Source organism: Anomaloglossus baeobatrachus, chromosome 9 (genome assembly GCF_048569485.1).
Source record: "Anomaloglossus baeobatrachus isolate aAnoBae1 chromosome 9, aAnoBae1.hap1, whole genome shotgun sequence".
In the NCBI taxonomy this organism is placed as follows: domain Eukaryota; kingdom Metazoa; phylum Chordata; class Amphibia; order Anura; family Aromobatidae; genus Anomaloglossus; species Anomaloglossus baeobatrachus.
In genome coordinates, this window is record NC_134361.1 from 202,025,900 (window position 1) to 202,097,988 (window position 72,089).

A 72,089-nucleotide genomic window follows, 5' to 3' on the forward strand; every position below is an offset into this window, starting at 1 on the left:
CGTTACTGCAGCAGTAACAAAGTTGTTCCTCGTTCCTGCGGCAGCACACATCGCTCCGTGTGACACCGCAGGAACGAGGAACCTCTCCTTACCTGCCTCCCGGCCACAATGCGGAAGGAAAAAGGTGGGCGGGATGTTCGTCCTGCTCATCTCCGCCCCTCCGCTTCTATTGGGCGGCGGTTCAGTGACGCTGCTGTGACATTGCTGTGACGCTGAACAAACCGCCCCCTTAGAAAGGAGGCGGTTCGCCGGTCAAAGCGACGTCGCAGGGAAGGTAAGTAGTGTGATGGGTCCGGGTGATGTTGTGCGACACGGGCAGAGATTTGCCCATGTCGCACAACCGATGGGGGCGGGTACGCACGATGGCAATATCGGTACCGATATCGCAGTATGTAAAGCGGCCTTAAGTCTACAAAATCCTTCCATTCTTGAGAACGGAAATGGAAAGGAGCTTTGATAAGAGATCAATTACAAAATTTTTTGTTTTTACAAGCAATTTCAATATTTGACAATTAATGAAGATGGGCTTAGTTTGGTGATCCGATCCTGTGACTCTGTCGACTGAGCTACTGCCTTTTCTTCCCTGTCCAAATGCTGATGGTTCTGATGGCCTTTGTTCTATCTTCTTGGTTCGCTCCGCTCCAGGTGTTTCTCATCTTCCCATTTTGGTCTTCGTATCACATTCTGGGTTGGGGTTTTATTTGTTCACCTTTCACTACACTTACTTGCTGGCCTTAAGGCCCAGTTACACTAAACAACTTACCAGCAATGCCAACAACGATACAACCTGATAGGGATCGCTGGTAAGTTGCTAGGAGGTCGCTGGTGAGATGTCACACTAAGCGACGCTGCAGCGATCCCACCAGCAACCTGACCTGGCAGAGATCGCTGGAGCGTCACTACACGGGTTGCTGGTGAGCTGTCACACAGGCAGATCTCACCAGCAACCAGTGACCAGGCAGCAGCGCCGCGTGGAAGCGATGCTGCGCTTGGTAACTAAGGTAAATATCGGGTAACCAACCCGATATTTACCTTGGTTACCAGCGCACACCGCTTAGCGCTGGCTCCCTGCACACCTAGCCACAGTACACATCGGGTTAATTACCTGATGTGTACTCTGCTACGTGTGCAGGCAGCAGGAGCCGGCTTCTGCAGACGCTGGTAACCACGATAAACATCGGGTAACCAAGAAGCCCTTCCTTTGGTTACCCGATATTTACCTTCGTTACCAGCGTCCGCCACTCTCACACTGCCAGTGCCGGCTCTCTGTTCCCTGCACTCCTAGCCACAGTACACATCTGGTTAATTACCCGATGTGTACTGTGGCTACGTGTGCAGAGAGCAGGGAGCCGGCACTGACAGCTGAGAGCGGCGGACGCTGGTAACGAAGGTAAATATCAGGTAACCAAGGTAAGGGCTTCTTGGTTACCCGATGTTTACCGTGGTTACCAGCGTCCGCAGAAGCCGGCTCCTGCTGCCTGCACATTTAGTTGTTGCTCTGTCGCTGTCACACACAGCGATGTGCGCTTCACAGCGGGAGAGCAACAACTAAAAAATGGCGCAGGACATTCAGCAACAACCAGCGACCTCACAGCAGGGGCCGGGTTGTTGCTGGATGTCACACACAGCAACATCGCTAGCAACGTCACAAAAGTTGTTCGTTAGCAGCGATGTTGCTAGCGATGTTGCTTAGTGTGAAGTGGCCTTTACCTCTTGGTGGCCTTGTGTTTTGGAGTTTCAACCCTTCAGCTAAGGGGTTTACCTTTCCCTTTCACCTCTTTCAGGTTTCTGGGAGGTTTTACTTTATCTGTCTATTTGTGGCTCCCTTTAGCTTTCCTTCTCTACCTTATATGAACATGTTTTAGTTTCATCACTTGGGGTTTTTGGATCTTCATGCACACCTTCTTCTCCTTTTGTAGGCAGTATGTTGCGGCCTCCACTCTGATCCTTCAGGAGGTACAAGAAACCCCTCGACAGCCTTTTAGGGAGCCAGGTTTGAGGTGGTGTTTTGAGTTGTATGGCTAGGGTCTTTCTAGTCTGTACAGGGACCAGTTGCACTCATGTTGGTGCTGGCTGGCAGGCAGGACCATGGCTGAAAATGTCCTCAGCGGAGGAAGCGTCTGGTTGCCTTGTTGGGCCTCCAGAGTGGAGGCAACTAAGATCAGAAACTTTTAGTGTTTCCATAGAATATTTTTAGCGCTGATGTGCTGTATAATCTTGTTATATACACAGAGGGTTATTTGCTATTAAAACCGGATAAAGCCTTTTTGGAGTAGGGCAGTATGTAATTACGCCAGGAGCTTGATGGATTTGGTTAGTTAGATGACTTTAGTGGTCTTTACATCTGTGAGTAATCTGGAGATCGGCTACATGAAACTATTCAAGGAGAGGAGCTTCCAGGTTAAAGCTAAGACTGAAGTCAATGTATGGAAACACGGCTGTGACAAAACTGTGTACTATCACATCACTGCGCACATTATCTCTATAACATGACAACAGTGTGTATTACCCCTGTACTGTGACATCACTGTGTGTATTACCCCTGTACTGTGACATCACTGTGTGTATTACCCCTGTACTGTGACATCACTGTGTGTATTACCCCTGTACTGTGACATCACTGTGTGTATTACCCCTGTACTGTGACATCACTGTGTGTATTATCCCTGTACTGTGACATCACTGTGTGTATTACCCCTGTACTGTGACATCACTGTGTGTATTACCCCTGTACTGTGACATCACTGTGTGTATTACCCCTTTACTGTGACATCACTGTGTGTATTACCCCTTTACTGTGACATCACTGTGTGTATTATCCCTGTACTGTGACATCACTGTGTGTATTACCCCTGTACTGTGACATCACTGTGTGTATTACCCCTCTATTGTGACATCACTGTGTGTATTACCCCTGTACTGTGACATCGCTGTGTATATTATCCCTCTACTGTGACATCACTGTGTGTATTACCCCTGTACTGTGACATCGCTGTGTATATTATCCCTCTACTGTGACATCACTGTGTGTATTACCCCTGTCCTGTGACATCACCGTGTGTATTATCTCTGTACTGTGACATCACTGTGTGTATTATCTCTGTACTGTGACATCACTGTGTGTATTATCTCTGTACTGTGACATCACTGTGTGTATTACCCCTGTCCTGTGACATCACCGTGTGTATTATCTCTGTACTGTGACATCACCGTGTGTATTATCTCTGTACTGTGACATCACTGTGTGTACTATCTCTGTACTGTGACATCACTGTGTGTATTATCTCTGTACTGTGCCATCACTGTGTGTATTATCCCTCTACTGTGACATCACTGTGTGTATTACCCTTGTACTGTGGCATCACTGTGTATTATCCCTGTACTGTGACATCACTGTGTGTATTACCCCTTTAATGTGACATCACTGTGTGTATTACCTTTGTACTGTGACATCACGGTGTGTATTACCCCTGTACTGTGACATCACTGTGTGTATTATCTCTGTACTGTGACATCACTGTGTGTATTATCCCTGTACTGTGACATCACTGTGTGTATTATCCCTGTACTGTAACATCACTGTGTATTATCCCTGCACTGTGACATCACTGTGTGTATTACCCCTGTACTGTAACATCACTGTGTATTATCCCTGCACTGTGACATCACTGTGTGTATTATCCCTGTACTGTGACATCACTGTGTGCATTACCCCTGTACTGTGACATCACTGTGTGTATTATCCCTGTCCTGTGACATCACTGTGTGTATTATCCCTGTACTGTAACATCACTGTGTGTATTATCCCTGTACTGTGAGAACACTGTGTGTATGATCCCTGTACTGTGACATCACTGTGTGTATTACCCCTGTACTGTGACATCGCTGTGTGTATTATCCCTGTCCTGTGACATCACTCTGTGTATTATCCCTGTCCTGTGACATCACTGTGTGTATTATCCCTGTACTGTGACATCACTGTGTGTATGATCCCTGTACTGTGACATCACTGTGTGTATTATCCCTGTACTGTGACATCACTGTGTGTATTATCCCTGTACTGTGAGAACACTGTGTGTATTATCCCTGTACTGTGACATCACTGTGTGTATTACCCCTGTACTGTGACATCACTGTGTATTATCCCTGTACTGTGACATCACTGTGTGTATTATCCCTGTACTGTGACATCACTGTGTGTACTATCCCTGTACTGTGACATCACTGTGTGTATTATCCCTGTACTGTGACATCACTGTGTGTATTATCCCTGTACTGTGACATCACTGTGTGTATTATCCCTGTACTGTGACATCACTGTGTGTATTATCCCTGTACTGTGACATCACTGTGTGTATTACCCCTGTACTGTGACATCACTGTGTATTACCCCTGTACTGTGACATCACTGTGTGTATTATCCCTGTACTGTGACATCACTGTGTGTATTACCCCTGTACTGTGACATCACTGTGTGTATTACCCCCTTACTGTGACATCACTGTGTGTATTACCCCTGTACTGTGACATCACTGTGTGTATTATCCCTGTACTGTGACATCACTGTGTGTATTATCCCTGTACTGTGACATCACTGTGTGTATTATCCCTGTACTGTGACATCACTGTGTGTATTACCCCCTTACTGTGACATCACTGTGTATTATCCCTGTACTGTGACATCACTGTGTGTATTATCCCTGTACTGTGACATCACTGTGTGTATTATCCCTGTACTGTGACATCACTGTGTGTATTACCCCTGTACTGTGACATCGCTGTGTGTATTATCCCTGCACTGTGACATCACTGTGTGTATTACCCCTGTACTGTGACATCACTGTGTGTATTATCCCTGTACTGTGACATCACTGTGTGTATTACCCCTGTACTGTGACATCACTGTGTGTATTATCCCTGTACTGTGACATCACTGTGTGTATTACCCCTGTACTGTGACATAACTGTGTCTATTATCCCTGTACTGTGACATCACTGTGTGTATTACCCCTGTACTGTGACATAACTGTGTCTATTATCCCTGTACTGTGACATCACTGTGTGTATTATCCCTATACTGTGACATCACTGTATGTATTATCTCTATACTGTGACATCACTGTATGTATTATCCCTGTACTGTGACATCACTGTGTGTATTAGCCCCTTACTGTGACATCACTGTGTTTTATCCCTGTACTGTGACATCACTGTGTGTATTATCCCTGTACTGTGACATCACTGTGTGTATTATCCCTGTACTGTGACATCACTGTGTGTATTACCCCTGTACTGTGAAATCACTGTGTGTATTACCCCTCTATTGTGACATCACTGTGTCTATTACCCCTGTACTGTGACATCGCTGTGTATATTATCCCTGTACTGTGACATCACTGTGTGTATTACCCCTGTACTGTGACATCACTGTGTGTATTACCCCTGTACTGTGACATCGCTGTGTATATTATCCCTCTACTGTGACATCACTGTGTGTATTACCCCTGTACTGTGACATCACCATGTGTATTACCCCTGTCCTGTGACATCACCGTGTGTATTATCTCTGTACTGTGACATCACTGTGTGTATTATCTCTGTACTGTGACATCACTGTGTGTATTATCTCTGTACTGTGACATCACTGTGTGTATTGTCCCTGTACTGTGACATCACTTTGTGTATTATCCCTGTACTGTGACATCACTGTGTGTATTACCCCTGTACTGTGACATCACCGTGTGTATTACCCCTGTACTGTGACATCACTGTGTGTATTATCTCTGTACTGTGCCATCACTGTGTGTATTATCCCTCTACTGTGACATCACTGTGTGTATTATTATTATTATTATTATTTATTTATAGAGCACCATTAATTCCATGGTGCTGTACATGAGAAGGGGGTTACATACAAAATACGTATACAAGTTACAGTAGACAGACTAGTACAGAGGGAAGAGGGCCCTACCCTTGCGGGCTTACATTCTATAGGATTATGGGGAGGAGACAATTGTACTGTGGCATCACTGTGTATTATCCCTGTACTGTGACATCACTGTGTGTATTACCCCTTTAATGTGACATCACTGTGTGTATTATCCCTCTACTGTGACATCACTGTGTGTATTACCCCTGTACTGTGACATCACGGTGTGTATTACCCCTGTACTGTGACATCACTGTCTGTATTATCCCCTGTACTGTGACATCACTGTGTGTATTATCCCTGTACCGTGACATCACTGTGTGTATTATCCCTGTACCGTGACATCACTGTGTGTATTACCCCTGTACTGTAACATCACTTTGTATTATCCCTGCACTGTGACATCACTGTGTGTATTATCCCTGTACTGTGACATCACTGTGTGTATTACCCCTGTACTGTGACATCACTGTGTGTATTATTCCTGTACTGTGACATCACTGTGTGTATTATCCCTGTACTGTGACATGACTGTGTGTATTACCCCTGTACTGTGACATCACTGTGTGTATTATCCCTGTCCTGTGACATCACTGTGTGTATTATCCCTGCACTGTGACATCACTGTGTGTATTACCCCTGTACTGTGACATCACTGTGTGTATTATCCCTGTACTGTAACATCACTGTGTGTATTATCCCTGTACTGTGAGAACACTGTGTGTATGATCCCTGTACTGTGACATCACTGTGTGTATTATCTCTGTACTGTGACATCCCTGTGTGTATTATCCCTGTACTGTGACATCACTGTGTGTATTATCCCTGTACTGTGACATCACTGTGTATTATCCCTGTACTGTGACATCACTGTGTATATTATCCCTGTACTGTGACATCACTGTGTGTATTACCCCTGTACTGTGACATCACTGTGTGTATTATCCCTGTACTGTGACATCACTGTGTGTATTACCCCTGTACTGTGACATCACTGTGTGTATTATACCTGTACTGTGACATCACTGTGTGTATTATCCCTGTACTGTGACATCACGGTGTGTATTATCCCTGTACTGTGACATCACTGTGTGTATTACCCCTGTACTGTGACATCACTGTGTGTATTATTCCTGTACTGTGACATCACTGTGTGTATTATCCCTGTACTGTGACATCACTGTGTGTATTATCCCTGTACTGTGACATCACTGTGTGTATTATCCCTGTACTGTGAGAACACTGTGTGTATTATCCCTGTACTGTGACATCACTGTGTGTATTACCCCTGTACTGTGACATCACTGTGTATTATCCCTGTACTGTGACATCACTGTGTGTATTATCCCTGTACTGTGACATCACTGTGTGTATTATCCCTGTACTGTGAGAACACTGTGTGTATTATCCCTGTACTGTGACATCACTGTGTGTATTACCCCTGTACTGTGACATCACTGTGTATTATCCCTGTACTGTGACATCACTGTGTGTATTATCCCTGTACTGTGAGAACACTGTGTGTATTATCCCTGTACTGTGACATCACTGTGTGTATTATCCCTGTACTGTGACATCACTGTGTGTATTATCCCTGTACTGTGACATCACTGTGTGTATTATCCCTGTACTGTGACATACTGTGTGTTTTACCGCTGTACTGTGACATCACTGTGTGTATTATCCCTATACTGTGACATCACTGTATGTATTATCCCTATACTGTGACATCACTGTGTGTATTATCCCTGTACTGTGACATCGCTGTGTGTATTATCCCTGTACTGTGACATCACTGTGTGTATTATCCCTGTACTGTGACATCACTGTGTGTATTACCCCTGTACTGTGACATCACTGTGTATTATCCCTGTACTGTGACATCACTGTGTATTATCCCTGTACTGTGACATCACTGTGTGTATTATCCCTATACTGTGACATCACTGTATGTATTATCCCTATACTGTGACATCACTGTGTGTATTATCCCTGTACTGTGACATCGCTGTGTGTATTATCCCTGTACTGTGACATCACTGTGTGTATTATCCCTGTACTGTGACATCACTGTGTGTATTACCCCTGTACTGTGACATCACTGTGTATTATCCCTGTACTGTGACATCACTGTGTATTATCCCTGTACCGTGACATCACTGTGTGTATTATCCCTATACTGTGACATCACTGTATGTATTATCCCTATACTGTGACATCACTGTGTGTATTATCCCTGTACTGTGACATCACTGTGTGTATTACCCCTGTACTGTGACATCACTGTGTGTATTATCCCTGTACTGTGACATCGCTGTGTGTATTATCCCTGTACTGTGACATCGCTGTGTGTATTATCTCTGTACTGTGACATCACTGTGTGTATTATCCCTGTACTGTGACATCACTGTGTGTATTATCCCTGTACTGTGACATCACTGTGTGTATTACCCCTGTACTGTGACATCACTGTGTGTATTATCCCTGTACTGTGACATCACTTTGTGTATTACCCCTGTACTGTGACATCACTGTGTGTATTATCCCTGTACTGTGACATCACTGTGTGTATTACCCCTGTACTGTGACATCACTGTGTGTATTATCCCTGTACTGTGACATCACTGTGTGTATTATTATGGTACCAACCAATGTCGGCAGATTGTCTTCTCATCTCCATAGTCAATGTCCTCCAGCATCTGGCAGCATCCATACACATCAGGTTGTGGCCAGATGCCCCTGACAATGAGGAATAAGCAGCTTCATTCTCTATATTCATCTCAATGAATGCGCTAGTTTTATTCATTTTTTTTTTTACTGCAAAGCATTTGCCAAAAAATCTTGATTGGCACTTCTTCTCGGCCTACCCAAATGGCCCCAGCAGGAATGCAGGAGTTAATTCTCTCTCATTCCTGAAGATGATCATTACACAGGCTCAGTCGTGAAAATGACTCAGAAATCCCCAGGCCCCCACTTTCCTGTGTAACCTGACATCAACCCAGGCCTCTGGTACAATGAGACCCCTCCCCGAATCCCAGATCATCCAGTATGGAGCAGCAGGCTGGGCTTCAGGTTGTACACAGCCTGCACGTGTACTGGGAGGAGGATACTGGGGAGTGATGGAAGGAGAAGAGGAGGGAGGCATAGGGGCTTGCTTCTTTTTTTTTTTTTTTTTGCAAGAGGAAACACAGCAGCCAAGCTGTGCTGGAAATCATTAAAAGTCTTGCTTGCCTGCCAGCGTGCAAAGACAAGAGGCGAAAGACTGAAGCAGGTTCTCTCGCCCTTTTCTGGTCTTCCTAAATGTTCTTCGAATGTACCAGGACCACCAGGTCGAAGGGTGGACTTTATCCCATCTTGCCAGGTAAGACATTGCCATACTGGAACTCGCTGTCTGCATCTGGAGTGGGCGGTAGGGCTCGGGGGAGAACTGCAAGGAAGTCCTCTTTTTGGTGGAAGGGTGGAGGGTTCGCGAAAACAGCTAGGCGAGGAATAGAGAAGGATGTAATGAAAAGATGGATGGAAGTATAAAAATAAATTCCCTTACATCATCAATATATACTCAGTAGTAGATTACATTCTTTCGGGTGGAAGGTGAAAGATTGGAGAAGACTTGACCATTGACCCAAAAGTTCTTTGGTTGGGTACTAGTAAAGTGTCACCCATTGACCAAATGATAGACAAATTATGGCCATAGCACCAACAATTTTTAACTCTTCCCCCACGATTTCTTCTACAACATTTTTCCAGCTAATTAGAAGCAGACGGGGCACCAAGGAGAATGAGGAAAAAGTTCTATCAGGCAAAGGTTGCCACCACATTTTGTGATCTCGAATAAGTCCATAAACTTGATGGACATTTGTCTTTTTCTGAACGCACAATGTAGGAGTTCTTGGCTTCTCCTAAAATCCTTCACTCGGAAACCCCTAATTAACCATGTAGCCGAACATATATGGGTCAAGTCGTTTTGGCCAGTAGAAGGCATTGTTGGAGACCTCATGGGAATGTGTTGATGTTAGTCAATGTGGGTGTTTGGGCAAACATTATGTGGTTCGGGATAAACAATTAATACAAGTCGGAGGAATCCAAATGAAACGATGACAATATGCATGCAGAACGGACCAAATATGTCCCCTGTGCTTGCCAGGAGGATAAAATTAGTTCCATAAACGCAGTGATGATGATGCTGAGAACATGCTTTCCCGGATCTGTCATATGCCTGGCAATGTAGATCGTAAAAGTCAAAGGATAATAAGGCTTTTCCATGACGGGTATCAAAAGCTTTCAATAAAATTAATCTCTTCTAAATCAACAAATTGTCTTCATAGAGACCTATTGCATGCATTTCGGGTGTCCTAATATGGGCACATCAGGACTTATTTGGGAAGCTCGGTGTTCGATGACTGGTGCCAAGCTTTTTTGGAGTCAATGGATTCACATCTCTCCAAAATTTTGACCGGTGATTTCTTGATATTCAAAGGTTGACATATGTGAGTAGGAATCTTGGGTAGGAACATGGAGAAGAAGGGTTGGAAGCCCCAAAGCTCATAGAGCTATTCCATGCATTTCGGGTGTCCTAATATGGGTACATTAGGACTTATTTGGGAAGTTGGGTCTTCAACGATTGGTGCCAAGATTTTTTGGAGTCATTTGATTCACATCTTGCCAAAATATTGACCGGTGATTTCTTGATTTACAATGGTTGGCGTATGTGAGTAGGATTCTTGGGTAGAACCAAGGAGAAGAAGGGTTTGAAGCCCGAAAGCTCATAGAGACCTATTCCATGTATTTCAGGTGTCCTAATATGGGCACATAAGGACTTATTTGGGAAGCTGGGTGTTCAATGACTGGTGCCAAGCTTTTTTAGAGCTAATCTTTTCAAAATTTCGACCAGTGATTCCTTGGTAAACAAAGGTTGATGTATGTGAGTAGGATTCTTGGGTAGGACCACGGAGAAGAAGGGTTGGAAGCCTTAATGTTCACCGTTTCTTCTCTCTTCCCCCTTATTCTTACCCATCTCTGATTTCTCTCTCTCCCGCTTCCCTCTGTGTCTTTCCCCTCTGTCTCTGCTTTTTTCCTCCCTCTCTCCAGTACGGAGGCGATCAGCACATTTTCCATGCTCTGTAAAGCTTTTGATTCACAAGTAGGGATGTAACAGCTTCACGCAGATTCCTGCCCAGTCGCTGCTTCCAGGCTGATGTTATAAAGGAGACTTTGTGCCGAGATGTGATGTAGTGGTGAAAAACCACTAAACGGAATTTTAGGGGGGATCGCCTGAGGGCGATGGACTTCAGAGAATAACATGAAGAAGCGGCTTTATAGTCTAGACCCCTATAAATAGGAAACCTTAGCGTATTTTTAAGACAGAGATCACGGGTCATGCTCTGTTACACGTCTATTGGAACCTCCTTGGAGTTGGTTTGTCCTTCCCTCATTCTTAAATATCTCATGAATTCCTCAATGCTTTTTTTCGTGGAGTCTTAAAGACATATTACACATGGGACACATTGTGTTGTCTACCAAATCTTCCCCTCATTCTCCAAGAATTCCCAGTCCTAAAATTTTGGATGGGTCTTGTTTCCAGTTTATAAAGTGGTTACCAAAACAAGTCATATATATATATATATATATATATATATATATATATATATATATAAACCTCTTGAACTTAGTATATGCTGAACAGGGTGTCTACGTTTTAGAAAATTCCCTACTGGAAATGAGATTACCATATGTTCAATTTAAAGGGAAGGTGTGGTGAGGAAGAAAAAAAAATTTTGGCTTGTGACTACTTTCGTGAAAGATATAGATCCAGGCAAGTAGAACGTAAAGGGTTTGTGTTATTAGGGTACAGGGTCATGGAGACTGAGCCATAAAGGAAAGCTGCTAAGAATCTGTGGCTCTTGTGGACATGGCCTGTCCTTGTATTAGATAAATGATAATCTGTATGGCCTTCTACGTTTGCTCTGTAGTAGTTAGTGTAGGAGAAATAAGCCCAAGTCAATTTCAGCTGATCACTGAAGGTGCAGTTCGCGGGACTCCCAACCAATTTTGCTGGAGGTCTCAGGAACTTCATCTGATCACCGAATGTCCAGTTCCTGAGACTCCCAACAACTTTTTCTAGAGGTCTCGGGAACTTCAGCTGATCACTGAAGGTCCAGTTCTCGAGACTCCCAACCAATTTTGCCCAAGGTCTCAGGAACTTGAGCTGATGACTGAAGGTCCAGTTCTCGAGACTCCCAACCAATCTTGCCAGAGGTCTCAGGAACTTCAGCTGATCACTGAAGGTCCAGTTCTTGAGACTCCCAACCAATTTTGCCAGAGGTCTCAGTAGCCTCATCCCACTGAACCAATAGCTATCATGTTAAAGGGTTTGTTAACATTCCCTCCAAACATCCAACAAATAGTTGGATGGTGGCTACATACAACTAATAAGGATTGTCCAAGGGTGGTGAAGAGAGTCTGAAGAGTGGTAGATTAGATGGTACTAGAGGTCGTCTACATCCTCACTGAAGAGACAATTTGTATACTGAATCAAAACTTGATAATCTGTTTGCTTCCTGGTGAGATTTTTTGTTATCCCCTTTGCTTTTCTTTGTAGTGTTCAGAGACTTCTATTATGTAGAGCAGGGGTCCCCAACCTGTGGCTTGAGAGCCACATGAGGTTCGCGGGCCCGTGATATGTGGCTCGTGGCTGTCTTCCAGCTTGGTGCATAAGCTCCTGGTCTTGCAAACAGCTATGAAAAGCAGGTCTCCAGATGGTGACTTTTGTGAGTAGCCCAAATGCGGGTATGGTTGGAACCCCTGGATCTCAGTATACTCCCTCGCTGTGATTTAGGTGGAAAAGCTTTGGCTATCAATATAATGGTGATGGTGTCTCTGGGTGTCACTGCTGTGAGGAGAGTATGAGCTGGATGTGGCTCGTGACCCTGTCTCAGAGCTGGATGTGGCTCTCATGGTCAGAAGGTATGGGGACGTCTGATGCAGAGTATACTTTTCGAAGAAAAGTCATGAAGTCCTTGAGATGTCCTCAACGAAACAGGTCACCATTTCCTCTCCCATAGATCTTGTGGTTTTGTCTCTTATACTGCTGCATAATTAGGCAGATTTATCATGCGGAAGAAGCTCCAAAACACCCAAATAATGGCCATATTAGTTGTAGTGGGATTTTAAGAAACATTGACTGTATTTCTAAATAAGCTTCTCTTACGATATCCTCCTCCAGCGGCAGCGGCAGTGAAATATAACCACTGGCAAAATCAAATTATGACCTGCAGAATCCTCCAAGACAGTGGGTGTTTGTTTCTCGTTTCTTTTTGTATTCTTCTTCCTGACAACAGGAAATGTTCTCGTTGAACGCCACCACGCAGATGTTTCTCATTAATTAGGACTATAACCCCTGCATTTGTCTATGTAATGCCAAGAGTGACGGTGGCAGACCTAAATTATTGCATGAGCTTCTCTTCGGAGAGTCATCCATGAAAATCAGCTCCTGATCTATTTTGGCTAGGATCACCCAAGCGTATCTGCAATTCCTGACTTGTATTTTTGGAAACCGTGAAGGAAGGAGACCTCCTCTTGATGACTTTACAATCATGGACAGTAGTTTCTCCTCTGTTAAAGAAATGGATACTTAATCCTTACTCAGAAACTCTACAAATCAGAGTTTTGGAGTCTTGGTTCCAACTCTAGGAGTTCACTGGAAGACGGCAAGAGCTGATACTGTTAAAGGGGTTGTCTTATGATGACCACCTCTGTTGAGTTAGTAAATTGTCCTTGATCTATCAATATTGTTCCAGAAAATTAAGTATTTTTCTCAGAAACTCATATTTTGTTATACACATGCTTATTTCCATTGCAACAACACAAAAAAAGCAAATTGGACATAATTTCACACAAAACTCCAAAAATGCGCCGGGAAAAATTGTTGTCCCCCTCAACGTAATATTTGGTCGCACACCCTTTACCCTTTGGAATAAATATCTGCAATCAATAATTTCCTATAACTGTCCACAAGCTTCTTACTCCTCTCACCTAGAATATCGGACTCTTCTTTATAAACTTCTCCAGGTCTCTCATATTTGAAGGCGTCTTCTCCCAATTTTAACATCTCTCCACAGGTGTCAATGGGATTTAGATCCGGACTCATTACTGCCACTTCAGAACTTTCCAGTGCTTTGTTGCCATCCATTTCTGGGGCTTCTTGAAGTTTGTTTTTCTGGAAGACCCATGACCTGGGATGCAAACACAGCTTTCTGGTATTTGGCATTACATTGCCACCCAAAATCCTTTGGTAATCTTCATATTTCATGGTGTCTTGCACACAGTCAGGGCCCCACTGTCAAAGGCAGCAAAACATCCCCAAAACATATCTCAGCCTCCACCATATTTGACTGTAGGTAATGTGTTCTTTTCTTTGTAGGCCTCATTTTGTTTTAAGTAAGCAATAGAATGGTGTGCTTTACCAAAAAGCTCTATCTTGGTCTCATCTGTCCACAAGACGCTTTACCAGAAGGATTTGCAGTTTAGCTTTTTTATGTCCCTGTGTCAGCAGTGGGGTCCTCCTGGGTCTCCCGCCATAGTGTTTAAATTCATTCAAATGTAAACTGATATTTTGCACAGTCACCGATACACCCTTGCCACAAACTTGAAACAAACTTGTTTACCCACAATTTTAGAAAAGTACCAACAATTTGGTGTGAAATTATGTACCAATTTGCCTTTTTGTCTGTGTTTATTTTTGTGTTGTTCCAATATAAATAAAGGAAATAAACATGTGTACAGTATAACAAAACATGTAATTACAATTATTTTATAGGAGAAATATTTCATTTTCTTGAACAGTTTCAAGAGTGCCAACACTTTAACCCATGACTGTATATGAGGGCGGGGTCTCCGTACATGTTTTTTTATATTTTTTTTTATCTATCCATTTTTAATTGTAACTTTTTGTAATGCTTACGGCTGGAGTAGAGACAGTGAGTGGATTAGTGGACCCACTGGACCATAGAAAATACCCGGGCTTACAATTTAATGGAAGAGGCTTAGCTAAACGCCCACCCCGGGGCAGACGCCAGGTACCACTCCCAGGGCAGTGACCGGTATTATGGAAGCTGACCCCCAGAGCATGTGATGGACTTAGGAATAGACGGGTACAGGCGGGGTAACTGAGGCAGGCTAGACAGACAGGTACGGACAGTAATGGTGGGCACAATAGGGATAGACAGGTATGGGAAGGCAGGTACTAGAGACGGACACAAGGCTAATGGGACCTGACAACTAGCTAGTAAATTGGAACACTGACAGAATGCATTGCGCAGGCACCTCCCCTAATGGGAGGGTGCCTTAAATACATAGGCTGAGAGGCTTTTCCTGGAAATGGTACACGCATGCACCGTAAGCACACTCCCAGGAGACCTGGGCTGCATGCACAGGTCTCGGGAGTGGAAGGAGGCAGCAGCTTACGAGCACACGTGGATGGCTGGGAGTGTGGGGGAGGACGCAACCCGACCGGGGCAGTGAGTAAGTCGGCGTATCTGCAGGATCGCCAGCGCTACACTTTTGTTCTATATACATTTTCTTTAGTCAACATAGGACAAGTATTATAAAAATAGGCATTATAATAACAGTATTGATAATTTTCTTTATCATCGACAACACATTTAAAGCAACGATGGCGCTATTGTAGGGTTCTCCCATTCTACTTATAGATAGTGATGTGTCCCCTCCAAAAAAACAGGGATGTCCCTTAGTAGGTCAGCCAAAATGAATGATATAGTCTCAGTGCCCATCTATCACGTTAGTTTCTAAAATAAAAAGTATAAATATTGCGCTGTTCATAGAAAACGCAGAACTAAATTGATGGGGCCCTGTAATCACAGATGCGGATGTGCTTCCCCTTTAAGTTCCTGTAATAAGTTTGATTTATTTACTGAAGAATCCGGAGGAAAAACTTCCTCAGATGCCTGAAGAATGTACATATGTCGTCCAAATGGTACAATCGCTGGAATCAAACCCATGACCTCTGGCTACAGCGATGACCCTGGTTCCTCGCCACCCATCGCCACATATTTGCTCAAGGTGGATCTCTTCCACCCCCTTCCATTATTATAAGCTGTGGAATAATAAAAGACAACAAAAAAAACTAAATAAAAAATCAAAGCAAAGCTAAATTACGAAAATTGTCCGAAAGATCTGTTCTTAGGAGAGCCTCATTTAGTTAAAGGGAAATCAACCCCCTAAATAGTTAAAGAAATACATCTGTTTACTATAGAAATTGGAACCAGGTTTGAGTTGCCGTAATTGTGTCTTCAATAGGCTCTGCGGCTTGAGGAATCGGGGACATCCCTAAAGCAAACATCACATACACTGGGGCTGAGTATTACTGTTCACTGGCGACTCCAAATGTAAACATAAGAAGTCGTCTTAAAAAAGTAATTACCGCTGGTTTAATATCACTTTTAATTCCCTAATTTCGTGACTTATAAAAGTAAAAAATATGGGTCCCTTTAGTGGTAATTTTCATGGCCTTTATTAAGTAGGTGCAGCTCACAGGATCCTCAGGGGCGTGTCTATAGACTGCTCTGCATAATTAACCTGTGAGCCACGCCTCCCTGGTAAATATTGTAAACATTTGCACCAAATAAAAAAGCCCCATATGTCTGGAACTGTATGATGGATTTAAAAAAAACAAACAAACAACTCAGGGGAGCAGAGGGAATAAAATAAGAGCAAAACATTGGCCACTTTTGAAACAACTCAGGAGAGTAGAGGGAATTAAATAAGAAAAAAAATTGGCCAATTTTGGTAACAAGTCTTCTTTATAGTGAATTGTGCTTCTGAATCTATTGGTCCCTCGTAGGCATACTTTACAGATCTCCCCGTGGGAAAAAGTGAGGACCTCCTTGACATATTGGCATTGTTTTTAGGTCTTTATCAGACCTACAAGATTGTCTCTCTCTACGACTTGTCCTACCGTATCCCTCACGGCCGATGTAGGGGCAGCGAGTGGGATTAGTGGACCCACTAGACCACAGGGAAGACCTGGGCTTACCTTTTAGTGGGAGGGGCTTAACTAAGTGCCCACCGCAAGGCAGACATTAGGTACCACTTCCTGGGCAGTGACCGGGACTGTGGCAGCTGATCCCAGGGCAGGTGACGGACTCAGGAATTGACAGGTACAGGTGGGGTGACTGCGGCACGTTGGACAGGCGGGTAAGGACAGGAATGGTGGGCACGGCAGGGAAACACAGGTATGGGGAGGCAGGCAATGGAGATGGACACAGGGATAACAAGGCAGGGGCTGAGGACCTGACAACTAACTAGCTAACAGACTGGAGACTGACTGACTAACTAAGGCATTGCGCAGGCACCTCCCCTAATGGGAGGATGCCTTAAACACACAGTGCCTCTCAGCTATAGTCTAAGATGCATTTCTGGAAAATGGCATGTTGGCCCTTTAAGAGGAGGGCCGGTGTGCACGCGCATCTTAGGGGCAATCCTAAGAACCCTGTGCGGCATGTACAGGGCCCGGGAGGGGAAGGAGGCGGCAGCACATGTGGATGGGCGGGACCGACCGAAGCGGTGAGTAGGTTGGCGTCTCTGCAGAAACGCCGGCGCTACACCTACATTACGCAGACATTCCTTTTATTTCAGTGAGCAATGTGTAATGTCTAGTTTCCTCTGTGGTGGCGCTGAAGGGAAGTTGAACATTTACCGGCAATCCAATCCACCAATGATCGAGTGGACATGAGCCGTTATTTGGGAACTGGTGTTATTGTTTGGTGATTATAAGCTAGAACTGGTGTGAATCAATTTGCAGGACCTGATCTAGAGACCATGTCAGTAATAGGTGGCCATTGGACAACCTCTTCCTACGTAACCAGGCCGGGTAATCATAAGACGATCCAGGAATGCTAAGAAATGGCTCTCAATGCTCCCAGCACGGGTAATCATAAGAAGATCCAGGAATGCCAACAGGTGGTTCTCAAGACTCCCGGACGGGTATTCATAAGAAGATCCAGGAATGCCAAGAGGTGACTCTCAAGGCTCCTGGCCGGGTAATCATAAGAAGATTCAGGAATGCCAAGAGGTGGCTCTCAAGGCTCCCGGCCGGGTAATCATAAGAAGATCCAGGAATACTACAGGTGACTTTCAAGGCTCCTGGCCGGGTAATCATAAGAAGATCCAGGAATGCCAACAGGTGACTCTCAAGGCTCCCGGCCGGGTAATCATAAGAAGATCCAGGAATACCAACAGGTGGTTCTCAAGACTCCTGGCCGGGCATTCCTAAGATGATCTAGGAATGCCAAGAGGTGGCTCTCAAGGCTCTCGGCCGGGTATTCATAAGAAGATCCAGGAATGCCAAGAGGTGGCTCTCAAGACTCCAGTCCAGTGGCCATAGATTACTGACATAATCGATGGTACTACAGATCGATTCACACCAACTCTATTATTGGCTTGTCTAAATGGAGCTCCAGTGATTAGCTAGTTTTCAAGGGACCTATGTAACAAGCAGGAGTTATCCAATGCCCACAATCCCTTTAAGTGGAGAATGGGGTCGGTGTAAAACTCATTAAATAGTACATAATACTACAGGTGACTTTCAAGGCTCCTGGCCGGGTAATCATAAGAAGATCCAGGAATGCCAACAGGTGACTCTCAAGGCTCCCGGCCGGGTAATCATAAGAAGATCCAGGAATACCAACAGGTGGTTCTCAAGACTCCTGGCCGGGCATTCCTAAGATGATCTAGGAATGCCAAGAGGTGGCTCTCAAGGCTCTCGGCCGGGTATTCATAAGAAGATCCAGGAATGCCAAGAGGTGGCTCTCAAGACTCCAGTCCAGTGGCCATAGATTACTGACATAATCGATGGTACTACAGATCGATTCACACCAACTCTATTATTGGCTTGTCTAAATGGAGCTCCAGTGATTAGCTAGTTTTCAAGGGACCTATGTAACAAGCAGGAGTTATCCAATGCCCACAATCCCTTTAAGTGGAGAATGGGGTCGGTGTAAAACTCATTAAATAGTACATGATGTGTTTTTTATTTCGGAACATCTGCAGGTTGTGACCAACCAACGTAACCAATTTTTTTTTTCTGAAGAACATAAAGGATTTTTGGCAGTGGCTCGAAAACATTTTTTTTACCAAAATAGAACTTTTATACATCATTTTTCCCCGCTCGGCCCTCCTCTGTTCTTACTCCATCTTGTAGCTATTAACTCCTCACAAACTTGCCAAAAACCACCTCATTTATATAATCCATTACCTCCTTCCATAATATCATAAGAAAAAATTCCACCACATAGAAAAAAACAACTCAATATGTGTAGAATATTGTATGAGGCTTCAGTCTTTGAAGCCCACTCAGCTTCCTGGTGGGACCATAATTCGGGTGGTCAGATAACTTAGCACACCACCGCATTTATATACAAGCTGTTTTCAGTACTTCTTGACATCTTGGACTGGACAACAAGGCGTGATGGACTACAAGGCCTACCAGTGATGTGACTTGAAGCTTGTGGCCCAGGGCAAAACCCCCAACTATCATGCGTCTTTAATAGTGATGGCCTTCTAATATAGGACAAAGGGAACTAATAATGCCACCTTTGTGTCCCTTCACGGGTATAAAAAGATAACCTTTATGCGCAGTTAATTTGAATGACTTGCCGAGATTGCGCCGGGACGTTGACGTCTTCTAGGCTATGGCTCCCTGCTCTATTTAAGGGTCATTTTGGGAACATCAGTCCAGAAGTTCGGTGTATGTACACCCCTCTATCATTGATGCTAGTTTGATTTGGTGGCCATTTGTGATATCATCATGGTGGCATGATCCACATTTGACCTTGTGCCAGGCTGCCTAATCAAAAGAAGACACTTATGCCATTGGGTAAGAGATGGTTCTCATTTTCCTGCTCAGTTGCCACACATTAGTAATGTGGACGCTGGACCAGGTTCTACAAATCAATTTGCCCCAACTCCAATTATGAGCTCATAATAAGTTATTATTAGCCAAGTTCAATGGCACAATGTAGTGAGGACTTACTCAATGCCCCGACCCAGCCGCGTCCTCCCCCACACCTACCTGGTCATCCACATGTGCTGCTGTCTCCTTCTTCTCCCAGGGCCTGTTCTCGCAGCCCAGGTTTCCCGAGAGTGTGCTTAGGGCATGCGCACACTGGCTCTTTCAGGATATGCCTCTCAATCTATGGCTGAGAGGCACTATGTATTTAAGGCACCCTCCCATTAGGGGACGTGCCTGTGCAACGCTCCTAGTTAGTGTTTCAGTCCGCTACCTAGCTAGTTGTCAGGTCCTGAGTCTTGCCCTGTTAGCCCTATGTCTTTTTCCAGTACCTGCCTTCCCACACCTGCCTGCCCCTGCCATACCCATAATTTCTGTCCGTACCCACCTGTCCAGCCTGCCTCATTCACCCCGCCTGTACCCGGCGATTCCTGAGTTCGTCACCTGCCCTGGAACTGGTACCTGGCGTCCACTTCATGGTGGACCTCTCATTTAAGGGTAAACCTGGGTTCTCCCCTGTGGTCCAGTGGGTTCAATACTCCCGCTTGCTGCCCCTATACCGGTCACAACCGTTACACACAGAAAGCAGAATAGGATTTTAGGGACTCTCAAATTGTGTCCTCTTCACACCTCAACGTAATCTCTTCCCCTGGGTTCGAGTTCTTTGAAAAATCTGGATTTCGGTCAATGGCTAGCAGAGATTTCAGACTCTTCTCATTTTCGCCCTATGTGTCGGTGGAGTGGCCCCAAGGAGGGCTGTATTTATTGATTAATCTTCTTGTGTTGTGTGAAAAGGCGTAAAATCCCTTCCTCCACAAAAACTTGGCCAAACGTGGAGCTTTGCTATAAATATCCCAAAGTCTGATCATGCTGGAACACTTTTCTAAATCTTATTTTGCTCATAGTTTCCTCCAGGCACTGGGATAATTGATACTGCTCTTACGGCTTTGCAATGTAGCGTCATCCCGGCAGTAAATATAATTGTTTCCCGTCTTACCAGGAGACATAAATGGCATGGTATCTGTTTATCACCCCGTTGCAGCCTGGAGCATCACATCTGTCCTCTTCTTTGTATATCGAGCGCCTTTGGTTTTTTTATTATCTGGCTCTACGGGGGTTAACAGAACATGGCGCTGGTGGGTAGCCGTGTGCCCGTCATGTTCTAGCTTGCTCAGGTAGCCACCTCCTGCCTCTCCTCACCTCAAACCATCCCGAAACCCCAAACCAGTCCCTACACGTTCTCCCGGCCAAGTCATTTTTTTTTTGTTTAAGGCCAACCCTTGGAAACGAGACACGGGCTGTTCCAGGAACCTGCAATTACACATCCAGGAAAATGAGGAGTGATGGCGGGCATGTTCCAGGGCTGTTTCCCTTGGAGCGAAGCACATTAACCCCATCACTGCCATTGATTTAGGGTCATTACCAGCTACGATGCCAGCTTGGTTTGTTACAACCTCCAGATTGCCTCCAGGGTTTTATTGGCAAGAGTGGTGGAAGGGGTTAAGGCCGACAGCTCGAGGACCCCTGATAGAAGTGCCATTGATGGGGGGGAAAAAAAAAAAGAGGCTTGCAGCTGCAGGCACAGTGTGGCGGTGTGTGCTCCGTCACGAGTTGGTATGGGTAGGAACAGAGCTCACATGATTAACAACATGCAGTGATGTGATGCCGCCGCTAATGTCAATACCATCCAGTACCGGCTATGGCAGCAGCTGTAGATGATCTGGTACATTTTATACATGTGAATAAATATATATATTATACACACACAGATAAAAATATGTATTCTTTACCTGGTGTAATTGCCGCTGTTCTCCTGAATCCGGAGATGTTTTTCTTTTGTTTCTGCGCCTCTCGGTTCCTGAGATATGACCCTTTTTTCCCTATGTATAAATCTAGTCTTGTTAGACAAGTGGGTGTTGTCCTCAATTCTTCTTTGTGGGAGTGTCTACAAGGACCATGCCCTGTTGGCTAAATTGACTAGCTTTATAATCAATTAAAAGGGGGCCATATCTCAGGAATGGAGAGGCGCAGGAACAAAAGGAAAACATCTTCAGATTCAGGAGAACAGCAGCATTAACACCAGGCAAAACATTTACATATTTATGGCAAGTGACATGCCCTGTTGGCTAAATTGACTAGATTTATAAGGGGGCCTTATCTCAGAAACGGAGAGGCGCAGGAACGAAAGAAAAATATCGCCGGATTCAGGAGAAATCAACTTTATCTATAATCAGTTAAGAGGGGGCCATATCTTAGGAACGGTAAGGCGCAAGAGCATACTGCTACGAGTTGTAGTATGCTCCTAAAAAAAAGTCCTCTCACTTGCATAAATATGTAACTTTGTTTTGTCTGGTGTAAATGCCGCTGTTCTCCTGAATCCGGCGATGTTTTTCTTGTGTTCCTGTGCTTCTTGGTTCCTGAGATATGACCCCCTTTTAATTGATTATAAAGCTAGTCAATTTAGCCAACAGGGCATGATTCTTGTAGACACGCCCACAAAGAAGAATTTGAGGACAACACCCACTTGTCTAACAAGACTAGATTTATACCTAGGGAAAGAGGGTCATATCTCAGGAACCAGGAGGCGCAGGAACAAAAGAAAAACATCGCCGGATTCAGGAGAACAGTGTGATTTACACCAGGCAAAAAAATTTAAATATTTATGACAAGTGAGAGGACTTTTTTTTTTTAGAAGCATACTATAGCTTATAGCAGTATACTCCTGCGCCTTAGCATTCGTGACATATGTCCACCTCTTAACTGGTTATAAATCTTGTCATATTATATTATATAAACACATAAAAATATGTATTCTTTACATGGTATAAATGCCGCTGTTCTCCTGAATCCGGCGATGTTTTTCTTTTGTTCCTGCGCCTCTCTGTTCCTGAGATATGACCCTCTTTTAGCTAATTATAAAGCTAGTCAATTTAGCCAATAGGGCATGATTCTTGTGGACACGCCCACAAAGAAGAATTGAGGACAACACCCACTTGTATAACAAGACTAGATTTATACGTAGGGAAAAAAGGGTCATATCTCAGGAACCGAGAGGCGCAGGAACAAAAGAAAAACAGCGCCGGATTCAGGAGAACAGCGGGATTTACACCAGACAAAAAAATTACATATTCATGCAAGTGAGAGGGCTTTTTTTTAGGAGCATATTATAAATCATAGTAGCATGCTATTGCGTGTTAGCATTCCTGAGATATGACCACCTCTTAACTGGTTATAAATCTAGTAAATTTATCAACAGGGCATGGTCCTTGTGGACACACCCACAAAAAAGAATTGAGGACAACGCCCACTTGTCTAACAAGAGTAGATGTATATCAGGGAAAAAAGGGTCATATCTCAGGAACCGAGAGGCGCAGGAACAAAAGAAATACAGCACCGCATTCAGAAGAACAGTGACATTTATATCAGGCAATTTTTTTTTACATATATTTGGCAAGTGATAGGTCTTTTTTTAGGAGCATACTCCTAGCAGTATGCTCCTGCATCTTACCCTTCCTGAGATATGGCCACCTCTTAACTGGTTATAAATCTAGTCAGTTTATCCAAACGGGTAAGAAGAATTGAGGATCACGCCCACTTGTCTAACAAGACTAGATTTATACCTAGGGAAAAAGGGTCATATCTCAGTAACCGAGAGGCGCAGGAACAAAGGAAAAACAGTGCTTGATTCAGGAGAACAGCGGCATTTACAGTTAGGTCCAGAAATATTTGGACAGTGACACAATTTTCGCGAGTTGGGCTCTGCATGCCACCACATTGGATTTGAAATGAAATCTCTACAACAGAATTCAAGTGCAGATTGTAACGTTTAATTTGAAGGTTTGAACAAAAATATCTGATAGAAATTGTAGGAATTGTCACATTTCTTTACAAACACTCCACATTTTAGGAGGTCAAAAGTAATTGGACAAATAAACCAAACCCAAACAAAATATTTTTATTTTCAATATTTTGTTGCGAATCCTTTGGAGGCAATCACTGCCTTAAGTCTGGAACCCATGGACATCACCAAACGCTGGGTTTCCTCCTTCTTAATGCTTTGACAGGCCTTTACAGCCGCAGCCTTCAGGTCTTGCTTGTTTGTGGGTCTTTCCGTCTTAAGTCTGGATTTTAGCAAGTGAAATGCATGCTCAATTGGGTTAAGATCTGGTGATTGACTTGGTCATTGCAGAAGGTTCCACTTTTTTGCACTCATTAACTCCTGGGTAGCTTTGGCTGTATGCTTGGGGTCATTGTCCATCTGTACTATGAAGCGCCGTCCGATCAACTTTGCGGCATTTGGCTGAATCTGGGCTGAAAGTATATCCCGGTACACTTCAGAATTCATCCGGCTACTCTTGTCTGCTGTTATGTCATCAATAAACACAAGTGACCCAGTGCCATTGAAAGCCATGCATGCCCATGCCATCACGTTGCCTCCACCATGTTTTACAGAGGATGTGGTGTGCCTTGGATCATGTGCCGTTCCCTTTCTTCTCCAGTCTTTTTTCTTCCCATCATTCTGGTACAGGTTGATCTTTGTCTCATCTGTCCATAGAATACTTTTCCAGAACTGAGCTGGCTTCATGAGGTGTTTTCAGCAAATTTAACTCTGGCCTGTCTATTTTTGGAATTGATGAATGGTTTGCATCTAGATGTGAACCCTTTGTATTTACTTTCATGGAGTCTTCTCTTTACTGTTGACTTAGAGACAGATACACCTACTTCACTGAGAGTGTTCTGGACTTCAGTTGATGTTGTGAACGGGTTCTTCTTCACCAAAGAAAGTATGCGGCGATCATCCACCACTGTTGTCATCCGTGGACGCCCAGGCCTTTTTGAGTTCCCAAGCTCACCAGTCAATTCCTTTTTTCTAAGAATGTACCCAACTGTTGATTTTGCTACTCCAAGCTTGTCTGCTATCTCTCTGATGGATTTTTTCTTTTTTTTTCAGCCTCAGGATGTTCTCCTTCACCTCAATTGAGAGTTCCTTAGACCGCATGTTGTCTGGTCACAGCAACAGCTTCCAAATGCAAAACCACACACCTGTAATCAACCCCAGACCTTTTAACTACTTCATTGATTACAGGTTAACGAGGGAGACGCCTTCAGAGTTAATTGCAGCCCTTAGAGTCCCTTGTCCAATTACTTTTGGTCCCTTGAAAAAGAGGAGGCTATGCATTACAGAGCTATGATTCCTAAACCCTTTCTCCGATTTGGATGTGAAAACTCTCATATTGCAGCTGGGAGTGTGCACTTTCAGCCCATATTATATATAGAATTGTATTTCTGAACATGTTTTTGTAAACAGCTAAAATAACAAAACTTGTGTCACTGTCCAAATATTTCTGGACCTAACTGTACACCAGGCAAAAACAAATTAGATATTTATGGCAAGTGACAGGTCTTTTTTTAGGAGCATATTATAATTCATAGCACAAAAAAACAGAATTTTTCAGCTTATCCAATCTTAAACAATCAGGTGGTACTTGGAAGCTTGTGGTCCCAGACGGTGCAAGGAAACAGATTTCGGCCAAAAATCCAAATAGAGATGCAAAAAGAGAAAATTTCCAGCATCCAAAGTCAAGAGTTATAAAAGATCCATAACTTTATCAAAAATTTTTTAATAATAAAGTTATGGATTTTTTATAAGTCTGGACTTTGGATGCTGGAAATGTTCTCTTTTTGGATCTCTATTATAATTCATAGCACTATGCTCCTGCGCTTTAATGTTCCTGAGATATGGCCACCTCTTAACTGGTCATAAATCTAGTCATATTATATTATATACACACATATAAATATGTAACCTTTACCTGGTGTAATTGTCGCTGTTCTCCTGAATCCGGCGATATTTTTCTTTTGTTCCTGCGCCTCTCCATTCCTGAGATATGGCCCTCTTTTAACTGATTATAAATCTAGTCAATTTAGCCAACAGGGCATGATTCTTGTAGACACGCCCACAAAGAAGAATTGAGGACAACACCCACTTGTCTAAGCAGACTAGATTTATACCTAGGGGAAAAAGGGTCATATATCAGGAACCGAGAGGCGCAGAAACAAAAGAAAAACATCGCCGGATTCAGAAAAACAGCGGCATTTACACCAAGCAAAAAAACAAATTACATATTCATGTCAAGTGAGAGGACTTTTTTTTAGGAGCATACTATAACTCATGGCAATATGCTCCTGCGCTTTACTGTTCCTGAGACAAGGCCATCTCTTAACTGATTATATCCAACAGGGCATGGTCTTCGTGGACACGCCCACAAAGAAAAATTGAAGATCACGCCCACTTGTCTAACAAGACTAGATTGATATCTAGGGAAAAAAGGGTCATATCTCAGGAACCGAGAGGCGCAGGAACAAAAGAAAAGCATTGCCGGATTCAGGAGAACAGCAGCATTTACACCAGGCAAAAAAAAATATTTATGGCACGTGACAGGTCTTTTTTTTAGGAGCATATTGTAACTCAGAGATCAGTGATAATTGATATAGTACAGTGACAGTTTTCTATGGTCAGTGGCTCGCAATTTTTACTAATTTACCAAGAAAGATGATGAACTCCAGGTGCCCGCAAAAGCCCTTCATATAGAACTAATCTCATTACTGTATGAAGGGGCTGTGGAGAAATATTTTCAAAAGCACTTGTGCTGAAAGGTGAGTGGAGTGACTCACGATCCTTCTCCCCCACATTCTGCATCGCATTAATCTATTATAGAGCTGGAGGGTAGGCATTAAAGAACATGTAGTATAACAGCTTGGTATCCACCAATATTAAATACGCCTAAAATATAACTTTTAATAAATATATTAAAATAAAAGGACCAGACATACATAAATAGCGCAATAGCGCCTAAAAATTGTCAATTGTGATATCCTATATCTGGAGTATTAGAAGAATACTATCACAGACAATAAATGATAGGCAATAGATTGGTCGGCATTAGATAACCCTCAGTAAGTAATGCAAGGAGGGAAATAAAAGGCAACAATCTCACCCGTCTTCACTTCATTAAGGGTGAGTGTTCCTCAGCCGCAAGAAGGTGTAAGATACGGAGTTGCCACATCAATAAGATCCTGTGGCTTCCACACGTATTCCACGGGTTCTCTTTGCAAACAACTCCGATGTAATATAATAGAAACTTTTTCCTTTTCTCAACGCGTTTCAATAAATCCATAAATCATCAGGAGAATTAGAAAGGAAATGTGGTGTCTTTTAATGGAACCGGCATATCCGCCATGAGGTTCAGACACCCATCCGATGCCACATTGCTATGTCACTCCTAGGACCGGCACTTCAGCCACAAAGTCATAGCATAGTACCGATTAGCGCCACGTGTCAGGACTTTGTGGCTGAAGTGCCGGTCCTAGGAGTGACATAGCAATGTGGCATCGGATGGGTGTCTGAACCTCATGGCGGATATGCCGGTTCCATTAAAAGACACCACATTTCCTTTCTAATTCTCCTGATGATTTATGGATTTATTGAAACGCGTTGAGAAAAGGAAAAAGTTTCTATTATATTACATCGGAGTTGTTTGCAAAGAGAACCCGTGGAATACGTGTGGAAGCCACAGGATCTTATTGATGTGGCAACTCCGTATCTTACACCTTCTTGCGGCTGAGGAACACTCACCCTTAATGAAGTGAAGACGGGTGAGATTGTTGCCTTTTATTTCCCTCCTTGCATTACTTACTGAGGGTTATCTAATGCCGACCAATCTATTGCCTATCATTTATTGTCTGTGATAGTATTCTTCTAATACTCCAGATATAGGATATCACAATTGACAATTTTTAGGCGCTATTGCGCTATTTATGTATGTCTGGTCCTTTTATTTTAATATATTTATTAAAAGTTATATTTTAGGCGTATTTAATATTGGTGGATACCAAGCTGTTATACTCTATTGTTCATACGGTATATCCATATCCAGTTGCTTTATTCTATTAAAGAACATGTACTAAAACATTTTGGAAAAATTTAAAATAATGCATCGTGCCATATGATTGGCCTTCCCTGAGTCCAAAAAGGTACATATACCGGTACCTAGAATTGGGGTGTAGCAGGAGCACCATAGAGAGGACAAACTTTGGGGAGTGAGGTGGTTGGAATCAAACTTGGATTTTGAAGGTGCCCAAGTCATCTCCTTGCCCCATAAAGGACGCCACCATAATTGGGGGCCACCGTTAGAGATTGGGCACTGAGGCCATGAACCTTTACGCCCCTGGACTATGCCGCCCATAGACATTAGACTAATTTCGGCCGACCGCTGACTCTCCCACACTCTTCTGTATGGACGCCAAAGTACAGTATTGATTTCTTCTTTGTAAGTAACTTGTAAATGATTTCTCCTGCCTTTATCCGAACGTGGCCCATGGGAGCTCGGAGGATTAGTGCGTGGCCCATGGGAACCCAGAGGATTAGTGGCGTGTTGTAGCTACTGTTAAACCGCCGCATTAAAAAAATCTGTTTTCTTTGATCCCTTGAGTGGATGGTGTGAGCTAAGTAATGTACTGGATGACACATATACGGGGGTCTCAGGGGAGGATGACGTCCACAGTGTCCGATACTAAGAGGAAGACTCCGGTGATGTCACTAATGGCCTAAATGGCTTTTTAAGAGGTGACGGTCTCCATTAGACGACCAGATGCCTGAAGCCATGATATACAAATTAGGAGATTGTGGGTAAATAATAAGTGAGATATGAGATATTGTCATGAAAACAATATTGTTAATTATATTAGTCTTTATGGAGAAGGAAAATGGCTTCTGGATACCTTTGGGTATTTAACATCATTACGATATATTATACGCTCAACAGTTCCCATTATAAGTATATACTGCATCTAATGTAAGTTAGGTTATACCTGCCTCCTGTTTAAAAAAATAGAGATATTTGGGTATTGCATAATGCCATTCACCACTAGAGGGAGCTATACACTACTGTAACTGTTCACCACTAGAGATAGCCATTCACCACTACAGTTGTTCACCACTAGAAGGAGCCATACACTACTGCAGCTGTTCACCACTAGAGGGAGCCATTCACCATTGCAATCGTTCACCACTAGAGGGATTCATTTACCATTGCAGCCGTTCACCACTAGAGGGAGCCATTCACCATTGCAATCGTTCACCACTAGAGGGAGCCATTCACCACTGCAGCCATTCACCATTGCAGCCTTCAACAATAGAGGGGGGCACTTACCACTAGAGGTACACATTCACTACTGCAGCCATTCACCACTAGAGGGAGCCATTCACCACTGCAGCAATTCACCACTAGAAGGAGCCATACCCTACTGCAGCTGTTCACCAATAGAGGGAGCCATTTACCACTGCTGCCATTCACCACTAAAGGGAGCCATTCACCACTAGAAGTAACCATTCACTACTGCAACAATTCACCACTAGAGAGAACAGTTCATCTTCACTAAAGGGAGCCATTCACGAGTAGAGGGAGCCATTCACCACTGCAGCCATTCACCATTAGAGGGAGCCATTCGCCACTGCAGCCATTCACCATAGGTCATAGTGTATTGTTGATCGCAGATCCGCTTTGGTGCCCGCTCGTCGTTTACCCTGAGATAAAGTGTATTTAACTCCATCCAATACTGAAGGGTTGAGGTTCCTTTCTTTCCTGCAGTGATCTAACAAATAGTTGTAACCTGTGGTGTAGCTTCTCCCTTCTGCTATAAATATCTGCTCCTCACTCCTCACAATGCCGGCTATAGCTCATACCTATGCTGACTTTTACAGTCCGGGTCCACCATGAATACTCATGTTGTCTTATTACAATGGCGCGACTAGGGTGTTGCTGGCCTTCACTAGTCAGGGTGAATTCAGGGCCAGTAAGGGCCTAGGCACGTGACAGAGCAGGAAGGACCTGTCTAGGAATGATGGGGAGTGCAGGGGTCAGTCTCAGGTGAGTGTTAGGAGGTGACCCCACTCCCCTCTTCCTCTCTTTTCTGTTGTATTGTTGTGTTACCTCTGTGTTGCGCCACTCACTTGGAGTCCTCTCGTTCTTGGCGTGACACCTGTAGTCACATCATGACAATAGGTCTGCATGGGAGCTGCAGACACAAAACGATGACTATAAAGATGAGGAACTGACAAGCATAAAGTAACAAGGATGTAGTTACCAGGGCCCAGATATCTTATGGGGCCTAAGAGCCTCCTTACATGGGGCCTAAAGGTCTCCTTACATGGGGCCTAAAGGTCTCCTTACATGGGGCCTAAAGGTCTCCTTACATGGGGCCTAAAGGTCTCCTTACATGGGGCCTAAAGGTCGCCTTACATGGGGCCTAAAGGTCGCCTTACATGGGGCCTAAAGGTCTCCTTACATGGCGCCTAAAGGTCTCCTTACATGGCGCCTAAAGGTCTCCTTACATGGCGCCTAAAGGTCTCCTTACATGGCGCCTAAAGGTCTCCTTACATGGTAGATGGTGGTGGGGGACTTTTTTTATAAGGTCCAGGAGCATCCGGTAATGAGTCGCTTTGGCCATAATATTCTATATTTGTGTCGAGGGCCAGGAGAGATAGAATTTCTTCATTATACAGATGGAAAAAAAGATAATTACCACTTGTTTTCAAGTCATGTACATTTCCTGGAAAGTCCTTATGTCCCTATTCATGGAAATATAAAAGAGCCTGCGTACATTACATGCTCCATGAATGCTCGTGTAAATCAATATTCTTTTATGTAGCGGATCTCGCCTACTCCATAGTGACTATTCCTTGTATATAAGGAGCTTAGCGCCCCCCCCCAAAAGCCTAAAACTAAACTATAATGCAACGCTCCCATCCGGAGAATAGCTACACTATTGTAACCTGCTTCTTTATATGTCACATAACAATATTCCTAATTTTCGAACAAGTTTTTACCACAATCACCTGTGGATTTATTTTTTGCTTTCATCTCATTCCATTCACTGCAGTAAGCAGAGATCTTAACAATGAAGAATTGAGAACACAAAGAGCCCCATTCATTATCACATTGCTCATTTTTTTAGCTTTTTTTTATTTCTGCCAATATTTTTAAGTATATTTTTATACTTGTTTTTTTAAGTTTTAGAAGTCTAATTTATATACTTGTTTTTATATTCTATTTTATATGCTTATTTTTTTTTCTTTTTTTAAGACTTTTACGGTATATACTTGTTTATTTTTTTTTAAGTCTATTTTATACAGTTTATTTTTTTAAGTCAATTTTATATACTTGTTTTTTTTAATATTTTTAAGTCTATTTTATATACTTTTTTTAATCTATTTCAAGTCTATTTTATATACTTTTTTTTTATTTTTTTTAGTCTATTTTATACACTTGTCTTTTATCTTTTTTAAGTCTATTTTATATACTTCTTGTTTTGTTATTTTTTTTGTTATTTTTTTAAGTCTTTACTAAGTGTTACTTTTTTTTAATCTATTTCGAGTCTATTTTATATACTTTTTTTAATCTATTTCAAGTCTATTTTATATACTTTTTTTTATTTTTTTTAGTCTATTTTATACACTTGTCTTTTATCTTTTTTAAGTCTATTTTATATACTTCTTGTTTTGTTATTTTTTTTGTTATTTTTTTAAGTCTTTACTAAGTGTTACTTTTTTTTAATCTATTTCGAGTCTATTTTATATACTTTTTTTAATCTATTTCAAGTCTATTTTATATACTTTTTTTGATTTTTTTTAGTCTATTTTATACACTTGTCTTTTATCTTTTTTAAGTCTATTTTATATACTTCTTGTTTTGTTATTTTTTTTGTTATTTTTTTAAGTCTTTACTAAAAGTGTTACTTTTTTTTAATCTATTTCGAGTCTATTTTATATACTTTTTTTTTATCTTTTTTTAGTCTATTTTATATACTTGTCTTTTTTATTCTTTTTTTAAAGTCTATTTTATATACTTGTTGTTTTATTATCTTTTCTTTAAGTCTATTTTATATAATTTTTTATCTATTTTAAGTCCATTTTATATACCGTACTTTTTTAAACCTTTTTTTAAGTCTATTTTATATACTTGTTTTTTTTTTTACCTTTTTTAAGTCTATTTTATATACTTTTTTAATCTATTTTAAGTCTATTTTATATATTTTTTTTAATCTTTTTTTAGTCTATTTTATATACTTGTTTTTTTCTTTTTTCAAGTCTATTTTATGTACAGTGGGGAAAAAGTATTTTGTCAGCCACCAATTGTGCAAGTTCTCCCACTTAAAGAGATGAGGTTGGCCTGTAATTGACATCATAGATAGACCATAACTATGAGACACAAAATGAGAAAACAAATCCAGAAAATCACCGCATCTGACTTGGGAAGATTTTTTTGGCAAATTATGGTGGAAAATAAGTATTTGGTCACCTAAAAATATGCAATATTTCTCGCTCTCAGAGACCTGTCACTTCTTCTATAAGAGGCTCCTCTGTCCTCCACTCAGTACCTGTAGTAATGGCCCCTGTTTGAACTATCAGTATAAAAAACACCTGTCCACAACCTCAAACAGTCACACTCCAAATTGGACTCCACTATGGTGAAGACCAAAGAGCTGTCGAAGGACACCAGAAACCAAATTGTAGCCCTGCACCAGGCTGGGAAGACTGAATCTGCAATAGGCAAGCAGCTTGGTGTGATGAAATCAACTGTGGGACCAATAATAAAAAAATGGAAGACATACAAGACCACTGATAATCTCCCTCGATCTGGGGCTCCACGCAAGATCTCACCCCGTGGGGTCAAAATGATGACAAGAACAGTGAGCAAAAATCCCAGAACCACACGGGGGGACCTAGTGAATGACCTGCATAGAGCTGGGACCACCGTAACAAAGGCTACCATCAGTAACACACTGCGCTGCCAGGGACTCAGATCCTGCAGTGCCAGACGTGTTCCCCTGCTTAAGCCAGTACATGTCCGGGCCCATCTGAAGTTTGCTAGAGAGCATTTGGATTATCCAGATGAGTAATGGGAGAATGTCATATGATCTGATGAAACCAAAGTAGAACTGTGTAGTAGAAGCACAACTCGTCGTATTTGGAGGAGACAGAATGCTGAGTTGCATCCAAAGAACACCATACCTACTGTGAAGCATAGAAGTGGCAACATTATGCTTTGGGGCTGTTTCTCTGCAAAGAGACCAGGACGACTAATCCATGTACATGAAAGAATGATTGGGGTGGTCACCTATGATGTCAATTACAGGCAAATCTCATCTTTATAAGTGGGAAAACTTGCACAATTGGGGGCTGACTAAATACTTTTTTTAACCCACTGTGCTTGTTTTTTTTATCTTTTTTAATTTTATTTTATATACTTGTTGTTTTTTTAAAGTCTATTTTATATACATGTTGATTTTTATCTTCTTTTAGTCTATTCTATATAATAATAATTATTATTATTAGTTTTCTTACTCTATTTTATATATGGTACATATTTTTTTATAATTTTTTAAGTCTATTTTATATACTTGTTCTTTTTTTTTATTTTTTTAGTCTATTTTATATATTTGTTGTTTTTTTGTCTATTTTACATACTTGTTTTTTTCCATCTTTTTCTTCCGCTTGCGGATAATTAATTGCGACTTTTTAGAAAGTAGTGACCTCTTTAAACAAAATGTACTCTGTTTCCCCAACAGGCAATTTTATTTATTTTATTTTTTAGGTCATTTTTTTTTTTTTTTTTTTTTTTAAAAAAAAAAAAAACCCTGTAAAAGATAAAAAAAAAAGTGTTCTTGATTTTGCGTAAAATGTATAAACCAAATGTGGTGTAAAAAAAATATCCACATGACAAAAAAAGAAAAGGCACTTGAGAAAAAAAATCTGCATAGAAAAGTCAAAGATCAGACCTGCTGACTGGCGATAGGCCTGATCAATCTTAAGCAGAAAAGCGACATAAACGATGGACCTTTTTGCAGGCAAATGGCTTGTCTTGAAAAAAAATTCTAGTTAAAACACTTCTGCGATTTTAATAGTTAAGGATAAAAACACATAAACAGGATCAAACCGAAAAGGATTCACAAGTTTCAGTATCGACATGTGAAAGATACTAAAAATACCACCTAGATATAAATAGCTCAGTGTAATAGTCAATGTCAGGCAAGCAGCAGATTTATCCACTTCTGCCTGCCTGCTTGCTTGTTTGTTGAGGGGGCCGGTGACGTACCCAGAAATCAGGAGGGGTCCCTATAGCTAAGGTCCAAATGTGAGACCATCTACCATCTATCACCAGGTTTATGCTACCTCATCTAGGTAGTATGATGTAGGGACAGAGATGCTGATTCCAGTGATGTGTCACTTAGTTTACTGGGTGCTGTAGTTGTGATATAATCACAGGTATGGGATCAGAAGGTCACCTGGTGTTGTTGATCACAGTTCCGCTTCAGTGCCCGCTCTAGGTCCATCAGTTAGATCTCTCAGATCTCTAGGTAGGTCATAGTGGGTCTACTAAATTCTAGTATTCGATGTTTAGAAAAATATGGATAAAAGAACGTAACTCTAAAGGGTTCAGGGGTACAATTTGACCACCTAATGAAGCCATGGGAGAACATCATGACTATTGAAGGCACCTGAGGCTTGGTGGACCCCGATAGAGGTTTCGGAGTGAGTTGTATGAGCTCCAAGCTACTCCTCTGAGTGATTAGATACCATATAGTCAATTCTTGTGGGACTTATGGTGATAGAAGCCCATCTCATAGGTTCGGAACGTTTTCTTACAGATGAATTCCATGATATTGGAGGAAAACCAATGGTGATGTTCATCCTATAGAAAGATTGGTGGTGAACAAGAGGTCAACCTTTGAACCCAGGCATAGGAGAGGAGCCTAGTGTTGATTTTCGTAACGAGGACCATGATATTGGAGGAAAACCAATGGTAATGTTCATCTTAGGGAAAGATTGGTTGAGAATAAGAGATGGATCCTTCAACCCACGCATAGGAGAGGAACCTAGTGTTGATTTTCACAACGAGGACATCTCCTCTATGACCAGCGGTGATGAATAATGAAGGAGCTCACTCAGCATGTGGAAATATTGTGTCACAACCTCCGCAAAAGCAGAGGTCATGTCAGTAGGAAACCTGTTAACAGCATGTAGACCAGCCCAGGGTTCGGGGAGGAAATTTAGGGGGGGTGGACTTCCAGGAAAATAGGCAGTGAGATCCATCTCGGCTTGGTCCTCAATGACTCTTACTGTTCTGTTTTACCCTTTGCAGATCTAGAAAACATCAACGTGGGACACATTAGACCCCAGAAAGTCAAGAAGCCGAGTTGTCTGACGTCCTCTTCTGGAAGACACCTGGATGCCTTCTCGTCAAAGACGCATGATAAGGAGGAAGGCGGCTGTGGAATCTGAGTTGCAGCTTGGAATGTCTTGTGGTTTTGGATAGGCTGCCGACGACGCCCGTTGACCATTCATTTTTGGAGGACCATATCCAGAACGATTACTCGAGAGCAATGTCTGAGACAAAAAAATATAGGACAGAAAGAAAAAATAGGATTTATGAATGAGTAGACAGGAACGTTAATCGGGAAGAGTACCACAGATTGTCCTGTAGATGGGACATTGGCGTTACTGAGCTGGATGAATAATCTCACATGACTTCTTCGAATCTGGTAAATCCCATAATGACTGCCTGGGGGATCCCACTCACTTTCTGTTCTACATTGTTGGAGTAATTTTTGCTTTGAAGGATCTAAACAAGAGGGGAACATTTATGAAGAAGGTAAGTGTTATCCTTCAAGATGTGCATGGTATAGAGGTACCAAGGTGGTAGAGAAGAGTTTATCTGCCATTCAGCCCTATTCATAGGCTCAAGGTTGAAAGACGTCCTTTGAGTTCAACATATAACCTAATGTGCACTGTACATCCATAGAAAGGCAAAATCCCCATGATTACTTGTCCCAAATTAGGGGAAAAAATTCCTTCCGACTCCACATACAGATTAGTTTCCTGGATGAATATCTCATGTCCAGAATCTGATACTCAAATCCTATATTATTAGTCATTGTATTTGTTGAATCAACTATTATGACATATTGTGGCAGAAAGTTCCATAGTCCCACTGCTCGTACTGTAAAGAATCCATATTCTTACTGCTCATACTGTAAAGAATCCATTGTCTCACTGCTCGTACTGTAAAGAATCCATAGTCTTACTGCTCATACTGTAAAGAATCCATTGTCTCACTGCTCATACTGTAAAGAATCCATTGTCTCACTGCTCGTACAGTAAAGAATGCATAGTCTCACTGCTCATACTGTAAAGAATCCATTGTCTCACTGCTCGTACAGTAAAGAATCCATAGTCTTACTGCTCATACTGTAAAGAATCCATTGTCTCACTGCTCGTTCAGTAAAGAATCCTTAGTCTCACTGCTCGTTCAGTAAAGAATCCATAGTCTCACTGCTCATATAGTAAAGAATCCATAGTCTCACTGCTCATAGGGTAAAGAATCCATAGTCTCACTGCTCGTTCAATAAAGAATCCATAGTCTCACTGTTCATACAGTAAATAATCCATAGTGTCACTGCTCTTACAGTAAATAATCCATAGTCTCACTGTTCATACAGTAAATAATCCATAGTTTCACTGCTCATACAGTAAATAATCCATAGTCTCACTGCTCTTACAGTAAATAATCCCTAGTCTCACTGCTCATACAGTAAATAATCCATAGTTTCACTGCTCATACAGTAAATAATCCATAGTCTCACTGCTCATACAGTAATTAATCCATAGTCTCACTTCTCATACAGAAAGAATCTAAAGTCTCCGTGCTTGTACAGTAAATAATCCATAGTCTTGCTATTCGTACGGTAAATTAAGCAAAGTCTCAATACTTGTACAGTAAAGAATCCATAGTTCCACTACTCATATAGTAAAATATCTATTGTTTTACTCTTTGTACAGTAAAGAATGCACTGGTACCGTAAAAAATCTATTATCACTGCTAGGATTGTAAAGAATCCATTGTCTTAAGCCCACTTTACACGATGCAATCTTGCTAGCGAGATCGCTATGGTGCGTACTCGGTAACTGTCGTTCATGCGTTTCACACGCAACGACGTCGCTAACGAGGCCGGATGTGCGTCACAAATTCCCTTGAATATTGCCCAATGGTCAACTTCTTTTTAACCCAAGGATGAGTCATTTTGCCGTCCTGGCAGACATGTTCCTCTTTTGGCTACTTGACAAGTCATCAATGTACCAGAATACAGAGTGATATTGCCAAAATACATAGAAGTTTGCCCATGCCAAGACCCTTGAATTGTGCCTAATGGTCAACTTTTTTAACCCAAGGAGGAGTCATTTTGCCGCCCTGGCAGACATGTTCCTCTTCTGGCTATCTGACAAGTCATCAATGTATCACAATACAGAGTGATATTGCCAAAAGACATAGAAGTTTGCCCATGCCAAGTCGTCAGCTACATAGTGTACTACCATCGGAAAAGCAATGAAATCCAACAATGTACAAGACTCGGAATAGTTTATAGGGTTACCCTTTAATAAAGGGTGGACAGTACAATAGCCATGCTTCACCCCTTCAACCAGATAGTCTTGTTTGACAAAATCATATGGGAACACGAGCCAAAAGCACATCGGATCCTAAGCCCAAAAGCTTACCTCCATAGATCAACTGGGCTCTATCTAAACTAAACTGACCCCTTTCTTAACTATCACATCTCCAGTTGACCAACTGCCATGACTTTCCTTGGCCAACTAATAAGGACTTGTGTATATACTCACATAGTCCTCCACTGTGCCAGCCTAAGACACAACCATCCGTGACCTTCCAGTACTCAACTCCACGTGCTGCAATCTTCAACCTTCGACTTTATACTTGAGGGTGGTGACTTAATCAATGGTCACCCACCCTATTTATCTCCCCTCTTCCATGTTCTCAAGCATATATGTCCAAACCTTAGACACCAACCTTTTAGGACAGATCCCTAATATCAGATCAAGATCGTTGGGGTCAACACTGGTGGGTGTTTTCAGCTCGTATGGCCACTGCTTGACTTCAATGAGGCATTTCAGTGTCCCATTCTTGGGACTTGTGGTGGTCCCATTGGATCCCACCAATCTTCATAGAATCATAGAATGGTAGAGTTGGAAGGGACCTCAAGGGCAATCGGGTCCAACCCCCTGAATCTTCATTCCTATGGATCAGTGATAACTTTAAATAATGGAAAAATACACTATGTGGTCATGTTATCGTTCATGAATTGTTAACAAAAACAAATTGTCCAGAGTGTTTCTAGAACAGACATCCAATTTATTCCCCAATAACGACTTGTTTTATTCAAGTTTTTCATTTTTATTCTCTTCTTAACTTTTAGGAAATGCCCTGAAATACGGAAGAAAGTCCATAGGATTATTGGCAACCACCATATTCCCATCTAAGTATATAGACCATCCTCTCCACCTCGTTCCCATGAGCCTTCCCATGTGAGCGGAACAGATGGAGTCATTGTGTAAATCTACAACATGGCTGCGGGATGAGCTGGACTCTCCTGCTCAGAATGTTCGTATCCTGGACTGTCGTAGCCGGGAGCTCTACGACTCTTCACACGTGGAGAAAGCCTTGCATGTAGCTCTCCCTGGGCTGATGTTACGACGACTACGTAAAGGCAACCTCTCTGCCCATTCCCTTCTTCCTGGATCTCCTCCTGCTGTAAGGGAAGTAGCACTTTTGTATGATGAGTGCACTGCCAGCCTCCCGGGGCGAATGGGTGTCCAGTTGGATGAGCAGGAACCAGTTCTGGTGACCCTCCTCCATAAGCTTAGGAAGGAAGGATGTCAAGCCTACTACTTACAAGGTGAGAAACAAATAACTTGTGACAAAAATGATGATGAATGCACCATGTGAGTGGCTAACAGGGCACCTGGGCTCCTAGACTGGGGGGTACTAGCTGTCTCGAATCCCAGAGATACCTCTAATGGTGAACATGTCTGGGCCACCTTCCTTGCCTTGCTCCTGGCAAGCCCTGATCTTATACCCCCACTCCCAGACACTAGGGGACGATCGGGGCAGGAGTGTTTGAACCCACAGATATAGACAAATGGGAACCAAAAACTCTATCACACAGCTAGCACACACAGAGACATAAGACAATACGTGATAAGGAGGAAATAAAGAGCAGGGAGTATTTCCACAGCACATCAACCAGCATGCAATAAATCACTAGCAACTGGGACACAAGAGCATACGGACCGGTTTACCAAAAGCTATATTTGGCATAGGAAAACAGGCTCCACCATCTTAAAAAGGTGCGAAGTAACTGTGAAAGGTCTCCCACAACATGTGATCCAAGAAGTAACCAACAGGCTAGCAGAAATTAATACCTGCATTCCTGGTTACTACACACAGCTTTTTGACGCCCGAGCCTGTCTGTGCAACTCAGAAGCACCAGAGAAGGCATTCTGTGGAGTGACAGATTCTGCAGTGTGAGCAGCATCAGATACCACCATGACACTCAGCTACTTTAGAGCCAAACACTCTGTGACACCATGAATCTCTATAACCATCGTGTCAATCTTCAATCTTCTATATGAAACCTAATCCCCACCCACGAGGTTCCACTAAACTGAAACGAGGTCAATATAGGGTTATGTGTTGATATAGATTCACAGAAGCCTACTATATAAAAGTAGCCTTAGGTTGATTGGCTTTCTATGAAATTGGGTAATTTTGTTTATAGGTCTGTAATTAAGATGAAATCAAATCTTCAATCTACTACATGAAACCTAAACCCCACCCCTGAGGTTCTACTAAACTGAAATGAGGTCAATGCAGAGTTAGGTGTTGCTGTAGATCCACAGAAGTCCTCTGTATAAAGATAGCCTTAGGTTGATTGGGTTTTTATGAAATTGGGGGACTTTGTATATAGGTCTGTAATTAGGAAGCAGAAATCAAATTCGAGAGCACACCAGGGCCAGGGTGAGAACTTATTTTGTGTAGCACTGTGGAAATTGGTTGGAAAAAATAACTATAAACTATGAAATAATGAGTATAATTAAATAGTACTATCATGGGCATAGTTAGTAGAGTTAAGAAGAAGCAGTCAAACTGGGGCCCCGGCACTTGAAGGTGCCCAAGAGCCTCTCTACCACATACAATACCAGTGTTAAAAATGTCCAATGGGGGAGGACAGACTTTGCACTAAGGACCAGGATATTTGAATGTTACCTCATAGCCCCTGTACACAGGATTGGTAAAAAATTGTGATCGCTGAGGGTCCACCCACGAGGAGCCACATCAATCCAATGAATGGGTGTTCTGTGTCACTGGTATAAATTGAGCAGTTGGGAGTGGCGGAGATTGCTGAAGGTCCACCCACAAGGATCCACATCAATCCAATGAATGGGTGTTCTGTGACACTGGTATAAATTGAGCAGTCGGGAGTGGCGGAGATCGCTGAGGGTCCACCCACAAGGATCCACATCAATCCAATGAATGGGTGTTCTGTGTCACTGGTATAAATTGAGCAGCCGGAAGTGGCGGACACAGTACCCCATTCTCGTGATCGATGGGTTTGCTCTAGGTAGGTGTTAAATATTGTTCATTGAATAACCCCTTTAAGTCACAGAGATAATGCAGGGAAAGTCTTGAATCCTTGATTCGCTGCTTGGAACTAAGCGACTGCGGGAACTTTCCGGGATTGTACTATTTGATATTCAAAATGCAAAGCTTTTACCATGAATTACGTTCTTCACTTTTCTTGTCAAGTAAGTGACATCCACATGAGATAATTTCAGTATAAAGAAAACTCACAGCATTTATAAAATCAGTCTGCCAATAGCGAGACCTTCAGAGGAGACAACCACTATTTATAGCCCTTCTCAAAGGCACCGGTCAATAGTCCACTTGTTGCCTCGCTTCTCCGGGTGAAGATGTGCTGTAATTCATTGCATGGAGATCTCCGGTCACATGAGACAGTGAACAGTGGCCCAAGAACGTAGAGGTCTATGTATAAGACGGGTAACACCATCCTCTATTTCTTGGGTCTGTGGGAAACCCACCTAAGAACATCTTCTAACTTATCATATTATCTTTGAAGATGGTCATTTGATGATGGATCGAGATTCCAAGACCTCATAATTTCCTGAAGTTTCCTCTGGCTTTCTGATTCCTTAATTCCGTTCTTTGTAAATAATTATGTGGTTGGTCATCTTGTCTAAGCTTCAGAACTTAGAGATAGGCATTAGAACATGTGCCCTAGACAGCACTAGTCTGGAGATATTCATTGACTTCTATGAGAGAGTGTTTTGTGGACAGACTCCGTGACATGTGCAGAGGTCCCAGTGCAGGGAGGGGGGAATGAAATGTAGCTCTGTTCATGATAGCCTAGCAGCTCTTAATAGGCTTCGAAGGAAAGGTTTTGAACTAGCCATCAGGTCTTTAACCTTCTTAGGTGGGATCTAGACTTACACTAAGCCCCCTGGATTTGATCTGTGTCGCCCTGGGCAAGCCAGGGGACACAGGTCACACACCACCACACCCTACATCCCAGGTAGGAACATCTAAGCTAACCAAAAATCCTTGTTGCCTTCCTCCAGAGACTGATGATACACACCAGGGGGTGGGCCAGGCGGTTGGCTCCGCCCACCGAGGAGTTCACAGCTCTGGAGGCGGGAAGTACCAGGCAGTTGAGTCAGGGAAGAGGAAGTGGAAGGAGTGGAGGAGTAGCCCAGACAGGGCTAAAGTAAACAGCTAAGTGAAAGTGAAGGAAGAAAAGTAGTAAAGGAGGAAAGCAGGAGTGGTGACAGAACAGAAAGAGTGTGCAAAGCCTGAAGAGTCCAGCTGAGTGCAGGGCAGGTCAGCAAGGTCAGCAACGGCGGTGACTGTCTGCAGGGGGACCGTTTGGAAGTTCCTGGAAGGACCCCGTAGGCTGTGTGCCCGGTGGTCTGGAGCAGTGTTCCGAAGGACAGTCAGCACCAGGGCAGGGGCCTCTCGGACCCCGACAAGGCTTGGAGTCGCCATAATTTGCCGAATCCGTCAGTGAAGGGGACGTAGATCCCCCAACAACCAAGTCCCGATTGAAGGCAACAGCCCAGCCAGTGTAAGAGAGACACCGCCACCGCCAAGGCACCAGTTTCTTAGGGCCAGCACCTGCGGGCAAAGAGTAGAGCTCCTCCGGTCCAGCTTGAAGCCGGGGAGCGGGTTACCGGTGGGGACCCATCGCAACCAACAAGTACACCAAGGTGCTAGGAAAAGGGACATCACCGTCACCTACCGGGAGAGCAAGTGCAGCCGTCCGTGGGACCGTCTTACCAGCCGTTTGGTTTACCGTAAAAACTGTGTCAACGTCTCAGGCTGAGTGAGTACCACAGTGCCGCAAGGCACAGCGCTGCCCCCGCGTCCCTGCGCCCACAAGGCCCTGCACCCCCCAAGCCATCACCGGGCCCCGGGATCACCAACCCCTACCCACGGAGGGGCAACACAACACCTGGCTGCTCCGCATTACCATCCCCGGGATCCCCATCCAGAGCAGCGATGGTGCAATCACCACAACCGTGGGTGGCGTCACGGACAATAAACAATCCCCACACCCAACCAACCCCTTTCACTCACGGGCGAGGAGTGCCGCTCGAGAACCCCCGGGATCCAGCCTACAGCTCGAGCCACCACTGAGCAGCGACCGCCGGACCCGAGCAGGAGGGGGTGAGCGTAGTGTGCTGACACCCTCCTCCCCGCCCGCGACAGATCTACAGAGGGATTGCTGGCCGGTGGAGCGGGCTGGCGGAGAAAGGGTCATTTCATCCAGCCTAGGAGGGATTTAGCCTTCTGTGACAGAGTATTTTGTGGACACGTTCCATGACCTGTGCAGAGGTCCCTGTGCAGGGAAGGGGGAATGAAATGTTGCTCTGTTCATGATAGCCTGGCAGCTTTTAATAGGACGCCGATGGAAAGAATTTACACTTTCATTTTGTCCATCAGGTTTTCACCCTTTAGCAGGGATCTAGACTTCCACTGGGGCCCCTGGATTGGATCTAAACAGGGGTTGCTGGCCGGTGGAGCAGGCTGGCAGAGAAAGGATCATTTAAGAGGGCGTCATCTTAATGGGGCGTCCACAAAAAGGATTTTAACTAGCCATTTTGTCAATGAGGTCTTCATCCTCTCGCAGGGATCTAGACTTCTGTGATAGAGTATTTTGTGGACACGTTCCATGACCTGTGCAGAGATCCCTGTGCAGGGAAGGGGGAATGAAATGTAGTTCTGTTCATGATTGCCTGGCAACTCTTAATAGGGTGGATGTGAACTACCCACTTTATCCATCAGGTCTTCACCCTTTACCAGGGATCTAAACTTACACTGGGCCCAATGGAATGGATCTACAGATGGTTTGCTGGCCAGTGGAGTGGGCTGGCAGAGAAAGGGTCATTTAAGCCAGCTCAAAACCAGAGCATTCAGAATCGTATCACAAAAACAACACAAGGTCAACAGATGAATAACACACAAGATTAAGACAGCAGAGGTCTGGAGAAAAACCAAGGCCAGGTTCAAACCACAATTAGGTTGCTGGCTGGTGGAGTGGGCTGGCAGAGAAAGAGTCATTTAAACCAGTTGTAAACCAGAGAGGTCAGAATCGTAACAAAGCGTGGTCAACAACTGAATAACACACAAGATGAAGACAGCAGAGGTCTGGAGAAGAACCAAGGCCAGGTTATAACTCCCAATGAGAGGCAGGGGAATAGGGGCTTAGATAGTTTAGCCCCTTAGATAGAAGAGAGGAGAGAAGAGAGGAGAGGGAAGAGAGAGAGGAGAGGAGAGAGAGGGGGAGAGAGAGAGGAGAGAGAGAAAGGGGAAGAGAGAGAGAGGAGAGAGGAGAGAGAAAAGAGGAGAGAGAAAAGAGAAGAGAGGGAGAGAAGAGAGAAGAGAGGAGAGAGAGGGAGAGAAGAGAGGGGAGAGAGAGAGAGAGGAGAAGAGAGAGAGGAGAAGAGAGGAGAGAGAAGAGGAGAGAGGATAGGGAAGAGAGAAGAGGAGGAGAGAGGAGAGAAAGAGAGGAGAGAGGAGAGAAAGAGAGGAGAGAGGAGAAGAGAGGAGAGAGAAGAGGAGAGAGCAGAGAGGAGAGAGAGCAGAGAGAAGAGAGGATAGAGAAGAGAGGAGAAGAGAAGAGAGAGGAGAAGAGAAGAAAGGAGAAGAGAGGGGAGAGGGAAGAGAGGAGAGAGGGAGAGATAAGAGAGGAGAGGGAGGAGAGATGATGGAGAGAGGAGAGAGAGGAGAGAGAGGAGAGAGAAAAGAGAGGAGAGAGATAGAGAGGAGAGATAGAGAGGAGAGAGGAGAGATGGAGAGAGGAGAAGAAAGGAGAGATGAGGGAGAGAGGAGAAGAGAGGAGAGATGAGGGAGAGAGGAGAAGAGAGGAGAGATGAGGGAGAGAGGAGATGAGGGAGAGAGGAGAAGAGAGGAGAGATGAGGGAGAGAGGAGAAGAGAGGAGAGAGATAGAGAGGAGAGAGAGAAGAGAGGAGACAGAGGAGAGGAGAGGGGGAGAGAGAGAGAAGAGAGGGGAGAGACAGAGAGAGAGACTGATCCCGCCAGGCTGGTTTCTGGCCAAACAGCATCCTGTCTATCAGCATGCCAGCGTTCACATGCGTTTGCGTGCAGTATAGTCAGGATCCAGCGACTTGGACGCAGCTCAAAAACGCTACAAGTAGCGTTTTTGAAAAAAGTTAAAAAACTGCAAGTCGCTGGATCCTGACTAAACTGCACGCAAACGCACGTGAACGCGAGTCCATTGCAAATGCATTGAAATGAAAACGCATTTGCACTGGATCAGTTTTTGCGTTAAAAAAACGTGCAGGACGCATGTTAAAAAAATGTAGTGTGAAAGCAGCCTTAGTGCACAGTAGAGTGAACTGAGTTGCCTGTAATACCAAATGTGCCCTCTAGTGGCCACTGCAGTATTTCATGATCATTATAGCCGATCACTCGATCATTGGGGACCTGCTTGAATTTAAAGAGACACACACACCGAAAAAAAACCCTTACATCTATCGCCATCTTCACGTGTTTATTTTTCCTTACTGGTATTTTCTTTGAATGTCTTACATAACAAGCTACAAAATGTGGAAACTAAACAAATGCAGGCGCTCCAATTACAGCCCATTCATGCTCAGCGTGCGACGCTATATACAAAATGGTATGCGCTCCTTCCAGTTACCAGGAAACGGTCCAGTCTGGGGAGCCGAGAGGGATGGGAAACGCAGAAATATAAGCAATTAGAACTAATTATAGACTATGGACATGTGTTCTAGCAATGGATCCCATATATATAGGAAAACAAATCTATACAATTAACCCTGAAACAGATTATGGGAATTCATAGCATAAGATTAAAGAATCTAGAAGAGACGTAAAAACTAAAATTTGTGTAAAAGACTAAGGTAAAAAATTTGAACATGGAGCATGCTACCCTCCCCCGGTCCATCATTCCAACCTTCCCTACCCACCACCCGGTCCATGAGTCAAAAAGGAGGCAGCACATATAGATTTACAAGGGGCCGGATGTCACCAGTAAGGTCATGTCCCCTACAGTCAGGGCAAGCTAGAAGGACACAGGTGATGGATACCACCATTTCTCCCTATGGCTTCAATTATGCCGGCCCTGAATGGGTTCATTGTACGAGGCGGCTATTTACATACAGTATATCCGTATACTATATAGCATTATTTTATTTTCCCATTGTATGGCACTATTATGTGTTCAGTGCATTACACCAATTTGTGTTTATTGTATGGTACTGTTATGTATTCTATATATAATACTGGTATGTGTTCATTGTATGGCACTGTTATATATTCTGAATGTGATTTCTGATGTGTGTGTTTGCTGTATGGTACTGTTATATATTCTGTATCTGATACTGGTATGTGTTTCTTGTATGGTACTGTTATATATTCTGTATGTGATACTGGTATGTGTTTATTGTATGGTACTGTTATATATTCTGTATGTGTTTATTCTATGGTACTGTTATGTTTTCTGTGTATGCTACTGGTACGGTATGTGTTTATTGTATGGTACTGTTATATATTCTATATCTAATACTGGTATGTTTTTTGTATGGTACTGTTATATATTATGCATCTGATACTGGTATGTGTTTATTGTATGGTACTGTTATATATTTTGTATTTGATACTGGTATGTGTTTATTGTATGGTACTGTTATATATTCTGAATGTGATCCTGGTATGTGTTTATTGTATGGTACTGTTATATATTTTGTATGTGATACTGGTATGTATTTATTGTATCGTACTGTTATATATTCTAAATGTGATCTTGGTATGGGTTTATTGTATGGTACTGTTATATATTTTATATATAATACTGGTATGCGTTCATTGTATGGTACTGTTATATATTCTATATATAATACTGGTATATATTTACTGTTTGGTACTGTTATATATTTTATATATAATGCTGGTATGTGTTCATTGTATGGTACTGTTGTGTATTCTGTATGTGATCCTGGTATGTGTTTATTGTATGGTACTGTTATATATTTTGTATGTGATACTGGTATGTGTTTATTGTATGGTACTGTTATATATTCTAAATGTGATACTGGTATGTGTTTATTGTATATTACTGTTATATATTCTGAATGTGATCTTAGTATGTGTTTATTGTATGGTACTGTTATATATTCTATATATAATACTGGTATGCGTTCATTGTATGGTACTGTTATATATTCTATGTATAATATTGGTATATATTTATTGTTTGGTACTGTTATATATTTTATATATAATGCTGGTATGTGTTCATTGTATGGTACTGTTGTGTATTCTGTATGTGATACTAGTATGTGTTTATTGTATGGTACTGTTATATATTCTGTATGTGATACTGGTATGTGTTTATTGTATGGTACTGTTATATATTCTGTATGTGATACTGGTGTGTGTTTATTGTATGGTACTGTTATATGTTCTATATATAATACTGGTATGTGTTTATTGTACGGTACTGTTATATATTGTGTATAGGATACTAGTATGTATTTTTTTGTATGGCACTATTGTATTAAATTGTATATGTTCAGTGTATGATACCAGAATGTTTTTATTGTGTGGCACTATTATGTGTTCAGTGCATGACACTAGTATGCGTCTATTGTATGGTACTCTTGTGTGTTTATTGTGACACTAGTATGTATTTATTGTGTGGCACCAGCCGTATAGACATGTATGGCACTGTTATGTGGCAGTTTTTAGACACAGCATTACACTCCATTTACCTCCTAAATGAATGTTATTACATAATGATAAAGCTGGATGTCACTGATCTGTAGGAAAACCTTATGGGCAGCCGGAAATGCCAGGAGATACATTGCAAATACCTTTAGATTATATTGGGATTAGGATTTAGGCATTTTAATTAATCCGTGTATGAGACTTTACTCCCGTGCTTGCGGTCTGTAAAGCTCTGGTGTCTGGGATCAACACAGACAGACTCGGGCGTCTACCTGCTGTGTGCTGATTCATAGGCAGGCTAGAAAGAGTTAACCTCTGTCGGTTTGCTTGCTCCTTTAATCACATGTTGTGGGGAGACCTATCACATCTGCTCTCCTCCTATTTATGCTGGTGGAATCCTTCTACCCATGCCAGCTATAGTTTATTCCATGCTGGTCTGTAAGGTGGGGTGTCCCAGACTTTCTGGTGAAATTGTGCTTATTGCTTGAAGCAGTTGTGGAGTTTACCCCTGTTGTTTTGAAGTTTCCTTCCTGTTCTTGTTCTTCCTCCTGAATCTCTTATTGTCTTATCCTGTGTGCGTGCTGTGTGACAGAGTTTTGGTTTGCAATTATCTGTCTTTATCTGTGTTTTTTTTACACACTCCTGTTCCATTTCTCCCTGGGGGAGGGGGAATCAGATCAGGACTGGTCAGGACTAGGACCAGGAAGGAGACTCAGGCATCTCCACCATTAGGAGTATCCCTAAGATTAGGGATAGCATAGGGTGGTCAGGAACAGGGCCAGAAAGGAGACTCAGGCATCTCCACCATTAGGAGTATCCCTAAGATTAGAGATCTCATAGGGTGGTCAGGAGCAGGGCCAGGAAGGAGACTCAGGCATCTTCAACATTAGCAGTATCCCTAAGATTAGGGATAGCATAGGGTGGTCAGAAGCAGGGCCAGGAAGGAGACTCAGGCATCTCCACCATTAGGAGTATGCCTTAGATTAGGGATAGCATAGGATCCCCTAGTTTGAGGGACAGTTTAGGAGCCCCAGTTCTCTGCTATCCCAAAGTCATCGTGACAAGAACCTCCGAGTTTTTGAGAAGGATTTGGAGTTTACTCTCGGTTTCCAAAGAGTCTATGTGTGTAAAAAGCCAGTTTCTGTCCTGAAAACCTAGTAAAAAAAACTTTAGAAAGTCCCCAAAGACAACAAAACAAAGATGTGAACTTGAAGGTCCTAGTTATGGACAGAGAACATTGGAGTTTTAGTTACAGATTGAGTTGTCTTTACCTTCCATTATTTTCTGTAGGCGTTTGATATTTTTTATTGGATGATTCACCTATGGTTCTCCTTTGCAGGTGGCTTCAGTAAGTTCCAGGCTGAATTTCCTCACCATTGTGAAACCAACCTAGACTCTACCAGTTGTGCCAGTAGCTCACCTTTGCCACCAACTCCAGTATTAGGACTCGGAGGCCTGTGCATTGCTTCCGACTGCTCAGATGTTGAATCCGACCTTGACCGAGAACCATTGAGTGGGATAGACTCCGAAGGCATGAGTCCACGCAACCAGCCCCCATCATTCCCAGTACAAATATTGCCCCATTTGTACTTGGGCAGCGCAAGAGATTCTGGAAACATGGACACTTTGGCCAAGCTTGGTATTCGCTATATCTTGAATGTCACCCCAAATCTTCCCAATATTTTTGAGAAGGATGGAGACTTCCATTACAAGCAGATTCCCATATCGGACCATTGGAGTCAGAACTTGTCTCAGTTTTTCCCGGAAGCCATTGAGTTCATTGGTGAGTATGAGATTGTTATCAATAATCATCATCATCTTTAGATCCGAGATGTTGGGTCAACCAATCCTTCACCTTAAAGGGATTTTCCGTATTCCTATCTAATAGATTTAAGGAGATGCCATAAATGTATAGTAGATGTGGGTCCCATCAAAGAAACCCAAACGTATCCTAAGAACCTGAAGCCCCCTACCTGTCAGCAGAAGGATGGTTGGAATTTCCGGCCTCTTAAAATCAGCTTGCATTTGCCTCATTCTCAAGATACATTGGGGTCCCATTGGTGGGATTGGCATGGATTATACATTTATGGCATTTCTTGTGTATGAGATACACTTTTAAAGAGGATGTCTCAATTTGGGTCTTCAGGAGCACATCACTCCTCTGTCTCCTTGCTTCCTGGTTGCTGGGGAGTGGTGCGCTTCTGATTATCATTTCAGACAGGGGGTCCTGTGTGCAGACTGGAGATCGGTCCTGGGCTCTGGCACAGATGACCCCAGGGACCCTTCTAAAATGTAGAAGGATGTCTCAATTTGGGTCTTCAGGAGCACATCACTCCTCTGCCTCCTTGCTTCCTGCTTGCCAGGGAGTGGTACGCTCCTGATTAGCAGTTTGGACAGGGGGTCCTGTGTGCAGACTGGAGATCGGTCTTGTCCTCTGTGGCAGAGATGACCCCAGGGACCCTTCTAAAATGTAGAAGGATATCTCAATTTTGGTCTTCAGGAGCACATCACTCCTCTGCCTCCTTGCTTCCTACTTGCTGGGTAGTAGTGCACTCCTGATTAACAATTTGGACAGTGGGTCCTGTGTGCAGAATGGAGATCGGTCCTGTCCTCCGTGGCACAGATGACCTCAGGGACCCTTCTAAAATGTAGAAATCCATTAATTAGCCATTCCTCGTATTATTATATTTCTACCAGGGTTTTAAAATAATAATCACAACACAGGCGCAGTAGATATTACTTGTGTTGATATCCCTGATGTGTCTGTATCTGGGCATCTTGAGGACATGTTTATCTGTTCACGTCCTTGAGACTGACCTTGTCTGGCTCCTCTCTGCCTCCCGGATAGGGTTACCTTAATGGATATCCCTCCTCCTATTTTCTTCACCACTTATTGCTTTTGTCTTCAAGCTATTTTTACATCACTCTCACTGTTTTGCTCGATGAAGGCATAGAGATTTCTCGATAATGGTGAATGGTTTTCTGGTGGCATCTTCTCTAACACTTCCCTCTGTATAGTGACTATTCTCCTTGTAATGAAGCTTTATGATGGTATTGTCTAAACAATGCCAGGGCTGAGAATATAGTGTATAGGTTAATACTTTGATATATGTATAGTTTTCTAGATTTTTGAAAAAGGTCAGAAATTGACACAATTGTTTTTGAATTGGAAATGTTCTCCAGATGATAGAGCAGAACTCTTTGGAGAACCTCATTAGATGTCCTGCAGGCATCGTACATCCATAATTATGGCATATAATCTAGGAGTCAATCATCTCTCGTCTAAGAGGATACAAATGAAAGCAGCAGTAGATGAAAGGGACAAGGACAACAGATTCTCGGAGTGGCTTTCTTAGGAGTCACCCAACAATTACCTTCAAACAAAGCCTTTTATGTTCCATTTTTATAATATCCATTTCTTTTCACAGATGAGGCAGCTTCCCACAACTGTGGGGTACTCGTGCATTGTCTGGCCGGTATCAGTCGATCGGTCACTGTCACTGTCGCCTACCTCATGCAAAAACTCAACCTGTCCCTCAACGATGCCTACGATTTTGTCAAGCGCAAGAAAACCAACATCTCTCCCAATTTCAACTTTATGGGTCAGCTGCTGGATTTTGAGAAAAGCTTAGGACTCAGTAGCCCCGATGACAATCGGCCACCTGGCCATTCCTTCTTCACCAGTCCGTCCAGTGATGATGTTTTTGAACTGGATTCTTTGGACTCCACGTAGGAACGTTCTTCGAGAGCTTCATTGTGACCATTTTTTTATGGGCTTCAGCAGCTCAGATATAGTGGACCATCTGAGAATTGTTTTGAAGACCAACATGAAAATACCTTAGACTTATATCTTAACGTTTCCAGTCTACGTATCGATGGATGTAAAAAGGTGAAGGAGATACAAATGTATTTGAGAGTATTTCCAAAATCTTCATCTCATAAGGGCAAATCTGGTATAACGGAAGAGTGATGAGATGTGGGACAGCAAAAGAGAACCAAAGTATATAAACCGAAAGATGACCTTACAGTAGACTCTTGTTGACTCTCTCCACCAAGGACCAGCGTCAGAACATTGTAGCCTTTACCCTTGGAGGTCAACCGGGTAGACTATCAATAGTATACTTTCCCTTCCAGCATCATATGGGTTAGTATCTTATTTTTTAATTGCTGAATTTTAGAGCAGAGGCATCAGATGTTCTAAATGAAGTCTACGCAACCGGGAATTAGAAGCTCCATTCGGGAACGTTATCGAGATGGATCATGACAAGGACTGACTCATTTGTTTTTTTCGTTGCTTGATTGGAATGATAAAATCCTGAGGAGTTTACAAAGTGAAGGAGCAGGTGGCGAATATTCACGTTCCATCTGGAACCCACATACAACGATCAGACTCGGCTTCGCCGCACAGGATGGGTCCAGGCCAACCTAGGTTGGGTCTGAACATGCAAAGCCATGTGTTTCTTTCTTGACTTTTGTATAGTATTTCCATTCTACGCGTTACACCATGGGCAACTTTTATAATGATGCCACTCTTCTCAGGCCCCGGGCTATTATATATTAACAAATATAAAAATATATATATATAAAGAACTCAGGATTACTTCTGGCATTTAAAGAACTGACGTGGGCTGACAAGCGGCTGACAAGCTTTTTGTTTGCGTACAGCTCATAATTGACTATTATTACATATGCTCCATAGCCCTGCAGTGCGGGATGGGCATCGTCACTTGTCATGGAGATCAATAAGATCCTTTTAAGAGATTTGACCATATCGAACAAGGGAAATTAATGTTTTTTATTATTATTTTTTGCCTTTTTTTGAAGAATATTTATACCTTTTATGACTGCAGAGAATACAAAGTGTCTAGTTCTCTCAGCTGCCTTAACCCAGGGGTGGAAATCTCTTGTGAGTGACTCCTGAAATGTCAAAGCTGGCCAGTATGCATTAATATACATTGTATAGTAGATGAGAATGTATTAATGTAACTCCCACCTGGTAAAAATAGGAAGAAGGGTTTATTAAAGTGAGTTAAATTTAGGTTCTGAAATTCTTTGTTTTTCACAATTCCTAGTGCTGCCACTAGGGGGAGCTTAATAGTCAACTGCATACTGACTGAAGTAAGCTCTTAATTCCCTCTAGTGGTGGCTTCTGGTAGTGCAAATTTGAACATTTTTGTCTATTGGGAAGATTTAGACAGACAAAACCACACAAATTATATAATAAGAAATGTAATAAAAGAGGTAATTAATACAACATTTTTTAGAAAAAAAAAAGCCAGAATTGATTTCAAGTGCGGACATTCACCTTAACTGTATATGCTCCATTTAATTCCGTCACATACGGGGAACAGAAATCCATGAACTTAGCACTTTTTAAAGAAAAACTGATATTTTAAGCCTATTTTTTAAGCCTATTTTTTATTTCCCATAATTGGAAAAAATGCCTATTTTTCGGAGATGGTTTCCAAATGCGAGGCACAAGGTGCGGTGACCAAAGGATACAAATAAATGTATAGGTTTTTTTTATATTGCAGAGTTTAAAAATTTGTACCCCTTTACTTTTACTGCCATCATTTCTGTAACTAAACTTTTTTAATTTTTTTTTTATCATTTTCTCCAGTATGGAAAGTTATGAAACTTTGCAAATCACTTTATTTGGGTAATTAATCCCTATTTGTCTTAATTCTTAGTAAAAAAAAAAACAACAAAATATGTTAGTGGTTTCCAATCCTGGCTTTCACCCATCTATTTTCTTGACATTGATATAATAATGTACTCATGTGGAGTACAGCTGATGGCAGTGATGTGTCAGGAGGAGGGGTCAGCTCAGCCCCTATCTCCTCCTTTGGGTGTTGGGCCAATCAAAACATTCTCCTGCCAAGCTGATCCCTAGAGTTAGTGATACAGGGCTGAGCTGACCCATCACTGCCATCATCTGTACTCCCCGAGATATCAATTTTAGCTGAAGGCAAGAAAATAGACAGGGGAAAAGCCACTTATATGCATTTTGTTTACAAGAATGAAGACAAATCCCCTAACTAAGTGATTTGCGAGTTTCATGAAAACAAACAGTTTAGTTACAGTTTTAAAATGAGCTTTTAATGGGGTTTTCCATATCATAGACCCTAATTTAAAGTAGTAGGGTTCAGGGTCTTCATCGCTAAGCCACATTAAGATACTGATTGTAAAGAGTCTCTCTCAATTTGGAGGACCTGTCCTCTCCTGCCCATTTATTTTGGTAGCAATTGTGTAATACTTCATTTCCCCTGTGGGGGAGCTGCAGGGAAATTTAATAGCATGGTTTCTCCACAAATATTGTAGCTGATGTCTGTGGTTCTCAACAGGGGGATTTTTTTTAGCTCCTTATTTTCATATTTTCCTCTTTTTAGTATTGATGTTCTAAAGTGATGAACCCCATGGTTTGTGGCAAAGATGAAGCCTGTAGCAGCCACAACACTCCATATTAAAATGACTGTTATAATAGCTGTTTAATCCTTTAGTAACAGTGAATGTCATCGTCTCTGATGAGATCAGTGAGTAATGTTGCCCTATACACTACTTTATCAGCAATAGCGTCTGTAACATCAGATAGGAGACAAAAGAGTTAAGTGTAGTGCTGCTGTCCAAGCCACATGATGGAGAGTTTACCCTTTTAGAAAAAAAAGTATATACTTTTTTTTTTCACTAACAGCGCCACCCTTGTCCATAGGCCATGTACGGTATTGCAGGTGATTTTTAAAAAAAAATAAGTTTAACACCCTAGATGCATTGGTTGATGTTTATCACAGAATCTAAGCGGTTAGAGAGAGGAAAATAATCCTCTGTCACTACCATAGGGCCCCATGATGCTATCACTCATTGTTATGCTAGTCAGGGGCCCAATTTTAACCCTTGCTATGAAGCCCCAGGATTTACCCCCTTAAAATGGGTATGGCTCCAGTACACAGTGGCACCATATCCTTAAACGATTGTCTATTTTGACTGACACGTCACAATTTGCTTCCACCTCAAACCAGTTAATTCTGCTGCTTGAAGTTCCCGTCATCGGCTGGTATCGAGGGAGGCCACTCCTGAGTATACGATGTAGCACAGATGTATTTGTTGATGAAACCAACTCAGTAAATTTAACTGCAGCACATAAAGCACAATGAGTTCAGCTCTGCATGTCAACATTGGGCAGCTAGAAAAGGGGTTCCTTAAAGGTGACCCAAAAAATGGAAAGTTTTTGCTCTGATTTAATTCCCACTTCTCCACTGAGTATACCGGTTTTTGTTTCGCAAAAATCCGTCATACGATTCCAGAGATATAACCCTTTTTGTAGCTACCGGATCCTCAGGGGTGTGTCTATAGGCTGCTATGAATAATTACATTGTAAACACCACCCCATTGGTAAAGACCATACACTAAATTTAAAGGTCCATATCTCTGGCAGCGTATGGCCGATTTGAATAAAACAAAAACCAGAATACTCAGGGGAGCATATGGAATACACATGTAAGCTACATGAAGTTCAGTAGTAGAAATAACTTTATTCACAAAGTGCAAATTTATTTTTTATGAAAATAGTTATACCAGCATGAATGAATTTAGTAGGATTTCCCAGCTAGCTGTAAAGAAAATATTGGGGTTATCAATCTATAGCACTAGACTTAGGTCACTTGGAGCCGGTACGGCCATATTATGGTGCCGCAACTACTCTGAGTGCTGTTCCATGGTGCCTCGGTAGAGCACCAGATAACACAGCTTAGAACTGTGTTTACTGAGGCACAGCAGTAATCATGCCTTAATGATGTCATCAGATCCTAAGTAATACATTAAAATGTCTGCCTTTTTCAAAAAATAGTGCCACTTCTGACCACAGGTTGTGTGTGGTATTGCAATTCACTTCTTAAGAGCTGAGTGGCAATACCACAATTATCGAATGAAAAGCTAATGCAAGGCATGAGTGGGCATGGCACAAAGATGAACACGGAGTCCATATGTAATGCCCCTCTCAGACCTCACAATCTGTATCCTTAACTTGAACCATCCCTTTAAAGAAGATCTGTAACTTACCATATTATGTATTTTTTTACCTGGTGTAAATGCCACTGTTCTCTTGAATCCGGCGCTGTTCTTCTTTTGATTCTGAGCCTCACCATTCATGAGATATGGCCCTCTTTTCCTTGTATTTAAATCTAGTCTTTTTAGCCAACTGGGCATGGTCCCAAAACACCACAGGAGGACCACACCCACTTGGCTAAAAAATTAAAAGACTAGAAAGAGCCATATCTCTGGAATGGAGAGGCTCAGGAAAAAAAGAAAAAATACTCCGGAATCGGGAGAACAAAGGGAATTAGACCAGATTTTTTTTAAATATGTATTTTTTTTTAAACCTGGTGTAAATGCCGCTGTTCTCCTGAATCCGGCGATGTTCTTCTTTTGTTCCCAAGCCTCTCCATTCCTTAGATATGACCCTCTTTTCCTTGTATGAAATTTAGTCTTTTTAGCCAACTGGGCATGGTCCTAAAACATCACATGAGGACCACACCCATTTGGCTAAAAAAAGACTACAAAGAAAGAGCCATATCTCAGGAATTGAGAGTCTCAGAAAGAAAAGAAAAAAAATGTCGGAATCGGGAGAACAAAGGGAATTAGACCAGATTTTTTTAAATATGTGGGGGGTTTTAATGCCCCTGTTCTCTTGAATCCGGCGATGTTCTTCTTTTGATTCTGAGCCTTACCATTCCTGATATATGGCTTACTTTTCCTTGTATGTAAATCTAGTCTTTTAGCAACTGGGCATGGTCCTTAAAAAAACCCCATGAGGACCACACCCACTTGGTTAAAAAAAAAGACTAGGAAGAAAGAGCCATATGTCTGGAAAGGAAAGGCTCAGGAAGAAAAGAAAAATAACGTCGAAATCGGGAGAACAAAGGGAATTTACCAGATTTATAAAAATAACATAAAAATTATATATTTATGGTAAGTCTCAGTCCTTTAATCATGTGGCTATTCTTTTAAGAATAATGAATAATGCTTTAATTATAAAACCGCTCGCCAGCACACGGACATCACAGATAATTATTGGCTCATTGAATTCCATGTACTTGAGAAAATAGCGTATTACAAAGACTTCATGTTCTAATCCCATCCCGAAAAAAAAAAGAAAAGTGAGACATCTACAGTCAGTGATGACACGATGCTGCGGAGTCACCTGACAGCGCTGCAGATGTCCTCAATGAGTCACAACGATGAAACATTCCCTTATTAAAACCTCTGTACATTGTAGGCAATAACCAAAGATAAGACGTTTTAGCTATAGACCAGACCAGACCTTCACAAATCTGTTCTTTTAGGCAAAGAAAGGAATTAAAGATTGTAGAATCTTGTTTTAGAAAGTCCCTTTCATGGGATAAAGTTGGCCTTACACAACATTCTTTCGGCAGTCTTCTCCCAAATCACCATAAACAAGAACGCAGAGAGCTTGTGAGTTCTCAACGGAAAAAGGGGAGAAAGACACTGTCCGGAAACAAGAGGCTTGGGCACTGAAAAGTCAACTGCCCGATCCTTCTCTTCCCCAACAGATGACGAAGGCCCCCAATACGCATCAGATGATCAACCGGTGTTCCAAAAATTGGCATATTTGGCCAACTTTTATCTAATGTGCATGGGGGGTGGCTTTAGATTGATTTCTATCTGCTCACCTATCTTATCTTTAGATCGTGTCGAGAAAGGACAACCTAGACCTATTCATGAAGGCAACCGGGAATTTCCACTTCAGCTTCATAATGTCTGCTAAAGAATTTGAGAACCAGGGGGAAAAAATGACTCAATAGGACAGCACAAAAACAATATGTCCTAAAAACTAATTAGATGGACCACTACTGGACATGTTTGGAAGATCACTGATCAGAAAGCTTGTTCTGAAATGTCAACTGCCCAATCCTTCTCTTCCCCAACAGATGACGATCAGGAGGCCCCCAATACACATCAGATGATTGGCCGATGTTTCAAAAATTGGCATATTTGGACAACTTTTATCTAATGTGCATGGGGGGTGGCTTCAGATTGATTTTCTATTTGCTCACCTATCTTATCTTTAGGCCGTGTCGAGAGGACAACCTAGACCTATTCATGAAGGCAACCGGGAATTTCCACTTCAGCTTCATATTGTCTGCTAAAGAATTTGAGAACTGGGAGATAAAATGACCCAGTCAATTGGTCAATGTCCTAAAAAAATCAAATGAGATGGACCAGTAATGGACATGTTTGGAAGATCAGAAAGCTTGCTTTGCAATGAGAATTTAGATTAAGCCATCGGTCAAGTTGAAATCCAATTTACCAATCCTTTTGTCCACTCAATGTCTACTGTTGGGGAGAGTCAGCACATTAGATGGTCAGCAGATCCCATTGGCCAGTTTGGTGTCATAAATTCAAGAAGCAATGCTAAGGTTGACCATTCACCATGATCTACTAATGGTTCCACTTATCTAAATTCACCAATCAAGTGCTTGGTTGAATTGGACAGTTGGGCTTATCTCACTTGGCTTTTTGGCCTTAGAGCAGGATGGTGACATGGTCTGTCATTCTGAAATACCATGAACTGGATGAGCAGTGAAAATGCTCCTACAAGAAATTAGACTGTTCTCAACAGATATAAAAAAATCTAATGAGGGCTTAGGAGGTTTGCTTGTGGTTAGCTGATAATTTTGGGTGTCTACTCTTGGTTGGTGGTAACACATTGTTCGATCTTTTCAATCTCAAGAGAAATCGGTGCTAGATTATGAGCAGCTAGCTTCATCTCAGTAAACTTTGGGGTGAAACATACGTTACGAAAATCCATAAATTCTGACTATATAGTCTACCATCCAAGAGTGGACACCAATCCCAATCTTCTGCCCCTAAAGTCTACCATCCAAGAGTAGACACCAACCCCAACCTTCTGCCCCTTAAGTCTACCATTCAAGAGTGGACACCAACCCTAATCTTCTGCCCCTTAAGGAATGTACATGTTCGGACAGTAGCAATGTCCAAACTAATGTTACGCTTTTGGCAGTAAGTCTTACCTATGGCCAATTTATAGTCCATTGGTCAGAAATTGTAGAGTACGTCCAATACGACCAACAACTCCGATCAACTTCTTGTAGCAAATGATCAAATACTAATGGGGGTTGGTTGATGTTGGCAAATAACCAGTCCAGATGCATTTGTCTAAGCATGACTTCCCAGAGTATTATGGTATTTCAGTGTTTTATTTTTTTCGAGCAGTATTTTCGATGTTGATAAATGGTGGACTCTTCCTCGGAGATGAAAACGTCTGATGTAAAAATGTAGGATTCTCAGTATTAGACCTTCTATCCAGGTGGTATTTTAGGAAGAGGTTGCTGTACTCTGCAATTTTCATTCTATCACCTTCTTGTATGTCCCAAAAATTGTCAAACTGACCATGAGAAGGTGAGAAACTGAAGAAGTCCCTTCCTTGACCTGTCACAATAACCGTCTAGGAGGGAAGATAAAGCAATGTATTATGCAAGTACGGGGAAATGTCTTTTTAATTAATGACTTGTATATTCATCATTTGTTGTACGATTTTTCAGTAAAATAAATTGCACCTTTTTACAAATGCACTGTGGTTTATTATACAAATCCAAAAACACTCCTATAAGCTCTGGGGCCTTCTTAAAATAGTAGGGAGTGCTCCAAGGAGTAAGGATACCAGGTACAGGCTGTGCCATTGGTTGGCTGATAGAAGCTCCTGCTTTCGAGAGGTCCCAAGCTCAATGGCCGAGAGAAGAAGGATCTACTAGCAGGCAAAATGGAGACAGCGGGAAGTCAGTACAAATCGATACTTCAGTACAACAAGCCAAGGTAAGCAATCAACTGTGACTATTGGGGGGCCCTTAGGTGCCATTTGGGGTAGTTACGGAAGACTAAAGGAAACACATAGTATAGGAACTGAAAGGAGAACCTGGGAAAGACTGAAGGGATGACCTAGGGAAGACGGACGTTTAGGCACTAAAGGGGGCACCTGAGCAGGGCAGCTGTTGGTGATACTGAAGAAATACCATGAGGAAGACTAGAAGAAACACCTGGCATTCAAAGGATCACTAGAGAAAGACCCTAAAAGGAGAACATTGTGAAGACACTGAAGGGAGGACCTAGGGAAGACAGAAGTTTAGGCATCTGAGCAGGGCAGCTGTTGGTGATCCTGAAGAAAGACCCTGAGGAAGACTAGAGGAAACACCTGGAATTGAAAGGATCACCAGGGAAAAACCCTGAATGGAGGACATAGGCAAGAATCTGAGGTTTAGGCACTGAAGGGGGCACAGGAATCAGAGACACTAGTTAAGAGACTTGGTGGTAACACTGAAGAGAGCACCTTGGTAAGACATTGAAGCAAAATACATGGGGAAGTTATAGAAGATCAGAGTCATTAAATAGGACACTCAGAGATGACATTCAAGAGTGGACCATATAAAGAGAGTATAGGCATAAAAGGGGGCACTTGGGCCAGAGACACTAAATAGTTCACCCCATAGAGATACCGAAGAAAGCACATGGAGAAGACTTAGATAAGCTACAAAACTCACCAATATTAAACAGGCTACCTGGGAAGACTCTAAAAGGGGATCAAAGAAGTGTTGGCATCAAAGAGGACATATGTGCCAAGTACAATGAATGGGTCAACTGCTGGAAACACTCAAGAAAGTTTTTCGGGAATCAGAGATGTGAGTATCCACAAATAATTCCCATACGTGGTATAGATGTACTAGTGAGTTTATCCTCAACACGTTTTGAAGTTCTCAAACTTCTTCATCAGGAGCATCCATGGGAAGACACCTGAGGAATACACAGAAAGAAGTACCAGAGATATTGAATAGTCCATCTCGGGAAGACTCTGATTGAAGCCACATGGAGGACGTCACTGAAAGATTCACCCAGGAAAGATAATAAAGAGCGCACACTAGAAACAGCCATCAGTTCTCCTTTTTTTCCTTTCGAAAGATGCCATTTGTTCTTGAAAACATTTTCCGTTCTGTTTAATATTTTCCTCAGTTCCATCTGTTTCTAATGTAATTTTGATCTGTGACTATCAAGCACATTAGCATTTTCTTGATTTGTACCTCCGGATGATTAGCAATCCTTGGTTTCTCTAAAATAGCATAAGTAAACAATGAAGACCTGTTGGCAAAAAAAAGTAGGCATATCTGTAAGTCAGGAGCACAGCAGATATCGGTGAGGAAGACTAGAAATTGGGCTGATTTGTCAGGATACATCAACTTAGGTCTAGATCTTCATGATTCCCCTTTATTGGACCTTCTCCATTTTCTTGACTCTCAAGATTCTCTAGTCAATCCATTGTAGACAGTCATATTTGTTTGCGTTGTCTCGTTCAAAGGCGTATGTACGACAAAAACAGAGAATGCGGTGGCCATGAGCTCTCGAGAGAATGCTGGCTATTTTAGGTTGCCCTCATCCCCATTTTAGTGGGTGTTGAAAAGTTTCATGTGCATGTAGTCTCCAAAAATACTCAAGTCATGCAAATATGATGGTGGCACCTTCAGCCCTGGAAGCTTAGAAGTGTGATGGTGTCAAAGTTGCACCTGAGTCCTCATATCCTATGTATACCACTGACCTAATCCAAGTTTTGAAGATGCCAGTGAGATTTTGAGCCACCTGTGCTAGGCTAGGCAAACCTTAGCCAATTTCTCTGGACTTTGCCTAAAGCCGAATTTGGTCCTTCATGCCTTTGGATTTTATTTTGCAAGTAAGAGGTTCTTGAGGTATAAACCTGTTGACTTGTACCTGCACCTTGAAACCCCAAACTGATCCTGTTACTGTACCCTGGACCCGGCTGTATATCCTCTACCTCTTCTGAAATTTCATCTAAAGTTCCATTATGAGCCTGTTGAGACCATACATTAGATCATAAAGGATTGTTGTAATGGAGGGGGAAAATGGATGGTACAGGGCTCCTAGGCTGACCCTACGACTAGGAACCCTGAGGTGTCCCTTATCCCAACACTAGACTTAATGGTAGTCAGGGTCGGGCCTCCAACTTGGCCCTGTCTCCTGTTCAGGCCCTAACAACTATGTCCCCACCACCCAGGGGATTGAGCGCCTACAATTCCACCAACACAGAACAACAGACGGGGGTAACAAAACTCATACACTCCTAAAAACCTGCACCTGTGGATAACCAAAGGTGAATGGGTAAGAGTACAACGAGAAGGAGATGGTAGAAGCAACTTACAACATTCACAGCAGATAGCAGCAGTAAAAACAATACATTCTCTTTGCTCCTTGTCTAGCTCCTAACTGAATAGAATAACCAGCAACCTCTCCAAGAAGCAGAGGGCTTAAATCCCGGCCAGTAGTTGATTAACTGCTGCCAGCTGAGCCAGTTTGCTGCTGCAACACAAAGTGCATTTGTGGCACCCTTGGGCTTCAGGCGCCACAGGGTATTGCACCACTTTTATGGAGTAATTTCTATCCTGGGTCAGGAGGGGGTTAATTTGCCGGTGCCATCACAAAACACACACAAACAACAGCAGGTGCTTACTCACGGGGGGGGTTGGACTAGGGCAGACAGGGTAGCCAGCCATCACGAAGCATTGAACCCCAGTTGCTAAGACAAGCATCGGGGGCGGGCACCACATGGGGTAGAAGTAGGAGCAACCATCACACTTGAGACAGAACCTTCCTGGGCACAGCTTGGCACTGACACCTAGCACCTGACACCTAGCACTGACAACTTCAGTTAGTGTTCCTCTCTCTTCGTGGGCCTGTGGCTTGGAGCAGGAGGCTTGGCCCAGGTTCCGGATAGCAACCGAGGGACACTTCACTAACAGACTTTCACGGGCACTGGCGGTGACCGCCAACGGATCCGGGATCAGCTGGAGCCCTTTGTGGCAGAGAACGGCACTTCAGGGCAGCGCTTAAACAACCTGTGAGTAAAAACTCTTGGAACCGCAGCCTCAGCTTCAGCCTCTGCCTCTCCTTTAACCAGAACCGACGCCCAGCGCTGCGGTGCCAGCAGGAACTACCACCACCCTCGTCCTCCGCCATCCTCCCCGGGGTAATCCCGCTCCGCCTGTGGGGAGCAACACCATCCCAGCTGCACTTAACATCTGTCCCGGTGAGAGACCCTACAGCGGCGGCCCCCATCCGTGGCTCCGTACCACTGGTGGTGTCACGATCACCTTTAAAGACTTTCCTAAACCTCCGACTACTACCTCCATTCTCCCTGCGACCCTCCTATCCTCCTTTTTGTACGCATCGGGGCAACGATACCGGGCCAGGCCACCCAGTGACGACGCAGAGGATCTGCACCCCACGCCCAGCAATTACTAGGTTAAAACACCTGCCCCGTGGGGCGCTACACAGTAACCCTACGAGTGCCAAAAGGAAAAGAAATCCGTTTAAAGTCCACGGTCTAGATGGTAAGGTGAGAGCTAGCCCTAAGTCTGTCCCTATACACGTGACAATTGCTTGGTCATCATTCTGCTGTCTGTTCTTGAGTCGCAACTCTGGAACCCCTAAACCAAAGTATGTATCCTTAACTTTTATACTGTTTCTGAATCTGAATGTCTCTAATGCCTCTGATTTCTCACCAGGATATGATGCATTTAGTGGTCTTCACCAACCCAAGACTCTAATAAGTACAAAATTCCACCATAAAACAATGTATTACTTATATCTGGTAGACTCCTAACCAAAATTAAGTAATCATGGGGGTTCATTTTATTTTGGTTGGCATAGGATTGTCCAAAGCTGGGCAACTTTTATGGACAACGCATTGGAGAAGGCCAGCTGAAGCAGCAGGAGATCTGTCGGCAGATTGACCTTAGAAGTAGCAAAACAACAATGCTACCCATATAGCCATGGATTTGGGACAACTTTACAACACCAGCCACAAAAACAAAATTGTACAGTCTTGACTGATTTTGATTGTCAATAGGTCCTCACCACTTTGTTAAGAAAATGGGTCATCATAGGCTATCATGTTGAGCCAATTATCAAGATCAATGCAGCAAGGTCTGTTTCCAACCAAACTTTTTGAAAGCTTGGTCAATATGAAATGAAAGCCTCAGCCAAGACTGGACACATTGAAAGAGACGTCCCCCAGTGTTTCCTTCATTGCTATACAGGCATAATGTAAAGTGATGAGCTCTGCGGAACTGGAGAGGATGACCTCATGCCTCGAAAACTGTAAAGACAAGAAACAAAATCTCAGCTTTCACATTCGGAGCAGAGCTGTAGGCTCGTTGGGCTTCCGTTCCCATGGTCTTCTTTCCCTCAGCCCTCAAAGCATCCTGCAAGCTGTTTCCGATGCTTTCCTGCACATAAAGGGGAAGTGTTGCTTCCTGATATGATACTGATAAGCCCTTTTAGTATATTGACTAACATAGAAACCTGAAATATTAACTATTTCCTGGCAACAACATTAGACACATTTCTACAGTTGATTTCAAAGCTACCTCCAAATGTTAGTTGTCTTCTTCTGGACCTTGTTGTATTAGGACCTCCTCTTCTTTTGAAGTTTCACTGTGTAAAATTGGCCAACCAAGGTTCAAGAGGCTTCTCAACCCTCAACCCCCTAAGAGACCTATCCATCATAGTAAATGGCTGCTCACTCTCCCAAGTCCTACGTGCTCGCTGCCTCGGGGTAACCCTTCACTCTACTTTCTTCTTCAAGCCACATACCCAAGCCCTCTTCACCTCCTGCCGACTACAACTCAAAAATATTTCCCGGATCCGTACAGTCCTTAACCAAGAATCAGCAAAAACACTAGTGAACGCCCTCATCATCTCCCACCTCAACTATTGCTACTTCCTGCTCTTTTGCCTTCTTTCTAACACTCTTGCACCCCTCCCCAATCTATCATAAACTCTGCCGCCCTAATACACTTCTCCCCTTGCTATTCCCTGGCCTCTCCACTCTGCCAATCTCTTCAGTGGCTTCCCATTGCCCAAAGACTCCAGTTCAAAACCCTATCCATGACATACAAAGCCATCCACAACCTGTCTCCTCCATACATCTATGACCTAGTTTACCGGTACCTACCCGCATGCAACCTCCGATCCTCACAAGGTCTCATTCTCTACTACCTACTTATCTCCTCTTCCCACAATCACATACAAGATTTCTCCTGTGCCTCCCCCATACTGTGGAACGCTCTACCCCAACACATCAGACTCTTGCCTACCGTGGAAAGCTTCAAAAGGAACCTGAAGACCCACCTCTTCTGACAAGCCTATAACCTGCAGTAACCTCAGTCCACTGTGTCGCCGCATGAACAGCTCTTCCCTCACCTACTGTATCCTCACCCACCTCCTGTAGACCGTGAGACCTTGTTTGAAGGGTCCTCTTTCCTTCTATACCTGTCTGTGTTTTGTGTCTGTGTAAGCGCCATGGAATAAATTTGTGCTATAATAATAAACAATAATAATAATTCTCCAAAAGGCCAGTCCAACTCGCTCCCATCTACAAGCGGCTGGCATCCAAAATCAGAACAGATTTATTGATGGCTCCGAAGAGAATCCATGTTTGCATTCCAAAATGCCATATGTCATTGTTAGACTTCTCAATATCTCCAAAATTACGTAGAATAATATCATATTAGTTCTCGTAAGCTGCTCTTTAGATCCTCCGATGTAAAGACTTGCCATTAGATTGGCTACTGAGCGGTGGTAAGGTCTGTTTTGGACATGACAATCAAGCTCATACCAGTAGATCTTTACCTGCCATTGTGCATGGTGATCCCAGGCTTATATATGGCTTCTTGACCATCAAAACATAATCCATGAGACTCAAAAGGTCAAATTCTTCTACTGATGATACTTTGAGATGTAGTCCATGCTGCAACCTGTCTTCGTAGTTGACTTTTTCATGTTCCAGCAATTGTACTTAATCAGGATGCCTCCATCATGGCAGAGATTCGATAAGTTGACTTGGTAGAATGGTGCCTTCCAATGAAGGAATCACTAAAGTCCTCATTAGGACCCAATGTATTTGTAAGTTGTAGGGCTGGTGGATAGCTCAAGTGTCCATCACCGCAAACCAAACCTTATGATTTTATCCATGTGGACAGATTACCTAAGACTTAAGTCCACCATACTCTTAACTGCTAGTTGAACCATTGACCCGGTTGGCTTTCCCATATATACACATCTTGCGGTGGTGTCATGCAGTGACTACTGGGGTTCTGCCAGGAATAAGGGAACCTCCAGCAAGCGCTGCAACAAGTAGGGTACACCAGGAACATGATACAACGGTAAGCCCTGGCACAAAGGAGAGGGGAGCTGGGTCCCCTCCTACACTCACCTGAGGCTTTTCCGTGCACTCCCTAACATCCTTCCTCCCGTACGCTGATCTCCTGCCTAGGCCCTCACTGGCCCTGAACTTCGCACTGAGTGGTGCAGGCTAGTGAGATGCCTTGCTACTGACATAAGACAACACAAGGTAGGAAAGACAAATGTGAGAAAGATACAACAAATAAAACTCCAGCAGGAACTTCTCAGCTGCAACTGAAACTACACCTGAGCTTCCTCCAGAGACTGATTTCTGCCAAGTGAACAGCATAGATTTGAGCTTTCGCCAACGTGGGAAGGAGTGAGGAGTAGATACTTATAGCAGAAGGAAGTGGCTGCAGCTGGGGTTACAAGTCCCTATACGATTTCTTCCGTTCATTACTGATCACGTGCCAAGACCCTCGCTTGCCCTGAACTCACCCTGGCTAATGAGAAGGCTGCTGTGAGCACTAGTCTCATCACTGCAATAATACAACACAAAGGTAAGAAGAGAGATGAGGAAAGCTTCTCCAAGCCTCTCCAAGTTCCTGAAATGCAGATAACACCATAGCTGCAATTGTCACAGCTTCTTACAGAGTCTGGCTCCTACCAAAGTAGACAGATAAGATATGAGAATCTATCGCCGACATCAGATGTTAATATGTGTGACTATTTATACCAGAGGGGAAACAGTTAAGTTATGAGAATCTATCACCGGCATCAGATGTTAAGACTTGTGACTTTTTATAGTGAAGGGTAATGGTCAAAAAGAGCAGCACCTGAGATTAAGGCTCCAAAGGACAGCAAGTTAGAAAAGAGTCCTTAACCTCTACATCACCAAAACATAAAATACGCACAATAAGTGTAATGCCTGCCTGGATCCACAGACTCAGATGGGATGTAATGGACAGGCTAGAGGGAAGCCACTCACCAAGCAGGACCCCCAGAACCCTGAAACCCTTTAACCCCTATACAGGGATTTGGAATTACACAGGGCCCTGGAGATCACTACCTGTGGAAGGCTGCAGTCCGAGAGAGTAGTCGTCAGGCAGGGTGAAACCAGGAATTGCAGAACAGGGACAGAATCGGCAGGCAAGGATGTAATAAGAAAACAAGCAGTGGCCAAATCCGGATCGGGCAGCGAGGTACATAAACAGCAGACAGGAGGGTAGTCAGGAAACAAGCACAGATCAGCACACAGGAATCATTATACAAATAACACAGGAACCAGGAATAGAACTATCTCTGGCAGTGGTCAGATGACAGGAGGGGGAATAAGAAGGGTGTGGTGTCTTCCCATTGGCTGCAGGTGAATGATGGCAACTTCAGCTGGAAGACACACGCCACATACATTCAGCCAGTGGTACTGCAGGTTCCAGGGAAACAGCAGAGCCACGGGCACTGACTCATCTCCCATCACCAGCACTATCCATGGCGGGAACACGGCGTCGCCTGGTGATCGGAGCAGAAGTCACAGGAGCGGACTCCGGTGGAGACATGACAATAAGGCACTGTGACCCTCTGGTCCCAGACTCACTAGAAATCCCCCCCCCCCGAGCGGGGCACACCCATGCCAGGTACCTTATCTCCAGGAGAACAAAAGGATAGTCAGACCAAAATCAAACATGCTGGATTCTTAACTCCCCGATAATTGGTTGTCTGAGGTCCACAGACACATCCAGTCAATGTCGAAGGCTTCAGATGACAGTGGTCTAATGTATATCATGGGGGGGGGGCTCTATAATCACATGTCGTCTTTTAGTCTTGATTTAGTCATCCTTAAAACCCTGTGAAATGGGTTAATGGTAAAGGATATGCTCATTTCCTTTACTCAATATATTTTTGCAGTCAAAGCAACACAATTATTACCGTCCCTCATCACTCGATGCCCTGTGTCCAGATGACTGGGGTGAGCAATCTCTGTTTCCTAGTCCAGTATAACTGGCTGACCCTGCCGTACACCGAGCGCTGACATATCCTCCGGACTGATTTATGTTGCCCCGCAATTGTGCGGTATCAATGGCAACAGCCCTTGGATCTTTCCGGCATGAGATGGACAAGTCCGACGTCCATCCCTTCCTCCTTTCGATGCCAAAGAGAACTTTGACATAGTGAATAGGAAAAGCGGCCATCACTGGTGCACCACGACCCCCACCCAAATAGGAATCTGGGAACTAGCTATCTCTATGTATAAAGCCGAGAATCTGTGTGTGGTAGGCCGGGAATATAGAACCAGCTTTCACCTGAATTTTGCCTAAAAATACCTCAAACATTTAAACTCAAAATCCCCCCCCATTCCCCCCACTCACCAGATTTGGCCCCCCAAATTTAGGCTCTATAAAAATAAAGGAGAAAATGGATGTTTAGTCAGTGTTTTGTGACGCCCCTGGACTAATCAGGTCGTCACAGGGTACTGCACGCTCTTTATCTCCCAGTGCAGGACTCAACCCCCCATGGTTCTGAGTCCCATCTGCAGTACTGCCTCCATCAGCATCTAAAAATCCTAATCACACCTCACACCACACCCTGTCAGGAACACCAGTGGGCTGCTAAACTGGAATAGGGCTGCCCACCTAGGGGTCAGGCAGGGAGGTGGGAGGTGACAAGTCAGTTCAGTGGTAGCCCTCGAGCAGTGGGGAGCTCAAGGAAGCTGGGGGTTGGAGCTCCCAGGGGAGAAGCAGACGGTGGTCTGGACCCGGAGGAGTTGGAGACCCGGTTGTGGGAGATTGGGACTTGGTGCCTGGCTTAGTCGAGGAGGACGGTCGGCAGCTGCAGTCCAATAGCCGATCCGGGGCCAAAAGCATGTCGGGGTACTGGACCCTTGGTTGGGGAGAGGCTTCAAGCAACCCAGCAATTAACCAGCGGAGGACAGGGCCTTTATGAACTGTTCCCACGATGCTCAGAGATTGGGGGCACTATCGCAACGAGGGGGATAGGGCTTTCCAAACAAAGCAGCCCACTGAAATCCCAAGCGTGAGCTCCTGAGAGAAAGCTCCTCTGTTAGCCATAGCAGGGAGCAGGGCCCGGACAGCTGCAAGCTTACGGGCCACCTGAACACTCTAAAATACAGTGCCAGGAGGCAGGTCGTAGACCACCAGGCAGTGCTGCTGGGGACGGAAGCCGGACAAGCTCCCCCAAGAGGGCAGCGGCATCCAGAGACTTGGTTTACCACATTGTCAGCGTCTGCTTTCCTTCTGAGTGAGTAGCTGATCAGCCCCTGCTACCAGTGAGCCTGCGCTCCCCCCTGCACTCCACCCCACCATCCAGAGTCCCAGGACCTTCCCTACCCGTGGAGGGTAACGTCATCTAGCTGCCTCCGTTCCATCACCCCCGAGTACTCCCAACGACAGCAGCGGTACTCCCTATTACCGCACACCACGGATGGCTTCACAAACTATCTAATTCCCCTATAAATAACCTCCCATCACGTTTTGGAGTGACTCCGAGCCCCCGGGTCCGGAGACCCTCGAGCCACGAGTAGTGACACTCGGATCCGAGCGGTTCGACTGCTGCTGGGGCGGGACTCGTCTAAAACAGTTTGCTCCCTGGGTTTTAAAGAATTAAAGCCACGACAGCCAAAGAGTCGCTCCAAAAGTGGCAGCAACCATATAGTCCTTAAGGTGAGGCGACCTGATAAGTCGGTCTAAAATCTGTAATAATAGCAATGGCTGTCAACAACCAGAGCAGAAGTCACTGGGGTCTCATTTATGAGAATTGCATCAAAGTAAGCTCATGCTGGTTGCCTATAGCAACTGTAGAAGTAGCTGGAGCCTCATTTATGAGAATTGCCTCACAGTAAGATTTTTCTGGTTGCCTATAGCAACTGTAGAAGTAGCTGGAGCCTCATATATGAGAATTGCCTCACAGTAAGATTGTTCTTGTTAACTATAGCCACTGCCAAAGTAATTTTGTTCTCATTTATTGCCTCACAGTAAAATTGTTTTGGTTGCCTTTAGTCACTGCAGAAGTAACTGGAGCCTTATTTATTAAAATTGCCTCACAGTAAGATTGTTCTGGTTGACTATAGCCACTGCTGAAGTAACCGGGGCCTCATTTATTAAAATTGCCTCACAGTAAGATTGTTCTGGTTGCCTATAGCCAACTGTAGAAGTAACTGGGGCCTCATTTACTAAAATTAGCTCACAGTAAAATCGTTTTGGTTGCCTATAGTCCCTGCAGAAGTAACTGGGGCCTCATTTACGAAAACTGCCTCACAGTAAGATCGTTTTGTTTGCCTATAGCCACTGCAGAAGTAACTGGGGCATCATTTAAAAACATTTCCTCACAGTAAGAGCGTTTTGTTTGCCTATAGTTCCTTCAGAAGTAACTGGGGCCTCATTTATGAGCATTACCTCACAGTAAGATCATTCTGACCTACAAGCCGGTCTCAGACCTGTGTTAGTGTTTCCAATACTCAACCAGATTCTCAGGGGCTGAGCTTCAGTTCCTCAACCCAACCAGCTTGATCCTCAGGGGCTGGGATTCAGGTTCTCTCTTTACACAGTACTATTGTAGGCAGGGCCGGCTCCAGGATTTTGTGGGCCCTGGGCGGAAGAGTCTCAGTGGGCTCCATCCACACATAGACATGCACAGATACATACACATACAGGCATACGTACACATATAAATAGACATAAATCTAGACACAGTCATATACACGGACATACATAGATACATATCATACATGCACACACTGACACATTAGAGATATTTCTAATATTGGGAAGCCGGCAACAGCCTCATTCACCTCCCCACTTGTCTCCATCCAGGTCCTCCTCCTGGGCATATGTCTGTGCCACGCTGATTGGTGGCCGTCACTAACAGACATGGCCGCACATAGAGCACAGACACTGCTGTATATACATCACAAGAGAGGCTGGGGACATACACATTACTGGGGGGCATACATATTACTGAGGAAAGGGGTATACAGCAATGAGGGGTACACAGCTCCAGGGTGAGGCGTACAGCTCTAGAGGGGGGCAGTGGTTCTGGGGTGGGGGAGGGGACAAGCAGCTCTGAGGTGGGGGTGACATACAGCTCTTGGGGGTATACTGCACTGGGGTAGAAGGGACATACAACTCTGGGGGTATAGTAGTATGCAGCCCCCATAGTCCTCCATATAGTGTTATGAAGCCCCCATAGTCCTCCATATAGTATTATGTAGCCTCCATGTAGTATTATGCAGCCCCCATATTGTACTATGCAGCCCTCATATTGCACTATGCAGCCCCCATATGGCACTATGCAGCCCCCATATGGCACTATACAGTCCCCATATGGCACTATACAGCCCCCATATGGCACTATGCAACCCATTTATGGCACTATGCAACCCCCATATAGCACTATGCAACCCCCATATAATATTATTGTGGAGCCTGGGATCACAGACCGGGTCGCGCCACCGTGATACTTACTGAAGTGACCCTTGGTCCGGATCTGAGTACCCCTATCCCCCGGGCGACACAAATGCGCGGGTACTGAGTAGCAGTGACTTGTCCTGCCACTGCGAGTGGGCCCCCCCGGCAGCCCAGGGCCCCGGCATTTGACCGGGTTTGCCGGGTGCTGACGCTGGCCCTGATTGTAGTTTCTCTTGGATATTTTATGACGCCTCACTGCACATTGAAACTTGCATTACTTAAGCCTGCACGCTACGTCCTGCAACCTATTGATGTCATGAACTACAAAAATTCCCCAGATACTGCATATAGTCACCCAACACATACGGTATACAAAAACCGGGTGTCACAGCCTGATATGATCTCAGGGGATCTGAGATCAGAAGGTCACAGCGTATAGTTGCCATGGGCGGGGAGGACGCCGCTGCTGCGCTCGCTAACGCTCGGGTCCGGCGCTGCTGCGGCTGCTGCTCGGTGGCTCGAGCGGTGGGCCGGATCCGGGGACTCAAGCGGCGCTCCTCGCCCGTGAGTGAAAAAGGTGGTTGGTTTGGGGGATTTAGTCCGTGACGCCACCCACGGGTTGTGGTGAAGATGGGCACCACCGCTGCTGGTGACGGGGATCCCGGGAGCGATGGTGGGTGAGGGTTGGTGAGGTGCAGGGTTGCAGGGGCAGCGCGGCGCGGTGCCGGATGGCACGGGTGTACTCACTCAGCAAGAGATGCACAAAGTCCTCGGTAAACCAAACGGCTGGATGGACGGGTCCCGCAGCCGGCTGCAGTGTCTCTCCCCGGACAGGTGATGGCGGCTGTCTTTCCCTGCACCTTTGTGTACTGATTTGACTACGATGGATCCCCAACGGTAGTCCGCTCCCCGGTGTATGGATGCCGGAGTTGCCCGTTTGCCCGCAGGCGCTGGCCCTTGGGTCTCTAGCCTTAGGCGGTAGCTGTATACCCTCACGGTGCGGACTGTTGCCTTCTAAGGGGTCTTTGGCTGTTAGGAAACCCCTGGGGTTCCTGTCACACTCGGATTTGATTGTTGATGGCGACTCCAAGCCTAGTCGGGGTCCGATGGCCCTGCCTGTGTGTGCTGGCTTCACTTCGCTCCCCGGTCGGTACCGGCGGGCCAACGCCCGACCCCGGTCCTACGGTTCCGCGTCGATTCACCACTCCTGCAGACGGCCACCACCGTCTGCCAACCTTGCTGTTAGTGCCTGGGCCACAAACCCAGACACTCTCCACTTTGCTCCTCTCACTTCAAC

General features: G+C 43.5%; 1 protein-coding gene across 1 annotated transcript; it reads left to right on the plus strand.

Annotated features, from left to right (window-relative positions):
* Window positions 1-9,114: 9,114 nt before the first annotated feature.
* DUSP9 (dual specificity phosphatase 9) lies at window positions 9,115-58,744 on the plus strand. The gene is made up of 5 exons (XM_075324262.1): window positions 9,115-9,290; window positions 35,156-35,665; window positions 38,283-38,762; window positions 48,493-48,936; window positions 50,582-58,744. The coding sequence occupies exons 3-5, from the start codon at window positions 38,405-38,407 to the stop codon at window positions 50,884-50,886; spliced, it is 1,107 nt and encodes a 368-aa protein (XP_075180377.1). The 5' UTR covers window positions 9,115-9,290; window positions 35,156-35,665; window positions 38,283-38,404; the 3' UTR covers window positions 50,887-58,744.
* Window positions 58,745-72,089: the final 13,345 nt, after the last annotated feature.

Coding starts and splice junctions, on each gene's coding strand:
- DUSP9 (XM_075324262.1), top strand. CDS start 38,405: ATGGAGTCATTGTGTAAATCTACAACATGGCTGCGGGATGAGCTGGAC. Junction 38,763..48,492: donor TCAAGCCTACTACTTACAAG/GTGAGAAACAAA, acceptor TCTCCTTTGCAG/GTGGCTTCAGTAAGTTCCAG. Junction 48,937..50,581: donor GGAAGCCATTGAGTTCATTG/GTGAGTATGAGA, acceptor TTCTTTTCACAG/ATGAGGCAGCTTCCCACAAC.